The sequence below is a fragment of the Saccostrea echinata genome, unplaced genomic scaffold (genome assembly GCF_033153115.1).
Source record: "Saccostrea echinata isolate AGI-Se365-2 ecotype Australia unplaced genomic scaffold, CSIRO_AGI_Sech_v1 ptg000054l, whole genome shotgun sequence".
NCBI classification, from domain to species: domain Eukaryota; kingdom Metazoa; phylum Mollusca; class Bivalvia; order Ostreida; family Ostreidae; genus Saccostrea; species Saccostrea echinata.
The window spans coordinates 54,605,083-54,677,171 of NW_026889803.1; the positions used below are offsets into that span (position 1 = coordinate 54,605,083).

At 34.4% G+C, this 72,089-nt stretch overlaps 4 protein-coding genes across 16 annotated transcripts in view; 2 read left to right on the forward strand and 2 right to left on the reverse strand.

The window, feature by feature from the left end:
- The first annotated feature begins 688 nt into the window (after positions 1-688).
- On the forward strand, positions 689-39,492 carry LOC133205958 (muscle M-line assembly protein unc-89-like). 6 transcript variants are annotated; one of them, XM_061341863.1, is made up of 19 exons: positions 689-764; positions 3,010-3,137; positions 5,474-5,549; positions 17,933-18,582; positions 20,150-20,894; positions 21,792-22,064; positions 22,693-22,977; positions 23,760-24,059; positions 25,587-25,877; positions 26,026-27,137; positions 28,934-29,029; positions 31,293-31,368; positions 31,700-31,975; positions 32,379-32,450; positions 32,967-33,107; positions 34,425-34,494; positions 36,556-36,661; positions 37,482-37,633; positions 38,656-39,492. In XM_061341863.1, exons 2-19 carry the CDS (start codon positions 3,027-3,029, stop codon positions 38,807-38,809), a joined length of 4,986 nt encoding a protein of 1,661 aa, XP_061197847.1. In that variant the 5' UTR covers positions 689-764; positions 3,010-3,026; the 3' UTR covers positions 38,810-39,492. The 6 variants fall into 6 exon arrangements, with proteins under 6 accessions (XP_061197847.1, XP_061197845.1, XP_061197843.1 ...); XM_061341861.1 differs by lacking the exon at positions 32,967-33,107 and having other exon boundaries at positions 693-764; XM_061341859.1 differs by lacking the exon at positions 32,379-32,450 and having other exon boundaries at positions 693-764.
- Positions 39,493-43,655: 4,163 nt separating this feature from the next.
- LOC133172031 (mucin-5AC-like) lies at positions 43,656-48,541 on the forward strand. Its single transcript, XM_061306836.1, has 4 exons — positions 43,656-43,767; positions 44,103-45,605; positions 46,645-46,731; positions 46,937-48,541. The coding sequence occupies exons 1-4, from the start codon at positions 43,711-43,713 to the stop codon at positions 48,356-48,358; spliced, it is 3,069 nt and encodes a 1,022-aa protein (XP_061162820.1). The 5' UTR covers positions 43,656-43,710; the 3' UTR covers positions 48,359-48,541.
- Positions 48,542-54,328: 5,787 nt separating this feature from the next.
- On the reverse strand, positions 54,329-58,380 carry LOC133205807 (mucin-2-like). Its single transcript, XM_061341690.1, has 2 exons — positions 58,148-58,380; positions 54,329-57,948 (listed from the first exon to the last, which is right to left on the reverse strand). The coding sequence occupies exons 1-2, from the start codon at positions 58,217-58,219 to the stop codon at positions 54,502-54,504; spliced, it is 3,519 nt and encodes a 1,172-aa protein (XP_061197674.1). The 5' UTR covers positions 58,220-58,380; the 3' UTR covers positions 54,329-54,501.
- A 937-nt stretch (positions 58,381-59,317) lies between these two features.
- LOC133205639 (TNF receptor-associated factor 4-like) overlaps positions 59,318-72,089 on the reverse strand; it is a 14,489-nt gene continuing 1,717 nt past the window's right edge. For 3 of the 8 annotated variants that reach the window (XM_061341478.1, XM_061341480.1, XM_061341481.1), the window contains exons 2-7: positions 67,971-68,022; positions 62,504-62,608; positions 61,377-61,541; positions 61,050-61,211; positions 60,645-60,800; positions 59,318-60,284 (exon numbers count right to left, since the gene is read on the reverse strand). In XM_061341478.1, the coding sequence (XP_061197462.1) occupies positions 59,670-60,284; positions 60,645-60,800; positions 61,050-61,211; positions 61,377-61,541; positions 62,504-62,608; positions 67,971-68,022 (1,255 nt within the window). In that variant the 3' untranslated portion in view covers positions 59,318-59,669. Of the gene's footprint in view, positions 60,285-60,644; positions 60,801-61,049; positions 61,212-61,376; positions 61,542-62,503; positions 62,609-63,023; positions 63,045-66,806; positions 67,128-67,970; positions 68,023-69,300; positions 69,320-69,747; positions 69,773-70,064; positions 70,187-72,089 lie in introns of those variants that run through there. The other 5 variants (XM_061341479.1, XM_061341482.1, XM_061341486.1 and 2 more) reach the window with 5 other exon arrangements.

Sequence of the window (72,089 nt, forward strand, 5' to 3'; positions counted from 1 at the left end):
TCTTACACCTTTGATCAAATTCTCAATCTGTTGTGACCAAGCAGACATAGAAGGTTTTATTTATTGTCTGATTAAACGTTCTCTTTATCAAAAAAAAAATAATAATAATAATAATAATAAACAAAATTAAAAAAAAGAAAAAGAAAAGGGAAAAAAGAAATAATGCTGGATAGTGTTTAGTTTAATTATCTCTGAATACATGTACAAATTTAAGATACTAGTATATAAATATAGTCTATAGATCTGAATATAATGAATTAAATAGAAATGGAGTGGTTTGATTGTTAGGAGATTTCTTAAATAATTTAGAGGAACCATAATGAACTAATTGCCTACTTTAAGGTAAAATGATTAGTAACCTTGATGCCTTGTAAATTACTTATAGGATAGGTCTATCTGTGTGGGCAGCTCTCTTTTATCCTTGGTATTATCAACAAGTTTTTTAAATTACATAATTCAAAAGAGTGAGACATTTACGGTATTTAAGATATGTTCGATTTTTGTATATTTAAAATGTTAATAGACAATAGGTATTGATGATTGATATGTCACCTACACAAATCAACATAGGGTTAGGGATTGTTTCTTTGTATTGTTCCGTTTTGTCATCTAATTATCCCTCAATGTAAACACCAGTTTATATGTCTGTTTGTTGGCATGAAATGAATTTATTTTTTTACATTTGTAGTTGAGGAGGTGTACAGACTTCACAGAGCGGAGAAAAATCCGAGATAAAATTCGGAGCTTAAGAGAGAAAAAGCAGGGTAAATGAATTTTCTTTTAATCAAATCTTACTTTTTTTTTTCTGATAATTAACTTTGAATGACAGGTTGTCCTGAATTTGTATATTACAATTTTTCAATCGCAATTATGACGTCTTAGGATGTCAAATTGAATTTGAAATTGTACCTAGTGTGAATTAAATGTCTTCCTTGCAGGAGTCCTTTTGTGATCTCATTTCATTGCCTTAAATCAATTTAGCGTACTCTTTTATGTGACGGGTGGCCATTTAATTTTCCAGCACTGACTGTATTTTACTGATGTATTAAATTCCTGGCACCCAATCAGACTTGCCACACTTTGGTATATACTGATGAAGTGTATTGTCTTTTGGACAAGGGAGATAATCACAAATCATACAAATCCGACATCAGAGATAACAAAGTTTACGACCTAAACCCACTCAAAAACATCACTGTTCAATCAAACACAGGATACACACGTGTGCATTCAATGATTAAGCAGTTACTAATTTTAATCTTTTGTATATACATTTGTTTTGCACAGAAGTCCCAATTTGCCCAATTTAAGTTAGGTACATGACTAATTGTTCTTCATTATTAAACATTGTTTAATTAAAATAGGATAGAACATTATGGTTCTCTTAAAAGGTAAAAAATAGAAATATTATTAGTGTAATTCCTTTTGGAACTGAATGTCTTTTTTAATTTTCGTTTGGATTTTCATCATGTTGTGTTCTTCTGACAGATTCAAGTTATTTACATAAAAAAATATATATTTAATATTTTCACTTGATTAATGTGTTTTTGCCATATCTGGATGGCTATGTAAATACACTGATAAAAATGATGCAAAGTATGAAATGAACTGTACTTGTAATAAAAGTCCGATTTACCATTTGTATCTATCTGAGATCGTGTAACACATGGTGTCATCATAAATCTTTTAAAAAATGGGGATTCAGTGTCGTCTAATCTATACAATGTGTAAATATTACATCTTTGAAGTTAAAATTTTTACTTGATACAGTTTGCTGTCTAATCTGGTAAACACTTCATTTTCTCCTTATTTACTTTATGATGCCATAAAATCTAGAAGCTTTATTAAAGTTCCTTAATATACCCTCATTAAATTGCCTCATAACTAGTGTAATAAAAACCGATAAAACCCATCAAAAAGGGTACACATGTCAACGGCTTTCAAACCTTAGGAGGTCATGGTTCTAATTATAGGTTTCATAGAAGTTAGAGTAAAAATTTTGGAACATCAGATGGGAGATTATTAAAGACTATTTCTGACAGCAAACGGGGAGTCCTGTCATCTTACTGAAATGAACTCCTCAATATCTCAGACATTTATGGATAGAAAGAACTCAATCTTGGATTAATTACATTGTCCAATATGGCTAGGGTGATGACTTTATTTTTATGGAAACACATACTGAAAAAAATTGATCAAAAAAAAAAAAAATTTATGAGAAGTTTTTTGGATAAATTTCTTTTCTTTTTTTTCTTAAATATGATAGAGTTAATATTATAGTAAAAAAAAAATTAAATTGAATCAAGTTCTGCCTGTTTTTGCTGTGATTTGCATTTTTGATACACTCATAACAGCTGTCTAAGGGACTAATTTAATCTTGTAAAAAAAGGTTTTGCTTCTGTCATTAGAAATATGAAAAATGTCAATATTGAACAATGCTTAAATCAATAATGATTTTAATACAATTTGTGATTCCTAATTACAAAGGGAATTACTGTCACAGAGGTTGATTTCAGACTCCCCTAGTTTAATATCATTCTCAGTATGTATGCTATATTAAGTAATTGATGCATTTATCATTCCAAGAAGATTCATTTACATTTTATATGAATCTATCTGAAAACAAGGACTTGTAACTATTGGATGTAATTTTTGCCACATTTTCTGTTAAGAATAAAAATTCTCCAAACAGAGTGATGTATTTGTAGTCATTTGTCAAGATCAGGCAAATTTGAAGAGAGTATGTTTGAAAAATGCAGGCAATTAGCCTCGTTAGGTCAGGATTGTGATAGATTAAAAGTAATTACTATGGTATCTTTTAGCTGAAATATTTCATAGTAAGTTTTTTAAAAAATTTAATGTGTATTACATCCCAGTTCTGTCAGTATGACATGAAAGAAAAACAACTATTTATCACACTGTCTTCTGTTCATTAATTGACAAATGGATTTTCAGATTCAGTTTAAGATAATAAAAGTTACTCTGATGATGTTTTGTGTGTGTTTTCAGAAGTAAACATACTGGACATGGGGCGGTGCTCTCCTCCTCTGTGTGGAAGGGAGTGTGACTCCTCAGAAGTGACAGAGAAAATCCGGAATCTTCAGTCGATTCAGGACATCCCGGAGCTCAGAAAACTGGTAACTGTCTTCCCAGAACCAGATTAATGAAATATTTAACTAGAGTGTTGTAAAATTAGCAATAATTGAATATGAAATATGAAGATAACAGTGATCATGCTCAAAAGACCATTTAAACAATACATTGTGAACAGAGCCAACAATGAACTCTGAAAACAGAGATTGGATTAGGTTCCATAGGGGAGTTAGCATCCCCTGTTGACTGGTCACACCTGCTATGTGTTCCTTGTTATGATTGGATAAATGGAAAAATCCATAGACTGTGACAGTTCATTGTGAAATAATGGCCTAACAATTTATATGAAGGATGTCACTGAACATTCAACCTAAAAATAAACAGACTGTCCAGCACCCCTAAAATTTCTTTAAAAAATCATAATTTTTTTTAGTTTTGCAAAAATTCCTTTAAAAACGTTGAATTCAAGGGGAAATCCTAAAAAAAAATCATGTCAATCCCCTTTTTTCTCCATTTTCTACTCTAGCAATTTTGAAAATGTATCCATTCAAAATATGTCCAAATGGAGTTTGCAGTTCTTATTCAGATTATACAGTGAAAGGCATAGGACCAGTTCAATCTCTAAAATATGCCCTTATGTTTTGTCAAAAATTGCATTAGATTGTGTTTGCAAACAAGGTCATTGTATTGACCATAGAATTTGTGAAATATTGACTTTAAACAAGATTGTAGATAACTAGAGATATCTTGTATCATCAACTTATTTGTCAGTAGTCTGCTCCATTTTAGAAATTGTAGAACATGCTCTAGATGCTCTTGCATAAGTTGCATATTGAATCAACTGGGAATTAAACATCTATTTTGAATACAATTGTAAAATTAGCATTTTCACAATATACATACATGTGATTCTATTCAAGAATCATCATACTAATGTTTAATAGTAGAAATATATGAAAGGACAAACACATAGAAGGTCAATGTTAAAAGGGAAAGAGGATTCCTGAAATTTAAATCACGAAAAAGGACAAACAGGGGTCTTTTCTGCTCAATTGAATGTGTTTTGAAATGCAAACTTGGAACTTCACACTTTAAAAGTCTAAGAGGATAGAAATTTTAATCACAGATTGAATATTCTTTAGAAAAATAAGTACACTTTATCTATAACTTTTTCAAAGTACCCATTAAGACCTGGTCATCATGGACAGAGCACATGGTAAAATTGAAATACATGTTTAAACAGTAATTGTTCCTAAGCTTCTCTCTCTATACACAGACAGAACAAATCAGAGTCAACAGAAGGGAAGAAGAAAGAAGAGATCAGGAATTTTAATGGGATTATTAAAATCCCTTTTCGGGATCTTAATATGGGGTCATTTAAAAAATATGTACAGTAATTATTAAGAGATAAAACTAGGACATAGGGAATTGAAACTGAATCGAAAATAAAATTGAGTGTTTTAAATGTCTTTGAAAACCTTCAGCCTTGACTGTTTAATTTGTGGGACTCTGGATAATTATATCTATATAAATCGGAGTGTCTCTTTCTACACTTGTTGATTGGGCTATATTCTCCTGACCACCATGTATCCTCGGGAATTTCATAGGCGACACAGTGTAGATCTCCTGGATCTTTGTGGGAAAATAAATTCTACCATGTCCGTCAGCACTCAGGTAGGATTGGGGGTTATAGTGAATCTATAGGTAAAAGTAGACCATAGAGGGATCCCCTACTTAGATGTTTACTTGAAATGATTCTCTGTTAATTAATGATAATTTACAGGGAATATTTTTATTTATCTTGCCTCAGCGTCTGATCAAGAGGATCTGAGAGGACGAAGAACAGTTCTGTGACTCTGTGTACACAGCACATTCATAAATATCAATCACAGATCATCTTTTATCCTCATCAAACACCTTACAGCTGATTAAATATCATTATTATTGATTATATTGATTTGGCAAGGTTTTACTTCTGTAAAAATGATCGAAGATGAAATCAATAAGATTGTTGTCAGGTTGAATATAGATCTTCTCACTATGAGGTTTTATTTCTGGCTGAACCCCAAAAAGAATTTTGTCATTGCTGAAGAGAATCTGAATAAGGCTTGTCATAGTTTGTTATTTTTGTCATATCAAAGACACTCTTATGCTTGAAATATTAGAGGTACATACAACATATTACCTCTGAAAAAATCTCTTTTTAGCAAACTAAGACCCACAATATTCCTGCAGAAGAATTTAGACAGTTTTACTGGGGCTATCTTTTTATTCTATGAGAAAAAGTCTTGGAGTGATTACAAAATTTGTATTAAGTTTAAGTCTTGTCGTGTTTCATTAAATTTCATTTTTTGAATGACACGATTCTGTAATTTTTTAGTTGAATGAAACAAATGATTATGATGAAAAGAAACAGATTCGACTGGCCCTGCGACAGCTTAGACAGAGGGATAAAGGTAGGCCTATACACTCGTATTTACATGGTTAATTAGTAGTGGTTCATTTTCTAGCTATTCCATTATATTGTAAAGATCTTCATCATCACTCAAAGAGAATCATGGCACATCTTGATAATCATCATTTATCTAGATTACAGTGCATTTTTTAGCACGGCTGTTAGTTAGTTGACAAAGAAAATCGTATTATTTTTATCCACTGTTCTTCTTCACTCTGTTGTATGTGAATGACCATCGCTTTAATACAAATTACTGACAGAAGAAACAAACATATTATTAGTAAATAGTCCAGCATTCTGAGCATTATTTGTTTTGCAAAAATTTGGGATTTCCCAAAAGTTTGCACTATAAACTTAAACTTTGCAATTTTTTTATCATAAAGAATCTCATTAAGCTACCTACCAGGTGTTGTTTTTTATGCTGATTACTGTTAGAGATCATTTGTAAGTGTTAAAATGTCAAGGTAAAAGAATTAGAAGATGTGTAAAATTTGACACAAGTCTTGTTGGTCATTTGTTATACCACTCCATTAAGTGAGGTTGCCAGCATTTCACACCTGTTAGCAATTCTGATTGTCATTTACTATACCATCTCTTTTCAGTTAAATTGTTTTTTTAAAACTTTATTTTATTGTAAATAAGTGTTGGTTTTACTTTGTATGGGATCTTTGATTAGTTGTGGATGTACAATAATAAAGACACTGTCCACTTCTGCAGTTTTTAGCTCACCTGAGCCGAAGGCTCAAGTGAGCTTTTCTGATCACTTTTTGTCCGTCGTCCGTCCGTCCGTCTGTCCGTCTGTAAACTTTTCACATTTTCGACTTCTTCTCAAGAACCACTGGGCCAAATTCAACCAAACTTGCCACAAAGTTTCCTTGGGTGAAGGGAATTCAAGTTTGTTCAAATGAAGGGCCACGCCCTCTTTCAAGGGGAGATAATTAGGAATTAGTGAAAAAATAATGGCATCATTTAAAAATCTTCTTCTCAAGAACCACTGGACCAGGAAAGATGAAACTTATGTGGAAACATCCTCAGGTGGTGTAGATTCAAGTTTGTTCAAATCATGACCCCCGGGGGTAGGGTGGGGCGACAATGGGGGATCAAAGTTCTACATAGATATATATAGGAAAATATCTTTAAAAATCTTCTTCTTAAGAACAGTAAAGCCATGATTGGTCATATTTATATGGAAGCATCCTCAGGTAGTGTAGATTCAAGTTTGTTCAAATCATGACAACCCCCCCCCCCCCCCCCCCCCCCCCCGGGGGGGATAGTATGGGTCCACAATGGGGGATCAAAGTTTTTCATAAAAGTATATAGAAAAAACTTTAAAAATCTTCCTCTCAAGATCAGCAAAGTCATGACTGGTCATATTTAAATGGAAGCATTCTCAGGTAGTGTAGATACAAGTTTGTTCAAATCAGGGCCCCCAGGGGTAGGGTGGGGGCACAATGGAGGATCAAATTTTTACAAATGAATGTATGGGAAAAATTCTTCTGCTCAAGGATAGCAAAGCCATTTGTTTTATTGATATGAAAGCATCATCAGGTAGTTTAAAATTTCCCCCCTCCCCCCTGTAAATTTTTCAATACTGAACTGATTTTTGCTTTTTTTCTCCTAGCCAATGTGCTCAGGTGAGTGATGTGGCCCATGGGCCTCTTGTTTGATATTTACTCTACAATGAGTCATTTTTTTTTATCAGTGTTATTTCATTCAAAAATTAAATTGGACTGCCCTGTCTGCCCATAAATTTCATGATGTATGATTGTACAGGCACATATATATGTATATATGAAGATATGTATATGTAATAACAGAGGATTATAAACAATTGTACCACTGATGTCAATTTGGAGTTTGCATTACAACAGAGTCGTATTGGAATATTGCACCAAGGCAATGTGTTCAATCTCCTATATGATGATTCAATGTTTTGTTATCTTCTAGAACAATTAAGTTGAATCAATCAAAATTTGAACATTTTTTTTTCTGTAGGGTATTGGAGTTGATGACTTTGTACAATGTTTGTCTTTCTCATTAAGAGTTATGTTAGTGATTGGTGGTATGTTTGTTCTGGCCCATAGTCCACTACACTTGTACATACTACTGACCTTCAACATGTATTCCCTAAATTGCTTAGATAGCTTTCCATTTATGATGATTTAACTTAAGCTCCTTGTGAATTATGGAGTAGGGAACGTGATGCAAGCCGACTGCTTGAATGGATGACGTTTGGGGTCATGTCGTAATGTTTGGACACAGTGCTTTGTGGACTTTGAATGGCTGGTATTAAGGCACATTTTTAGATATTAAGTGTTTACCCTCCTTTGTCAAAGTAACAAAACACATCACCCCTGTCTTAATACTAGGCTATTTGTGAGAAGAATGACTTGTTTTGACTTTTTGGAACTTTTTAATCTGTTGTTTAGCTTAAATATTTACTACCCCATGCGGAGTGTTTCCACACACGTATTTCAAGTATAATACACCAGTTTTGTAATATCTTTGCACCTTCTTTCACATTCCATCTTTTGCCATCAAAATATTAGAATAATGGTTAATGAAAAGTCAAAAAGGATTCAAAAGGAGAGATTCATACAGAGTTGTTTTCAGATGTTAGCCACCACTTTTACTTAAAAATAAATTTCTGTCTCAAATTTGTCCTAAAATTAGTTGATTATAAGGGTTATACATTGCAGGCGATGCAATTAATATTTTGTTTTATTTTTGATGCATCCCGGGTTCCACTCACGAAAATCATCCTGCCTTGGTCCAGTCCAATTCTATTAATAGCCTCAGTCTCTTAGATGTATTCTATAGCTGTATTCTATTGTCCTTACATGATCATAATCTGAAAGCTGGTAAGTAGTAATATTTGTCATAGAAATGATGACTTCAGCAGGTCCAGTTATATAGAATGTATCCAAGTTATAGACATTGCGACGGCACTGTACCTCATTAGATAAGCAAATGTATTCTTATTTCTTTGGTCCATTTAATTTAGCTGCTTAAGTAAAAGTGCATGCATTTTATATCCTGGCCTTGAACACCTCTGTCTAGTAAATTCTTATGTATTCTTTATGTAGATAGAAACCATTCAATTAATCTCTTCCACAGTTCCAAAATCTAGTGAACTATGGAAGACATGTACTTAAAAATCCTTTAGTTGCCGTCTGCTTATTGTGCAGATTATTTTACATTGTAAGGTGATCTAACTTATGCTAATAATTCTCATTGAGGTTGCCCTGCTTCGTATTTCACAGATGTTTGAACTAAAGAGAGATTTTCATCATTTTTATTCTGGTTAAAGTGTGCCACATTATACAATTGAAGTGTGACCTAAAAGACTCTGATTGTTAAGATGAAGTGGCAGTTTGTTACTTAATGCCTTGACATGCAAAGCATCTTGTCTGTTCCCTCTTATATTTATTTGTGTTCGTAAACTTGATGTGAATTCTCACAGAATTCGATACAATGTAAAGCTGCATTATGCTGATGCCTTTTCCCCTAGATAATTGTGAAGGAAAAGGCTTATCTCCCCCTGAAATTCTTGTCTCTGCTGACAATATCAGTGTTCATTTTAGACATTTTTTAACTGTTTGACTGTTGTGAAGAAGAATTTGTATGTCCAGATATAATACTGAAGGAATATTTTGTCAGATAAGCAAGTACTAAATAAACATGGAAATCCATGGTCCCTTGTTGAGGAGGAATTCCACAGTATTACTGTTATCTGGTCACTATGAATATGTTTTTGATGTAATGAGATTTTGCTACCTGTAATGAATATTTTACCTTGACTTACTTTTTTTGGTCTTATATGATGAGATCACTGAATGTCAGTTGTCTGTATGTCTGCTTGTGTTAATGATGAATTATTAGACCGTGGACATGATTTTGATTACCGGTGACCTGAAATGACAACTATGAAAACATAATTACCTGTAAGGTCGTCAGAAGAAGTGGACAGGTATCAGTTTCTCTACTGGCGGTAACTCTCACCTGTAATGAGGGTTATCACCTACTGACACTCCCCGCTCTAAATCAATCCCCCATTTATAACATCTTAATGGCCAATCACTTATTGCTTGAAATACTATGCCAGGTCAAAATTAGATTTTGTTGGAGTCTGAGTTTCAAAAGTTTTGGGGGTCAATTGGCCATAAATCATGGGTTGATTACACACCTTCATAAGTAAACAAGCTTTGTCAAATTAGAACATTCTGAAGCTCTTCTGAGATGGAATAAGACATCGAAGGGAGAAAAATTACTGTTATTTGTGCAGAAGGAAGGTTTTTCAATTTCTTCAGGTAAAGTCAGCAGAACTTGGCAGTTGTGTCATTTGATAATTTAAAGAAGGTATATTTATTTATTTTTAACAGCAGTCTAGTTATTTTGGCAGGAAATTGTTGGAAGTCTTCAGAAGAATTATGTAATGTTCTTCACATTATCTGTCACTTCAGATTTGTGAAGCTTTATAAGTGTATTTTCAGAATGATTCCACAGCTTCAAGAACATGAATGAATAAGTATGAATAAGTATAGCTTTTAAAAATGTCACAAGCTAGGGGTCAAGATGATTTTGGAAATTATCAGAGAAAATAAGAATAGCAGATAGCTTGCTAAGACTGTTCACTGTATACACATGTATGCTCTTAAAATTTGTATTGCAAAACCTTGAATGTTTATTCCATAAGTACAGTACAATTTTTGATCTGATTAAACAGAAATTTAAAATAGACCAATTGAAATTAGAATTGAAGAGATGATGTCCCTTTTAAATTCTTAACCAAGTAATCCCCTTTAATTTGAGGCACAGTGTTCCCAATAAATCAATTTTCAGTGGAATTCAGTGCTGGGGTCTTAGAGTAGTTCTTATGAAAATAAACTTTCAAACCTTTCATCAGACCAAAGGATGTCACAGTTTATTACTGAAGTGAATTAAGTTTTTCTCAAGTCATATTTGTTCATATACTGTGTGTGCAAGTACCTGTAAAAAAAGTTTAGTTGAAAAATTTGGCAGCAGCATCACTTTTCAAAGGTTAATAACTCTTCGTTGAAAAAAAAAATCCTGATCCTTATAAAATCTCTTGATGAATATATTTGGTCTTTATATCAAATGAATTTGAAAATAACCTTCCAAAATGACTGAAGCATTGTTTACTTTTATATCCTGTGGTGATGGACTCAGTGTGGAGTAGAATTTTGGTAAATATCTCTCTTGAATTTTATCTTGCATTAGATTCTTTGGACGTTTAGAACAACTTGGTGTTGAAAAATGAATTTGTGATAGGTATACATTAAATTGACCTTGTCTGATGTCTTGCTACACTGCTAATTGTATTTATTTGTAATGTTTTTATTCAGTGCTTTTGAATGCTTTCTGTACATGATATGTCATAATTAAATCTCTGTTTTAAGAAACTAAGTTTATACAATATTGTGTTAACATGACCCTTTTTAAAAGAGGTGATATTTTGATTTATTGAATGTTTCATTGAATCGATGTTGCAAATAGACAACAAACCTAAGTTGTTATAATAAGCTTTCTGTGATTGAAAAGGTGATTATTTCCCTATTATTTTCTCTACTAAAAACCCACAGATCCATGTTATCATCAGAAGAAAGTCAGTCTTGTAGAGATTGATGGCTCCGAGTGACTGGATGCAGTTAAAACTTCTCAAGTTATCGTCTTTTTGTAAAAAGTGATGGATTATTGCAGAAGTGTCTATTATTTGACTGTCAATTTCGAGGTCGTTTAACTTGATACAGGAGCCTAATCGTTAAAAGACTTGAATGGGGCATCCCTACATTGGCCAGGGGGATCTTGGGAAGGCATGGTCTGAATGTCGTTAAACTTTTTTGGAGTGTTCAGTTGATAGGTATAAAAGGTTTCGCCTCACCTGGTAGCTGGCCTGACATAATGCTAGCTGTCATCTCACATCAGTGCCGTTTTTAAGTGCACACGCAAGGGATTTAGGGCCATCAGCTTCTAGCTGCGGTTTGGTAAGATTATGTTTTAAAATTTTGTGTTTTTAGGGAATGCATAAATTAGCTACAAATTCCAAATAGCATGGACTTGATGTCTTTAACCAGTACATGGATTTTGCATCAGGTAGATATAGATGCATAATATTGGAATCTTCATCATGTGTATAAGAGTTATGAGGAATTTTCAGAGAAAGTTCAATTTTAAAAATTTTAATCATAAGGAAGTCTGAAACCCATTGTTTACAGTGTGAATACATGATGAAGATCAAGAATGCACACAGAAAATAGAATCTTATTTTTCTGCAGTTGAGTAATTTTTGCAAATGTTTCAGAAGTGACTCACAGATTTGGACTGTCTGAGACAGCTATATATTTTACTTTAATGAGTGCTCCTTAAATTTTAAATCTATAAATAGAATGTTAGACTCAAGGTTGCATCAATATATATTTGCTTTGACAGGAACAATCCAGAGTGTGCTCAGTTTTTATCTTGTGAAAGAGGACACTGAATATTTAACTTTGTTTTAATCTGTCAGAGAGGTTAATTGATACATTACTTTGTCAGATTACTGTGTATCATTTTCTGTGTTCTGTTAAGAATAATCCATCTTATGATTTTTTTTGTTTTATGAAGGTCACCTTCCTTTAGACAGAGTAACACACTGTTCTTTATTCATTGTTGAATGGTAATAGTTATATTGTTTTATCATATACTTATTACATTGTAGTAAAAACACCAAATCCGCACCATGCGATATGGGTGATGTCATAATAATGCATATCAAATGACTGGTCCAAAAACCCATATCAAGTATCAGACCAGTGTGCAAAAATGCATATAAACTCAAAAATTAAGTTTTCACTTAATCAATTGATTATATTGAATATACATGTAATAAAATTTATGTACTAAAATTTGCTGACTTGATAAGTTTTAGAATTGGCCCTATTTAATTTTAAAGAAAAATGTATACATACAACAAACATTCTTAGATGACTTTAAAAGTCAGCAAAATGTGTGAACACATATCAAACATTTTAAGTATATGTTAAATAGAATACTTCATACTAAAATCTGTATCATACATCACACCAGCCCTCAGTTGGGCCCACATCAGCCCGAGAGCCGAAGGCCCAGGGGCTGATGTGACTTATATGATATGGATTTAAGTAATACTCTGTAATAGTCTCTGTTTATTGTAAATTTAATGGAGGAGAATGAAACTGTGAATTAATTAAAATAAGTTACACACTGTAGAGTACTGCTGCACATTGCATTATTATGTGCAATAAAATTTGGATTTCAGAATTTAAATCTAGTAAGGAGGGGTTAATTGACTGCGGATCTTTTGTTTTTCTTGAGGGTGGGGCTTATTGTGTAGGAGTAGCTACAATATGACATGTTCATAAAACATGTTTGAATTATTATTTTATTGCTTTTATTCATAAATCATGCTTTGTTTAATGTTGTTTCATGATGGAACAGCCTGTAGCATACAAGTGTTTTACCCTTGCATTTAACTTTAAACTTTGTAATCAGCTGTGTCTGGGAGCAATTATTAGATTTAAATATTTTAAAGCATTGTATACAAAAATGTACATGAGTCATTGCTTACATGAAGTGAAAAATCAGATAAAACAAAGTCATCCATACATAGAGGGCCATGACTTTATAGGATCACTCTCGACAGCCCCCCAAAAATACTTTGGTCCTTGGCATTCAGTTTCATCACACCAGTAGGGTACCATACTGTCTGAATCATTAAATTTTCTCAAAAGGAGTAATTAGAGATCGTGGGATTAGCAGAGAAAATCTTTATATTAGATTTTGTCAGGAAAGATTATTCTGATGGTTTGGATGAGTTCTCTCCCTTTTAAGATTTTTCCTTCATATATCAATGTCTATACAGCTTTTAAATTGGTATTCACAGCAATAAATCGTCAGTTTAAACATCCAAAGGGGTCTGTTTATGCACAATGCATTCAATTAAGGTATATATACCAATGTAAAACTTAATAAACTGGTTTGTTTGCTGTTTAATATGGCCAAAAGAGTTGAAATCTTGATGCAAAAGAAAATATGTAACCAACTTATTAAATATAAAACATGTTGCATTGAAAGTTTACCTTTTTGGATGCTAACTATATACATGTACATGTATGGCTAATTCAAATAAAATCTATTAACTTTGAGGAATAAAAGACCTATGCCTATGGCTATTGGGTTTTTCGATTTGGGCATACATACCCTTCTGAGGCTTGTGGATGCAAGTTAAAAATTCTGGTACAGATAGATCCTAAACATACACCAAAGTTAACTAAATATATCAGTGATTTTTTATTATTTTCATTGATTTATTTTTTTTGTTTTTTTTATCCCCCTCCCCCCCCCCCCCCCCCAGATTTATAGATCCCCAAAAATCAAATATGAACATGCAGTGTAATTTGAAATGCCCCTTTAAACATGCATCTAGGATTGCAGGAGAAACTCATATATGGTAACAAAGTTCATTAAACAAGTAAATCAGGCAGTCAGGTTTGGAAAAATCCAAATTTTGTGTATGTTAACCGAAAAGAAATGTTTGTCATGTACCCTTAATGCAATGAGATCTCAAGGGGAAAAAACAAATTTTGATGAAAGAGAGCACTTACACACACTGGTAAATCTTCAATTTAGAAAAGTGTTTTTAGAAATTGAATTGCTCTTAAGCCTAGCTGATTTATCTTTCAATGATATATGTGATCTTAATATATTGGCAATATGCTAATTTTATGACATTTCTTGTAATATGTGCAGGTTGAGATTTTGCATTTAACGAAATGTTTATGGGAACAAATATCCCACCTACTGTGGTACCTAAATAAGCATAAACTAAGACCAACTAATTACCAGCAGAGATTTGCATAGAGGTGTATAGCTGTATTGTGTTACTGCTAGTTTTTTTAGAAAAAAGGAAAAAGAGGCTTACTTCAATGTAAACATGTGTTACTATGATTTACATGTCCAAAGGCAACCTGTGATCTCAAAGCCTTAGAAAGGTCAAAAGATTTTCTTAGGAAAAGGTGTTTAATTTTGTGTGGAAAACCTGTCCATTGTTTAGAGAGGGTATTCTGGCTGTATCACATGGTGCATTTATTTCCTTTTCTCCTATAGCTTTTAATTTAGGAATTTGTTAACATTGCTGGCAGCAACTGTATTGAACACTTTTTTATTTTATATGTATAGGTTAGGTATTAAGTGTTAAAGAAGAAATTAAGAAATCTTAATGAGGTAATTACCTCTTTATGGAAATCTGAAGGCAAATTCAAATAATGGTTTATGTCTCAAATTTTGGACGTTAATCATGTATGTATATTTCATTTCCATATTGGAAACTAGTCCTTGTCCAGTCTTCGCCAGGTCAAGTCGTGATCCCTCTAATATCCTTATCACTGCCCAAGGTTTGAGGGGCTTTAACATTCAGTTATCACCCAATTTCTTTGTTTTTCCCACAAAGTGAGAAAAGTTTCAACTTGTTTGGTCATTTTATGAGAAATTCTGTTTACCCTGATCTCCAAATCTGTTTCATATTGTGCTGTGTTAAAGAAGCTTAAAAGATCGGACCCTTAAGTCTTGTTGCTAAACAAATTGTTCCAAACTTGATCCTTTAACGATACCCGTGATAAGCAATTCTCAATAGAAATATGTATAAAATTATAATAATTCACATAATTCATAAAAGCTTCAGTACTCTGAGTTGATCTTAACAAGAGGTGTAAAAATGTCTAAGCCTTTTATCGCATATCAGAGAATTAGAGATTGTACAAATTAAAGATTAACTTTTTTTTACCACTCTTCAACGTCATTTATTGTAAAGAAGTCTCTGTTACACCTCTTGAGTTATCTGGGGAACTTTAATGTAGGAATCCTTCCAGCATACACTATTGCAAATAACAATAAAGTCTGAAGAATTTTAAGATAATATCTTGAAACAAAATTATTTCTTTTGAAAATACTGTTCTTTTTCCTTTAAATTGTAAAATAATCCTATACTTTGCATGTTTTCTGCAAACTGTCAATAAATTCTCTTCATATCACAGAGAAGGACCTGAGGATGAGAAATGTAAAAAGATAGAAAATACGATTTAATTCTGAGTGGGTGAGACACATTTGTTCTGACATGATATCAGAGGTGATTTCATCAGACTCCGATACAGAAGTTCTGTGGTCTACACGAAGGACCCTGCACCCTTTTTTTTCCATGTTGCACGTCATGTTTGTATAGATTATCACATTGCATTTATTTCATTTGTATTGGTGAAATAAATCTAACAATCTGTTAGACAGCAATTATGTAATCATTTAGTTTAAGTCAAAAAAATCTTGATTTTTAAAACTGTTATCTTGAAAATGATACTGTGAAAACTTCACTTATGGATTTAAACTCCCCCTTATTTTCCGTGAGCTGGAGATTTACAATGGATCATTGGGTTGTACATACAGATTTCGGCCATTTAATTTGAATGGTATATTTAAATACAAAGAATTAAGTATTAACTTTTATCTATAGCTTGATAAGTAAACGTACTGGACCCTGCTGACTCACACTTTGTAAACAAGAAAACATGGACAGTGTTACTTATGTGTCAAAAAATACCTTAAATATGAAACAATGGAGTGTATCCCAAAGTATCCTTAAAGGTAAAATTTCACGTATTATTTTACGTCACTTTGTAAAGGTGTCGTTTTCCTGTAAATAATTCATGGTTTTTATCAATAGGGTAGAAACTTAAAACCAGATCATTGATTGTATTTTTTAATTAGTTCCAATATGCTGATAACTTTTGTCATTTGGCTAAAATGCAACATTGATTAAAGAGCAAATTTGTCTGTAGAAGGCGTTAAAGATTCTAAACAGGTTGCAAGTATAGAACGGAACCTTGTACACCCATTTCTATTGCAGTTCTTATATTTCCTTTATTTGAACAACGTTGGAATTATTGACATTACTGGTACATGTCTATTGCTGTGTTGAATCTCAATCGTAGTAATAGAAGGTCGTAAGTGAAATTTACACTGACACCGTTTGGTATCTTTTAATCCTTGAATCAGTTGAAGACTGGTCACACAATTTATCAGAATCTTCATTTTTTTTACATTTACCTGTAATCTTTGAGGGGACGTCCCTCGTTAATTTCTCTCCTGTCAATAAAACAGCGTCAAGGAGTATTTGAACTCAAACGATTGATTTTGTCCTGGATAAATTTGATGCAATAACTTCATAATGGAATCTTGGGGGTATTATTGATCTAGGTGGAATGTATTTTCGTACCAACAGGTCATGTGATACAAAAAGTGCATCTCCAATCGGAAGAAAAAAAACACACCTTGCAATAAAAGTGTCGTGAATTAGCAATATTAAGATTGGGAGCATCAGATTCTCAAAATGTCAAGTGTGATCTTACTTCAAGTGGGAAATATTTGAATTTTCTGTTATATATGATGGAGCGTATGTATTACTACCGGAAATGTTTAGGTAATATGTGCTACCTATAGTACTGTATCTATTAACCTTCTGAGGGAAAAATGTTTTAAATGCTCTTGAATATTGAAGGTATCTGTGCTAAATGTACACAAAATTATACAACCTACTTGGGTTTTCTATTGCTTCTCTTGACCTGACAGAGAAATTTGCTAGTTTATTATTCCAACTCGTACATAAAAGTAAAAGCCAGAATATAATTGAACAACAGTAAAATCTATTGATCATTGTTTTTGTTGTTTAGTCTTTCTCTCTCTCTTTCTCTTTCTCTCTCTCTCTGACAATTTATCCTGATGATTCCTGTTTTTTGTATTGAAATAATCACATTCCATTCTTGGTCTTTGCAAAATCTAATCTCGATTAAAATTTAAGGAATTCCCAAGAATTCTTCTGTAAATTAAGTTTCAAAAATAGTACTCCAAATGCATAGCTACTGTCAAGCATTTTAGAGGAAGATGAATTGTTTCCAAGAGTTTAACTGAGTTTTCAATTTGCTTGGAGACAACCCAGAGATGTGCATCAGGTCTGCATGTAAGGAACTACTTCCTTTGGAAATGATTCAGTTTGCACTGTTGTAGTAAAAATATAAACAGTGTGAAATGTTTCCCTTCATCTTTATCCAAAAGCCTGCAAGTGAATTATACAAGTGTTTTCAATTGACAGTAGAATGAATGGAGTAAAATTCAAGAAAAGAGCTAGTTCTGTTATCTGTCCATGATCAAAGCTTAGACAAAGACACCATTCTTATTGCATAATTATCTTGACATGCTTCATTTCATTGTTAAATTTTGTTTGTATGTTAAAAAATTATTTGTGTCTATGCAAAAGAATAACATTCCACAGTCAATTAATTTTGTATTGTCTTGTTGCAGAGAGAGAAAACAGTCGAGACGCCGGCCAGATAGATCAGAGGAGAAGAAGCCTTGGGTCTCAGTCAGCTACAGTGGTACGAGAAAGCGGGGACACTCCAAACCACAGACACGGGAGACGAGCATTTCACGATAGAATCAATGAGGATAAGGTGTCTGATAGTGAGCTCAAGGTGACAGAGACATCTAGAGACAAAGACTCTCGGAGACAGAGTGTAACATTACCTATCAGGGGAGACAACTCTCCAAAAAATCATAAACTCTCAGAACAAAATAAAATTAAGTGCAAAAAGAAAATTTCAGAAGAAATTCTTGTGGACCATAAACCCCCTATCATACCCAACAGAAGAGATTCTACTCATAGTTTACAGGACTCGAAACACCCTTCATCAACTCAAAACAGTGAACCGACAGTGTCTCAAACTAATGTCGAAGAATCAAAATTAACATTAAGTCGGAATAATAGTCGCAGCAATAGTGTGGTGGATGCAATAGCTGGGAACTCTTCATCAGCCTGGTTAGAGAAAAAGAAGCGTTCTAGTTCCCTTCCCACATCAGACCGTTCTCAACTGAGTACATTGGACATGGAGGCAGCTTTTTCTGAACTTCTGAGTGCAGTGGACGATGATGTGGACCCCTTATCAGATACTGAGGTATTGATTGATTTAGTTTCACAGATAATGCATTTTTTTAAGGTGGAAAGAAAATAGAGATTTATTTTGTGATGTCTCATTTTCATATATTTATTAAAAAAAATAGTTGATTAAGAAGAAAATATTTTGAATGATCAGAATGCATTTTCATCAATATTCTATAGCTTATGGTTTTTAAAAAATTTACTTTTATAAAGTCCTTTGAAAGAACTCCAAGTCCCAAATTCATTAGTGTACTTTCTTGATAATAAGCAATATTAATTTTTATTTAAATTTTTCCATAATACCCTGTCTGTATTTGTTAAATGGTATTATTTAAGTGTTGTTGTAAAAGGTATGGGAGAGGGTATCTCATTGATAATAGAGCTATTCAGAATGAAGGGGAGCAGTCCTGCACGTTTGTGAGTTGCTAAGGTCTGGGCCAGCGTGAGGCAGGACAAATAGAATAACATCCAAGCAACTTGGTCAATAAAACACTTTTTTTATGATTCAAACAAAATTAGTCCTTTGTCCCAGCATTGGTTTACATGTTAATGCTAAAAGTAGTCCTTGTCATTTCACATGTAATAAAATTAATCCAGGCCAGTTTACATGTATTTAATAAACCTATATCTGTAAAGCCATACAAAATCAGAGTTAAATATAATGTATCTGCCTAGAATAAAAATGGGCGTTATGGACTTAAAATTAGTCCAAGTATTTGAACAGGTTTAGGTCATTTTTATTTGGTGAAGGGAAGTCAGTGTTATTTTCACAACATTTTGCAGATTAAAGAAGTTCATTAAAAAAATATCTTTTCAATGGAGATTTAGTGATCAGTTACAGGGTTTATGACTGTCATGATGTCATTAAACCAGCTGATATTATACCCTTGTAAAGTAAATTTGATTCCTTGCATACAAGTTAGCATAAGACTCTTGCGTAGGGTGGAATTAATATGTCAGCCATAGGTTTTTATTTTTACTGGGGAATGGTTCTGTTTTTATTGTGAGTTCAGGTAGAAAATTTGACAAGATCACTTGATATGGCCGTGCAAACAATCCCAGAACATGTCAGGCTTTTATTTTCTACCTGAGCTAGTTTTGATTTCCTGATACATCAAAAAAATGTCATTTCATGCAATAACTAGGTCATATATAGTTTTGTTATATGGCTTCTGTTACAATGTCTATGTAAATTAGCTCCATCTGTGTCCCTCGTCAAGGGAGATAACCCATTTGATTTGCACCACTGAGTGCCAAGTCAACCATCTTGTCACAAAAGGATGATTTTGACAAAAGCTATTTTAACTGACACTGAATTCTAATTATGTATTACTTGTGAATTCTCTAAATTGTGCGTAGGGAGAATGCACTGATGTATCATAGATTTAAAATTATAGGTAATGATTATTAGTGAAATGCAGTGAATTCTAAATAAAGAGTTTCCTTTAGAGTGATATTAGATAGAAAGTAGATAGAAACATGTTGCCTTCATCAATAATTTACAGTGTGTAATTTATTGACATGTCAAAGTTTATGACTATCGAAGTGTTTCATCAAGTAAATAAGATACTTTGTTGAATTAGCAGGAAAAAACCCAACCAAAAGAGACAATTGAAGAGGAGACTTCCAATGAAATGATGCTGAAAGTAAACTGTAATATCCAGCCTGTGGAACCTGCCCAGCCTACTGGTTCAACCATCTCAGTTATTGAGGGTGAAGATGGGTCGGTGACAGTCCAAAGTGTGAGCCAGAGAGATGATGGAGATCGAACAGTAACTGAAAAAACACGACTCAGACGAACAGAGAGTCACTCACAGGAAGAGGAGAGGGACACTGTAATTGAAAGCAAGGTTACCTCCCCTGGAGGGTCAGATAATTATGTCAAGGATGTCATCAAAACTCGCAGAAAGGTGACCTCCAGGGGCTCTGATTACTTTACAAGAACAGCATATAATATTCGTAAGAAGACAGATTTTGAGGGGGAGGAAATTGAGGAAAGAGACTTTACTGTGGAAAGTGAAAATTTTTCAGCATCCAAGGGAGAAACCTGGGGTGACAGGGCAGAGGCTAAAGTTCAGCTCTCAAGGTCAAAACAGCTGAAAGATGAAGAATCAAAGAGACATGTTTTAGATACTCTTAAAGAAAGAGAACCAAGTACAGACACCAAAGAAAGAGCCCCCTCTCCCCATGGTAAACAGTTGGAAGTTGATCCAAAGCACAGTGTTCTTAATCGTATGGATATCTCCAAGGCCAGCAGTGGTTATGGGACGGGGTCTGATGAGGAGGAAAAAGAAGAAATTGTTCCCATCTTCCACGGTAAACCAGCAGGTAACAAATCTCCTTCTAAATTCTCATCTCAGCCTTACTTTCATGAAATTAGAATTCTAGCACTACAGCTCTATGTGTTCTTCAGATTTGTCTTTGATTAGGTGTTCCATGTTGTCATCTCTTAATTTACATCTTATCATAGAAACATTATCTTCTTAAAAGTAATGTACATTCTCTGCTTCAACGTCCATTTAACTCTAATTGCATGTGAAAATTATCTACAAATGAAGTGCAGATTGAATGACTAAAGTTTTGCAATGCGATTTCACCATCAATCAACTTCACTTTTAGCATGGAATTTTAATACAATAATTAGTCACTGCTTCTGATAACTTGCTTTATCTTTTATGTTACTGACCTTTCATTTACAGATTTTGAAGGCATCTCAGTTCTCAGCATGTTAGAAAAGAATAGTCATGATCGAAAATTGCATCTCACTGATGTCTTAAACTCTAGCACCAGCTGGCGAATATGTAGGCACTGTGTTAAAAGTGTTGTCTTCCCTTACATGTGATAACCCCTTCATTATAAATGTGTGCAATATAGTGTATACAAGATGGTTTTCATGATCCTAACTGTCGTTTTACATCACAGAAAAATACTCTTATTTATAGTGGGTGTTTATAAGTCAAGGCTCTTCCTCTTACTGAGTTTGTTTATTTATCAGAATGGTGCTGTATCCTACTCCATGTAAAATGTTTATTTCTCTTGTATTTAACATTTCTAAGGCAAATAAAGATGTAGAGAAGATTTTATGGAGCAAATTGTATTTTGAAAAGTTTATAATTTTTCATATGGACCAATTCTCTTAATATCTGTGTTCAGGAGCAGTAAATGTCATTTTCAGGATAATTGACACCTTTTGAAGTAGCAGTGTTCTGCCTTGTTTACTTGCAGGTTGTCCAGAGATTAAGTCTATGATGCGAGATGTCTCCACTTCTGAAGGGAAAAATGTGACCTTAGAATGTAGTGTTTCTTGTTCCCCACCCCCCTCCGTCACCTGGTTCCGGGGAGAGAAGGTCATTTGGGACGGGGCCTCATTTGATCCGATGTCTGGAAAGGCTATCCTGGCCCTTCACAATGTGAGAAAGGACCAAATGGGAGAATATAAGTGTGTGTTCAGTAATACTCTGGGGGAAGCCCAGACGAAGGCCAGACTAACTGTTGCAAGTAAGAATTTTACAGAATTTTGTTAATAAAAAGAGGATACGTGTTAGTTAAAGGGAAATAAGTAAAGAAATCAGTTAATTGGGCCATTTCATGTTGGTTTCATCTGTGTTTAGCATTCACATGTGCCTTGGTTTTTTTGACACCCCAGATCTGAAGAAACAAACGTCAAGCGTAGTGAAATTAATTATTTTGATGAAAATCTTTGAATTCTGTCAGTGTCTTTCGACATTTATCTAAAATATGTCTGTTTATATATATTGAGCATTTAATACCTTGATTTTGCTAAGGAATATATCTTTCTATGAGAAAAGTAGATTATAGATATCAAATCTTTTGAATGATGTTGTATTTATGACTATTAAGTCTGAGTGTTTTTGTTTGGCTCGTGTGTTTTGTGAATAAGTAGGAAGGTTTTTGAAAGATGGGTGAACCCAAAACAGAGAAAAATCTTGGAATGGCTTTATCATGAATATTTCTGATCATTGTTCTTAAATTTGAAAAAAAAAACTTTGCAGAAATAAAATGATTCCTAAATAAGGAACCTAAATTCCACAGATTTCAATAATAGTGAAAGAAAACTGCTGTGTATTTAATTCAAGACTAAAAGAAGTCCATCAATAAATCACAGGTGTAAGTGGTAGAGCGCCACGGTTCCTGTCCAGTCTGGTGGACATGACAGTGACGGAAGGTCATGCGGTGTCCTTAGAATGCCAGGTGGTGGATGCCACACATGTATCGTGGTACAAGGATGGTATCATTCAGAGGAATTCAGCAGATTTCAGACAGACTTTTGATGGAGACAAGGCCAAGCTAGAAATCGGCGAAATATTCTTAGATGATCATGGGGAATATACATGTGTTGCTAAGAATGACAAAGGGGAGACAAAAACGTCCTGTAGGATTAAGGTTAAAGGTCAGTGAGATTGTTGATAGAATATTAGAATATAAATCTTTTCTTTTTTTTTTTTTTTTGGCTCATTAAGGAAATGAAGACTAAAACATCACATTTTTTCCTCCCTAAAAGAGATAATTTAAGGTCAAAGTACTCCAAACTTTTTTTTGGAGTACACAGATATATTCATATTGCTACTTTCTGTTTTGATTGCATTTATTAAAGAACTTTATAAATGTTTGACTGGTTGATGCTTCTACATTTTGTATGTCTGATTGTCAGAGTTATAGTTCTTTGTTTTATGTATATGTAAATTTGACCATTTTATTTTTATACTGTAAAGAACTGAAGCTATTCTTAAGTAGATGCTTAAACAAATATAATTTAAGTTTCAATCTGTAATTACTTACAACACTTACTTTATTTGTAAAAAAAAAATTCATAGACTTTAAAAGAATAAAATATACTACTGCAAGGAATGTTTCAGGTAAACGATTTCCTATGTATAATTACAGTCCTATTGTTACAAGAATGTGTCATTGTTGTTTTATTTTGTTGTCTTACGCCACATTACCTACATCCTAAGGTGTTGTCCTATGTTTTCTGGGGATTAGAGGTCATTTAAGGCTAAGACTTTGGACAAACATAATGTAATGCTTGAGTTAGGATAATTGGATTATTTCACCTTAATCTTATCAAAGTCCCAGCCTGTGTGGGTTCCTCCCTCTATTTAGTGATACTGACTTTGTCTGAGATGTCTCTTGACTTTCTAACATTTGCACCTATGCATTGTTTTATTACAGAGAGTGACGGGGATGGAGAAGTGGCCCCTCAGTTCCTCAGTCGACCAGAAAGTAATATCTACAGTTTTGGAGACCTAATTCTCTTAGAGTGTGATGTCATTGGGTCCCCTACCCCCACCCTCACCTGGTATCGTGATGGCACCAAGCTTTCTCCAAATACCCGCGTCAAGACTCTATATGATGGACGGGTAGCTCTTCTGAAGATTTCACAGTCTGCCACGGACGACAGCGGAAAGTATGAAGTGGTGGCCCAGAATTCATGTGGGAAAGTGTCTGTGGACTGTTTGGTGGTTGTTAAAGGTATGGTGCCCTAACCTCCCACTAAATGTGCAGTCATTTCTTTACATTGTCTAAATTACAGACTTGGGTAATTCAAGGCAATATTAAGCATGTCAGATTCAAAAGAAATTCAGGCCGATTAGCCTACTATAAGTAGATAGATCTAATCACCATAAGTGTAGGTATTGAGATGTGTAGCATTAAAAGATTTCTTTACAGTATTCTATGTCCATTGATGATTTGAATTGCATCTCAACAATAGAAAGTTTAATACTTGATAAAAAGATTTCTTTCAATTGTATGAGGAGTACCCAATTAAAGTTTTAGGTTTCATTTTTATCATTGAAGATATTCCATTGATAACATAATACTTTCTTACTGGTATGTGTTTTGTAGGATTTTTAAGTGCACCTTTATTATCAAGGTTTTGTTATGACATTCAGTTTTACAATAGACATGGAGCAAGACATAGATAATTAAACTTAATTATTACTGCATGTTTTCTATGCCTATTCATCTGCTGTATTTATTATTTTTTTTAATGAATCAGCAAAAAAAAAGTCGACTTTGGTAAAAGCTATTATAATTTATTGCAAATTCATGCACTTTATGATATAATTCCATGTAGGTTGTAAAAAGCAATATTAAAAATTCAATTTTTATGTGTGTGTTTTTTTTAAATCTGAAATTTTAACTCTGTAAGGTGTGCCTTTTTTGTGCTGTTGTATCATTTTAAACTCTATTGGTGAAGTTTTAAATCTGCTCCAAAGGAAGACAGGATTTGATGAGATCAGTGAATGTTCTTTGTCCCCAATTGTTTATCTGTTAAAATGAAGTTTATTTACAAACATTTATTGACCTCAAAAGGTGTCCGAGTTTAAGTAACTGTTGAATCATGTAAAAGAATGTTGATGCCAAGTAATCAATTCTAAAAAAATGCCACCTGACACAACATCACGACACTTCAACCTGTCAAAGAGAAATAAATATGTCTGATAATTTTATATTTTTTATCAACAATTAACACACATAGATTTGATGACCTGGAAACTTCTTTGAAAATGAAAGATTTTTTGGGTACCAAGATATGATAAGGTCTCTGAACTTACAAAAACATCGGGAAAATACTAGAGTGTCAAATATACACTTGTTCTTGAACCAGAGAGATGATTCTAAGGAGTTCATGTTTTTTGGATTTGGAATTGAAATCTTGATGCAAGGTAAGGGGAACAGTGTACGGCATTTAAAAAATGCATGGAGAAGTAATTTTGAAGGAGAAATTAGCCTGTTAATTAGCAGTGATGGATGTGTTGATTCTAGATATTGATGTGTACCCAAATATTTTATCACACATACTCCTCATAAGTCAGGATAATCTACAAACAATAGTACAGAAAATGTTTAACAATGTTGTGATACCTTGCAGGTCAGATAAAGAAAATTTAAAGTCATGACTGGTATGATACAGGTACATTATTTTTGATTGGAAACAATATTCAGAGATTTTTAATTGTGAAGAATGACATGGTTTTTTTTTGTTCTTTTTAGCCAAAGAAGGTCCACCAGCAATTCTCCAAGCCCTGAGTGACACGACCGCCACATGTGGAAAATCCCTGACTCTTCAATGTCACATAAAGGGAAGTCCTATTCCTGTAATTCTGTGGAGAAAGGATGGACGAATGATAGGAAACACCTCCGACTTTAAACAGACATACCAGAATAACGTGGCCCTGTTGAAGATTCAGGAAATCATGGAACAAGATGGCGGTTGTTATGAGTGTGTCGCCAGGAATTCTTTTGGAGTTGTTTCCTCAAGTTGTACTATAACAATACAACAAGGTGAGATAGATATTCTATAGATCAGAGCATGTTTTAAAATATTCATAGGCAGAAACATGTTGTAAAATTTTAAAATTAACATAATTGAGTTTTACATATAATTCAGTTTATGCATACAAGAAGAGATAATTTCCATTATTTTCTGTAGGAGAGAAGAGTGAGAAAGGGTCCTCTGGCTATGTCAGTAAGAAGACAGATTGGCTTGTTGGAAGAGGAGGAACTCAACCAGAGGAACTGATTCAGCAGAGGAAGTCAACAAGTGTTCGTCGCAGTGAAAGTGTGCGTGTGACCTCTACCTCTAACCTGGCTCTAAAGCCGACCTTTGAACCCATTGGTGCTAAGTCTCAGGAGAGACCCCAAACTCGCAATACTACACACACAGTGCAAGAGATCAGCAATAAAAATCTCACCAAACAGCAAGACGTCAGGTCACTAAATACTCCAGCTTCAGCAGTTACCAGGGACATCGAAGAAGAAAAAAGACAATCCATCAGCAATATTAAGACAACAAAGATACCCTCTGAAGAGATTGCTAGCAATAACATTTCTGAAAATTCCACTTTGCAGCCTAAATCTGAACTCCAGAAATCACATACTCAAGTCATTTTGCCAACTGATTCACTGAAAGATTCGCAGAAAAAGCAGGCATCTATTAAAGATGAAAAGACCATAAAAGCAAATGATCCTCCATGGAAGAACATATCTCTCCGGCGAACAGAAAGTGCTCGAGTGACAAATAATTACAGCCGAGAGAAACCTCTGACATGGAAGAGGGAGGAGACGGAGAAATCTGAAAGGACAGTCCCCACAATTGTGGTAGAAAATACTGACTCAAAAGTAGATAAGCCTAGTGGATGGAGACCGGTAGTGATGGACACAAGTGCAGAAAAGCAAACAGTGAACCTCCGGAGGTGTGAGAGTGCCAGGCTTGAAAACAAAAGCAATATCGATATTATTTCCAAATTTCTGTCAAATTCTCAAAACAAGGAGAAAAGAGACTTGAATGACAATAAGATAATATCTGTTGAGACACCACAGAAGGATACTGCTGTAGCAAAGTTGAAGACAGAGACCACTGGACTGAATAGGAGTCAGAGTATGAGAATGTTGTTTGAGAACATGGAGGCCAAGAAGAACACGACTCCGGCTGCAGCACCAGTGATGGCATTACAAAGGAGAGAACAGGGGCTGAGAAGAACATCCAGTCTGAAGGTCTTACCTGGGGAGATGGAGTCCTTCAGAGCAGAGCACAAAGCAAAAGTAAGTACCCAGGTCCAATTAAGTAAAGAACTGTTTGTCTCCCTTTATCTGTGAGTGTTATCTCCCCTGTGCATTCACTAAAAGTGAGAAAAGTGTACTGGAAAATATTTACAAACCACAATACTTCCTTTCTTTTATTTACTTATCCTTGTACATCAAAGAGTTTTAAACAGATTAGCACAATTTTAAATCACCATTTTTTGATTTCAACCTTAGAAGCCAAAGTGGCTTCCAATTAATTAAATCAGGCATTATTGCCCAATAAATACTGATAATGGGTGTGTTTTTGATCTAAGGCACGCTGCATGCTTTCTGATGAGATGTGCTCCATCTGTCTGTTCTTATCACCAGGAACTGCTGTAGATATATATATACTTTCTGTTTACTTGGCGATGATGCCACTTCATTGCTTGTGAGCTTGCAGCACCTTTTCTTTTTTCCTTCAAAAACTACTGAAGGTCACAGGCAATGTGAGGAAACCTAGGTTGTGTTCTAACTCCATTGTTTCTTGGAGATTAGGAAACTATTTATTATTCTGTTGAGAGGTAGGAATGTGCATGATGTACTTATCATAAATTGCTTGTTGAATTTTTTTCTGTAGAATTTTTATTTAACTCTATATAAAAAAAGAAATATCTTTATAATGATTTGTAGACTCCATGTTCTGGCATGTGTACATACAATTAGCCTGAAGAAAATAGGTTTCATGTTTTAATTTATAATTTCTAGGTGTGTTGACTTTGATTATATTCCTAGATTTCAGAATGTTTGCATCAGGTGAGGGATCTATGATCATTGTCCTATAAAAGCACCATGCAACTTTTCCCATTGTAAAATATATCAAGGAACCAATAATTATTATATCTGTTTAACTTAAGAATCCCAAATTCTTTGAAAAAAAAAAGGAAAACATATTTATAATACATTGGTTTTGTTTCATCCTATCTTTCTCCAGATTTTTCCTATCAAAGATACATGCACCATTTTATGTTTTCTTGTCTTACTAAAAATTGTATTAGTTACTTAGTGTCTTACATGTCTAGGTTGTGTAATGTGTAAATTGAGTTATCTGCCCCTCAGACAGATTGTGTCCATTTAGCATGCCACTTTTTTCCCTCCCCTGGTGGGATTAACTGACCATATCACACGGACTCCCTCTGTGGAGATGCTGATTAAGGATTTCCCATAATTCTTCTCCATCTTGTCTGATTCTCTGCCCTGTACCTGCCAGTACCCGCTGATTTTCTCACAACTCTGTGAATCTGCCTAGAGCCGGTGTGCACTGTTTGTTTACAAAGTTTTTTGTTTATCATGTGGATCACAGCCAGCATCAGTTTACTGTATACCTAAAATGTAGACAAGATGATAGAGGCCCCACAATGGGGTGTTCAATTTTCATAAATCACCTGGAGGTTTTTTGTAGCAAAATGAAATTGTTACATGATTGGTTTTATGGCTTTGTACTTCATTTTGAAGGGTAATATAAAGTGTAGATTCCTACTGAATTCCATGTCTGTTTTTATTAACTTGTTTATATAACAGATTTTAAATTTGATTTGACCGACTTCTATTGAAAATTCCTATCTAGAAAACACAGCTTTAGAGATTATAATCTGCCTGTTGCAAATTTTAACATTTTTTTTCTTCAAGAAGTACAAACTAACTTTCATATTAAATAGATATCACATAATGGAATTCTAATGCATCTCATTTGGGGGAGGGGGTTACATTTTTTATGTTCTACTGTATTATGAATTTTACATATGTGATACATGTATATGTTTATTTTCTAACAGGAAGAGGCATCCAGGTTCTCCAGCAGGCACCCAGACACTTCTGTTACCATGGCATCCTATGACACAATAGAAGATGAGGAGGAATTACATAAGTTGGTAGGTTTTATTTCTCCCTCCCACACAGGTATGCTGGGAGAACCCACAGACACAATTTGTCTCATTCCAGCACTCTCAGAAAATGGGAAGTCTCAGCTAAAAGTACAACCAGACCGAAGATTTGGCACAGCTTTGTCATAATTCATATGTCTATTAATAGTGATAGATTATCTTGGACCAGATCTGGTACACTTTCTCTTCACCTGTGACAAGCTTGAATGTTCTGCTGTATCTGAGTTAGACATGTACATTTGTACTAAGATAGGTGCCTTTGATCTTGTACAAATCACTATAAGTAGTGCTATAAATACCAGAACATTCTACTATACTTAACACATGGTCAGTGGCCAGCTGCCTGTAATATGTATAGACAGGTAAATTCCATTTAATAGGGGCAGTGAGGCTGCAGCACCCTTTAATACTAATAAACAGAAGCTTTGAAAGATGGAAAGAGATCATCTCACATTTGTGTAAATTAAATTAGAAGTATAAATCAGGAGAGATCATTTATAAGATGTACATTTTTTGGTGCTTTTACGATAAATGTTCAAACTGAGTCACTAAAGATGAATCTAAAGAGTTAATTGTGATGTATACAAATATTTCAAAAATTTTGAAAACTATTCTGAAGTAGCTCTTATGAAGTTCAGACTAGACATTATTGTTGGTATGTGGAATCTGAATTCTCTACCTACACCTGAATGTTGCTGTTAATTAGAAATGAATAAATAGGGGGCTCGGTGCCAGAGGCTGGTGACTCAGTGCTGTGCTAGCAACCCCAACAAGGCTCTGACAAGACTCTTAGCGGAATGTCTTCTTTTTATCTCCTCGGCTTGTAAGATAATTAACTCAAGTCATTTTCAATTCTTACGCAGAACCTTTTTCGTGCTGTTCCTGCTTGTCAGGTGTTGGCAAGCTTTGTGTACTTAAAATTTTGCAACTATTTAATTGTTGGCAATTTCACCAGAAGTTTTAGAATGGCTGAAACGTATGTATGTGCAAATATTTCTTTGATTTGCACAGAGGGCAAATTGGAAATCTAATGACATGTGCAAACAGCAAATTTTTCATTTAAGAAAAGAGAGAAACAAACCAAAAATTTAACTAAAACCAACATTTGCTATGAAATCACTAATTTTTGTGGGGATTTAATTTTCATGGTTTTCGTGGAATGAAGAGACCCACGAATTCTTGTCCTCAACAAAAATACATGTAATCTGTACACTTCCTCAAACTCCAAATGAAATCCTCGTTAACTTAATTCCCACAAACCATGAAAATATGACTCCAGAAAATAAGTGATTTTACAGTATTTTGTCAATATGTCTTGTACATATGCCAAAAACCAAAAAATATATTTTGTATCTGATCTGTGAACTGGAATAGTATTGGTTTTTACTACGTATGTTCTCCTTATTTTATTGTGTGTCCATCACAAGAAAGATCATTTTAAACAGCAACACATACTGATTGTTTGCCGATTGGTGCTCTGTTAATTGAGATTTTGGCATGGGTTTTATGGAAGCATTATCGAAAACAACCCCATCCATTTAAATCTCTGAGGAACAGAGTGAGACAACCAATAAGTGTTGTTCTGTATGTTGTTGACACCAACTCCATGTACCTAGACTCAGGTATGTGTTGTTTTATATGTTGTTGACACCTTTTCTGTATTGTTGGACTCTGTATTGTATTGTTTCGGTCAGTGACTTGGTTGTTTCATTGGATTGAGTCCCAGGTTTATCTCTAGACAGAGATCTTCTTGGCTCTGATGGGGCAGATCCCCCCTCAGAATTCAGAAAAACAAGATCCATATAGCTAATGGATATTCTGCATAACTCATTACCCCACGCACAGGGATTCATATAAATTGTAGATTTTCATGCTTTTTTCCCCAGTGATTTTATCTGAGGTAAAATTGCTCAGTCATAAGATTGCAATGACAAGGCTATTTTGTTTTTCAAAGAGGGAATTTTATGTTTTAAGTCATTAGTTGAGGTATCAAACATTAAAATATTTAATACAAAATACAGAAAAAGTACAAGGATATTTGGATGCATTCTTGCTTCTCTATTAAAATAACATAAAAATATCATTTTTAATCTTGAATTCTTGTTCAATCAAAGTCAGTTCCTACAGCTCTTTTACAAAGGTATTACAATAAATTGCACAATATATGTCCTTGAAAAATTATATGACTGTCATTCGGTGAGAAGACTTTTTTTGGGATATTAAGTAATGTTGCCACCTGTTGCAATTGTAGCTCAGCAAATCTGAGAACTTTGAAGAGAGAAAGAAAATCCGAGCCCGCATGAAGGAGATTAGAGAAAAGAAACAAAGTATGTCATAAATTCTATCTTGTAAAGCATGATCACTTAAGATAAAATGTATCAAATTCAAATGGAAAAAAATAAAATATCCAACAGTGGCACTTTAGATTGCATATCTATATGCTAACCATGAAAATATCTGAAATCAAAACATTTGAAAAACGGAATTACTTTTGATTATTACTCATAATACTAGCTGGTCTCTGCCAAAAATCTGTATTTTCTGCAACAAAAATGTTTTTCTTCATATATTAAAAATGCACTGTTGCAAATGAAGAGTACTTGAAATGAAAAATAGATCTTGAGAAAAATGTTTCATTGAGTCATCATGCTATTGCAGAGGAATGGGAGGCCAAAAGATTACAGAGGGAATCCGAAACAGATTTTGTAAAAAAGAAGTTTGAACAGTCTGAGAAAGAGAAAGTGCAGAGATTGAAAACTTTTGAGAAGACAGCAAAAGAGGCTTCAGCAGAGCGTGAGAGAATCCTCCAAAAGGGGGAGGACCTCATTAAAGATAAGCTGAAGCATGCTGATGAGGACAAGAGGAGGCACCTGGAGACTTATGACAAGCTTGCCAAACATGAGGACAAGAAAGTCACAGTCCAGAAAACACCAGGTGAGCCTTGTGTTCCCCTGTCACCATGTGATCAGATGCTGTATGTGTGTATATCGCCATGCAAATTTTATTTATAACCCTACATCCAGGGAGAATATTGCATGAGAAATTAGTTTATGGAAGCTTTATTTTAATCTATATTTGCACTATCTATTACTATATATATATATATATATATATATATATATATATATATATATATATATATCATAATAATTCATTTTAATCATTATTTTATGCACATTGCATGGATGATCTAGCTTATATTTACTAATAAAAAATACTTTTTTCCTGGATTAAGCATATTAATTAACAAGGGAATAAATGATGTATCTTTGTTGGGTATCTCTTTTGGGGGGCTGGTCTATCACTATTAACCCCTATTTCTTCTGTTCACTGGTAGATGGAGTAATTCGGACCACAATAATCAAAGATTCAATATTAACTCCTGTCAACTCCTCCAAGTCTAACTCAGGTAAAAACCTCCCTACTTCACAGTACTATGTGCACACTTTCCAGATTTGTCTTCTCTTTTTATCTCTGCAATAAGATTTTTAAGTGCCTTTTCACATAATTTAAAGCATTAGTTATTGAAGTATTTGCAGAATATTTTTCTTTACATCATTATAAACATTTTAAATCATAAGCAATGTTGACATTTTTAGATTTAGAAGTCAAGTATGGAATTAAAAATACAGCAAAATCTTTAGAAAAATTTTAAACCAGAGGCATATATAATGAAGAAAGTCATTAGTAGTGATAAAATTACAGCTGCATAGAAGCAATATTAATTGATGGGTGCAATAAAGAAAAGTGTTTCATCTTGCAAAGTAATGTTTCATCTTACAAAGCAATTCCACATTATAGCAATATATAAGCATTTATGATGAAGCAGATAAAATGTAGCTTATAGCATGCTTGACTTCCCCATTAACAAAGAATGTGCATGTTTTACATGTGTGTTTTCCTTTTTGATTGCATCATGGAATAGAAGAAGCTGCTACATTCTTGACCAATCAGCTGATCAATACATTATCCCCTGTAACCAGTGGTAAGATAACCATCAAAACCGAATCCTGGAACAGCCGAGACGGTGTTACGAGCACATCTGAAAAATCACAGTCCTGGGGAGGTAGCCATACATTTCAATTTTACAAACAGCTGTTTCACAGTTGTTAATTCAAGTTTTCAACTTTGATAAAGTAAAAATGGTATTATTCGTCTAATTAATATGTTTTATTAATTGTCTAGCAAATTCTTTAAAATTGTGAATTTTTTTATGCTAAAATTCATGACATCATTGAACAGTGACACCCATCGTCACTTAAATGCTAAAAATCTATTTAAGTTTGACAAGTTCCCTATTCTCTTTACCTCATGAAAGAGGTAGAATGAGTGTATCATCTTGTGGTGAATGTATAGATATCATTTATTGTGGAATTGGTAAGGATTCAAATGGTCAATAACTGATGACTGATAAATGTATAGGTATGGTTTATCATTTATTGTGGAATTGATAAGGATTCAAATGGTCAGTAAGTGATGACTGATGACACATTGTCCAGTAGCTCTATAGTAGATAAAGAGTACACAACCTCCAAGGTGATTAGGTCAGTATCTGTCAGCGGCTCCTCAGTAGATAAAAAGTACGTGACCTCCAAGGTCAGTATCTGTCAGTGGCTTTATAGGAGATATAAAGTACTTGACCTCTAAGTCCAAGGTCAATGGTTCAGAATAGAAAGAAATCAAAGCATTGCCTATAATGGGGATTTGGCATGTATCAAAATGGTAAAGAACTAAGGATTACAGTGCTGTCAAGAAGTGAACTGGTCTGAAAGACTTCTTTGTCAATGAACTTACTGTAGTATGTGTTAATCATTATAGCTTGTTGTGTTGCTATTTCTTTTGTTTCCAGGGTAATGTAAAACACCTTGTAAACTGTTTTAGTATCGACAATGTGTATCACAACATTGCGATAGAAACTTTCAAAAGCAAGCAATATATCATCATCAAATACAGTCAATTTAAGAAACAATCAGTCTTTGCGTCATCTTGTCTATACTTAATTTTGCTGTTTTGGCATTCCATAGTGCTGCAAGGAACATAGAATGAGGTTGTTTTCCTATATATTGGCAGTGTCTCATCAGTCAACAGAAACTTACTTAATCTGGATTCAATTATTGGCAAAAATAGATATGTGTTAGATGCATACAATATTGGCAACAATTAGTACATCACTGATACTTGAAAATAAAAGATATAAGTGCTTGTTATATTTTGGGATCTTTTCTGTTTAAAGTGATTGTGTGAAAATGTGTATGATTTTTTTCCAATTTTTTTTTTATAGATTTATTGTTGTTCCTTTTCTGATTCTGTTCAGTTACCTGTATCTATATTGTAATCCAGTGATGTTTGTATTCATGTGGGGATATTTTATTTTCTATTGAAGCCAAACCCGCAGGGCCACAAGGGGCCAAGGCCATGTTCCAAAAGATGGACAATGCTGCTCCTAAACCAAAGTATGTATCTTGTTTGTTCTTTTAATATTGAAATACTCAAAGGGTCAGCTATAGGGATTGATCTTATAAAGTTAATCCCCAATAGAATTGTGTGTTCTCTGCATGAATTATGAACCTTCATAGAAATGAGACATATAGAGAATGGTAGTTGAGAATTCAAAGAGACACTCGAGAATCCTATGGTCTGAGTATTTGATCATGTTTGCAGCAGGCTGAAGTATTTTAGGCAAACATTCTGTTTGCTTTCTATAAACTTGATGACTAAAATAAGATAAATTGGATACCAAATTTGGATTGTAAAAACTATTTGGTTTGACCTTAGCAAAAGTGTTTCTGGTGTAAATTTTATTCTGATGTTCAGCCAAGTGTTAGAGGAGTTTGATACAAATATGCTGCACAAGGCTGAGTATAGTTCAATGTTTAAAATCAAAGCAAATAGATGTAACTCCTTTCTAGAAATGATTTAAATCCTTGAGCACAAGTGTCATGATAAGACGAAGCTTCCATTTCAAAATACTACAGCATGGGTTTAAAAAGAGGAATTATTCTGCTCTCTGGTTGTGATGACAGAAATTACATAATGTATTTAAACATGTTTTTAAATGCATAAAAAATAAGTGATCATTAAACCCAACTAATGTCACAAGTAAAATTTGCTGTTATTCAGAGTTATTAAGTCATAGAATATTGATGAAAAGTACTGTATTAATTAGCATGTGTTAAAGACAAAAAGCAATGTATAATTAAAGAAGGAAATTCAAGGACTATTTGAAGTGTGGTGCAAAGTTGTTAACTGAACCATCAATTTCACTTCAATTAATGCTCTACAATTCAATGAAATTTTATGAAACTGAAGTCTTAAAATACAGTGTCTAGCAAACAACCTTTTACTTGTTGAATGTAAATAACATATATTTTTACTATTCAAATTGATCTCCTATCATTTTTTTTTTTTGCTTCTATATTTTGAAAATTTTCTTTGAATTCCTAATATGACCAGTGACTTACAAAACACTGAGCCACACTTTGAATGGTTTTTCGTTTTTTTAAATGGATTGTCAATATTATGATTCTACCACTTCTGCATGTACTAATTTGAAATAAGCCTTTTGTCCATGTTTGTGGAACCTTTATTAACCTACTCTCTGTCATTTGTGCAGTGGTTTATTAACTGTGTCATACGCCAAAAAGGCAGCAACCACATTGCGGCGAAATGCTGCCTCAATCAAACAGGAAATTCTCCGATTCTGTCAGAACAGCACAAGGGAGTATGAGGTATAACGGCTAGCCCTGCAGGCTAGCCATTGGTCAGCAGCTGGCTCACCGCTAACCTGTAGATATATCACCAGTCTTTTATTTATTGTACAGTGTGTTCCTACCTACAGTTTTTCTCTAACATTTCTTGTTTTTCATACTTTAATTTTTTTTGTGCATTATATAAAGATTTATCTCCTGATTTTTTTATTTTTTAGATTCTATTAATATGACCTTGCTAACATGAATGAATTCAATTTTGATACAAGTTACTTTTTGTGTTTTTTTTATTGCATTTTATTATTGGCTGATGAAATTCATAACTAATTCTAAATATCTGTTGAATATAAGATAGTTACAAGAAATAAAAACAGATTTGCAAAATGGTTTCATTAATTTTAAGAATTGAACAATCTTTGCAATAGAGCATCAGGGAACAGATGAATGTGTTTTGACATTCTGCCAGTTTCAGATAACCTGTTCTTTAAATACATACATTAGGAAAATGAAACGGTGGCCTTCCAAAGTTGATTTTTTTCCCAGCAGCTTAATAGTTTGTTTGCTTATGTTTTTGCTAACATGTGCTAACATTTTGTCATTTTTAGTTCATTATGTGGTAGAATTAGAACTTATTGTTTATACTAGAGCTATACACGTAGAAACTAATTTTTCTCTTTCAGATATTATTATGACTAAGGTTTTTGAAATTTAGATACAGTTAATAACTAAATTTCAAAGACACTATCTTTAGGTTATATACATATATTTATACAAGAGACTAACAAGTTGATGCTTATTTTACTGAAGTAATTTAGCGCCCGGGGGAGGAGGTGGTAGGGCTCTGGTACGAAGTCCTAGCGCTATCAAACAAATGTTACTGGACTGGACAAAAGCCATGACACAGGAGTACGAGGTAACACATGACTGCATGCCATTGTCATGGAAACTGGTAGACATGCATGAGCTACTGTGGTTGTTATGGTTGCAAACAGCTCTGAAGTGGAAGTTGTACATGTACAAATGCGTACTACGAATATATGTGCCGGATTTGGTTGTGCATAGTATACTTCGCTGTTTAAGTAGAGTGCTTCATGCAATTTTTTCTACTGTAGACGCAATGCATGCAATAAGAATAAAGCAATATAGTAGGTGCATGTTCAACATCTCCATTTCAGAGCAAAAAAAGTACAAAATAAAATAAAATTGGGCCCCTGTTCTTAACATGGTTGTGTAGTAATTGATTAACAGTGACCTCAGCTCATGTCAATTTGACCCCATGCACATGGTTGAAGACTAAACAAGGAAGGGAGGTTGGAGTAATTATGAACAATTGTTATCTTCCAGGGTTTTTAATGTTCTAAGTATGAGTGCACCAAGTTTGGTACTGGGACTGTTCTTTATTTGGGGTATTTACCGGATGTTAACTGAATATTGAGACTAACTTCTTTATTAACTGCTTTACTAATCAAAAGTGTGTTTGCATATACTGGTAGTAATTATAACCAAACTATTGTTTTTATTATACAATTGTAATCTAATAAACTAATACACCTCAGTTCACTTTTTAAATAACATCGAATTCTGTATTTTTAATTATTATGATGACATCTAGTAATTTAATCAGAAAATAAGCTAAAATTACTAAGAGATTCTTAAAAATTCTTTTTTTCATTTCACACTAGAACATGTTAAGGTATGATATATATGTACATGCCTCTATTGGCCTGTTTTAGAATGTGGAGATCACTAATTTCTCCAGTAGCTGGAATAATGGTATGGCATTTTGTGCCCTGATTCATCACTACTACCCAGAAGCTTTTGACTTCAGCACCCTGGATCCAAAAAAGAGGAGACACAACTTCACTCTTGCCTTTGATACAGCTGAGTAAGTGTAAAAATACTTCAAACCTTCATTAAGTAGGTCATGATGATTCCAGATCTGTTAAAGTTTGAATCTATGAGAGTTTGAACCAGAGTAGGTCATGAGGACTTCACACCTGTAAGAGTTTGAATCAGAGTAGGTCATGAGGATTTCTATGAGGATTCTAATATGTAAGAGTTTGAACCAGAGTAGGTCATGAGGACTTCACATCTATAAGAGTTTGAATCAGAGTAGGTCATGAGGATTTCTATGAGGATTCTAAATATGTAAGAGTTTGAACCAGAGTAGGTCATGAGGACTTCACATCTGTAAGAGTTTGAATCAGAGTAGGTCATGAGGACTTCACATCTACAAGAGTTGAACCAGAGTAGGTCATGAGGACTTCACATATGTAAGAGTTTGAACCAGAGTAGGTCATGAGGACTTCACATATGTGAGAGTTTGAATCAAAATAGATCTTGAAGACTCCACATCTATGAGAGTTTGAATCCAAGTAGGAAATGAAGACTCCAAATCTGTTAAAGTTTGAATCAGAGTAGGTCATGAGGAACAACACCCCCCCCCCCTCCCCTCCTTTATGAGAGAATTTGAAAGTATGTCATGAGGACTTCCCATTTGTAATAGTTTGAATCTGAATATATGAAGATCATGACACTTCCCTTTCTGTAAGAGTAGGTCATGAGGAAGCCCTGTCTATTAGGGTTTTGAACCAAAGTAGTTCATTAGGACTCCTCATTAGAGTAGGTCATGAAGATCCCCGCTCTGCAAGAGTTTGAAGCAAGTACATTTATGAGTTCTCCCCAATTGTAAGTTTGAACCAGAGCAGATTATAAAGAGTCCCATGTATGAGAAATTGAATCGGAATTGGTCAAAGCATGAAGCTTAATTAACACTTTACATTAAATTGTCAGGTATCTAAATGGTAAAACGACACTCATTTACAAGAGAAATCAAAAGATTTTATGATAAAAAAGCGAAAAAAATACGGAACACTAACCTGTATTTTCTCTGTGATTGTGTTGTAGGAAGTACGGAGATATAGCTCCTCTGTTAGATGTTGAGGATATGGTGCGGATGCAGAAGCCGGACTGGAAATGTGTCTTTACCTACGTACAAAGTCTCTATCGTAAACTACACACGCACGAACGCAACAGAACAATGGCCACGGTCGGCGAGTGACCGCAACACATAGCAATAACGTAACGCAAACTTATGGAAACTCAGACATTTGAAATAAAATATATTTTTTATTTTCATGATTATGTTACTAGAAATCCACAAACCTCACTCCTTACTTTGATGCCAAGCTCAGTTTGTGTTCAGTTCCTAGGGCTCTGTCATTAATGTGTTTATCTGTGTACAGGTTGTTCAACCTTTTGCATGGAGTCCACCATGATACTAATTAAAAGTCACACGTGCCAATATTTATTTCTTTTTAGATATAGCCACGCCAATATTGTACATATGATTTATTAGGCTTTAGAGATTTTTTTTTATTTGTATATAATTGATTTCTTTGTAACATAAACTGTAATATTTTTGCAGCATTAAATGAATATTACTAGCAATAAACTTTGATATTATAATTTAGTGTTTTCGCAGTGATATATATTTGTTGGAAATCCAATGTTAGATGTTTATGCAGATATATATGTGTGTGCAGCAATATACAATATTCATGTATGTTATTGTAGATTAAAGTGTTGCGTATGCGCAAAGGATCTGAGAGCGATCCTTTCGCGCAATTTCTATGTTAACGTGTAGAGACATAACTTTTCTGCCAAAGCTTTGTACATGTTAAGAGTCACTTTATACAAATCATTAAATGATGAATTAAAGAAATAAAATAAAGTGAAAAGTGAGAGCTCCACGTTTTATTTAGAGTTTGATCTGGCATTTAAGATAATGCAAGAAATGATGAGATCAGAATTGCAGGGCTGTCGCCAGGTTTCTGGAAAGGGGTAGGGAGGGGTATCCCTCTTCTAGACCAGATTTTTTTTTTAATAAACGGGTACCATTTTGGTTGGTTCTGATGTATACTTAATTTTTTTTTTTGGTACATTGAATTGTGGCGGTCAAACGGGTTTGATAGCCGGTGGCCGGGTGGCTCAGTTGATGGAGCACCTACTGGAAATTAAGGGGGTTCGAATCTTGGTCTGGTCTGTTGCATTTTTCTCCTATTACATTTGATGCCCTGCCATGCTCTGAAAGTAAAAGCTGAAGGACCTGCTAAGGAAGATCGTGGGTTGGTGTCTTAGGCCGGGGCTGAAGACCTTTAAGGAGGGGGGAATGGCGGTCAGACGGTTCGATCGCCGGTAGCCAGAAAGCTCAGTAGGTAGAGCACCTGACTGGAGATTCAGGGGGGCCTAGGGTCGAATACCGGTCTGGTCCGTCGCATCTTTCTCCTCTCCTGTTGCAGAATAAATGATAGCAGCATTGCTTTAAACACGAAAAATGAATTTATTTTGTTTCAAAAAAGATTTTTTTTCGATCTTTGCACCCCTCGTTCGAACAGCCTGTAATGCTGTATACATAGGTAGCCAGTGTTTTGAACTTTTCTCATGATCGGTCGACCAAAGCTTCTTTTTATCTAGGACTATTGCTTTTGTCATATTTCTTCATTCTTATGTCATAATTATCCATTCCTAATCACCACTAGCTGAATTCTGCTATCGCGTCAAAGATTTGAATAAGTGATAGAATTTCATTTCCCTTAGGGGTTACCAAGGCCAGAAATTAATACAAAGGCAGAGAGACAACTATAAACAACCAAAATGAATTGTTTAATCGTATTTGATCTGTTAATTAAATTCACGTCTCGCACACATGCATATTTTATTTTTGTTTAAATTTTAAATTCTTGATTTTTTTTCTTTTTTTAATTTTTGTCAGTTGCATTGGTACATAAAACCCCGACCTTTGGTGACTATGCCATACTTATCTCTCGGTGCATATGTAAAAAAAAAAAAAAAAAATAAAAATAAAAAATAAAAAAAAAATCAAAAGCTAGGTTATTTAATTACATTTTCAAAACTCTAATGCGTAAAACAGCCACTGTGCCTAGAATTTCCCATATTTTGGAAACTTAGGTGGACGGTTCATGTATGGAGTCCAGGCATCCTGGTCAAAGCAGAGCCATACACGAGTAATATACAAAACGTGACCTAGTGAAAACTAAAGCATTGAATTTTTTTTAACTAAATATGATAACTATAAACATGCCTTTTTGTAAAAAAAAAAAAAAAAAAAAAAAAAAAAAAAAAAAAAATCGTTCATTCTGAAGTAGTGACTTGAGACCATCATCCATAAATACATGTATTTCTTACTCTATCGACAATTACAACCGGCCAGTTTAATGTGGAATTGTAGCTTCTCTTCAAAGAAGGATTTTTATTTAAATACAAACACTGCAATATTGGTTACACTGGATATGTATAAGTTGATGTTCAGGCCATCTTTAAAAAAAAATGTTTGGTTGCCCTCTCCCGACCGACTGGCTAAAAATGGCCTGACTCAAAACTTTTTTCAACCTCTAGGAGTTAAGATATTTTTTTTTCTTTTTATTCCTGCATTTTCCCATTCCGTCAACATATATGTTGAAATTTACTGAGAAAAAAAAAGATTCTCTCACCTACCTACCGACCCAATTTTTTTTAACCTGAGCTGGGAGAGGGTAAGCAAACATTATTTTAAAGATTGCCTCAGTTGTATCTTTTTAATTTCCTAGGTTGCGTCAGCATATATTTAAAATTGCAAAGTGTGGTATTCAGCCATGACTGAATTATTAATGAGCCAAAATGCATCTTATGGTATGCATTGAATTCTATTTCATAATATTATAAAAAAAAATCAGGTAAATTAACTTTTATGAACCAAACGTCATTATTTGTTTGACAACGTGAACTTCATCATAATAATTCATCATAAACACACAATAAGCAAAAATGGGCGATACATAAATATGGATGAAAGGGTCATTCTACTGAAATATTCCAAATAGGATGGCAATAAATTTTAATTTGTAAATTCAATTATACTTCTATTTAATGTCGATTGATTTTTATTGTCTTTGTCCTGTTGATTCTATTCTACCTCGCAAGAATTTAGAAATTATGAAAGAACATGTATGAAGCATTCTGCACTACTGCAGAAAAGTAAATTTTTGTAATTGAATATTTTTATCCGAGATAGTTATAGATAAGTTAATGATTTAAATTTCGATGTATTAAACATATAGACGACAGAACAGGAAAACGCAGCTATCTTGAAGGGTTCCTTCTGTATTTTCTATGCTCTGATTGGTTGTTTATTAGTATCTATCTTGTTATTGATGGCGAATGCCCATTTGCAGGGATAATAAAATTTAACAGGGTGGCCAATTTCCCAAAATTTGTCAAAATTCGTTATGCAATGGTCATGGGAACAGGCGGCACCCAACTTTTTAAAGAACAAAGGTATGGTAAGGACCGAATTTGGCCCCTTATTTGATATAAAAATCAAAACAGTTGAAATTGTGATAATTTGTTTTTTACTTTTCATTTCAGGAAACATAGAGCATAAGCTTGCATGTCTGCGATTTTCATACACAAGATATATCTGATACTATTGCCTAAACAATATAAATTCTGTAGATAGGCTTGTGCTCTGTGTTTTTTAAAATAAAATGGGGCGTAAACTTTATGAAAATTAGAAAAAAAAGAGAAAATTCGGAAATTGATTTTCTGTGACCTCTGTGTATCATATCACTTTGAATCAATACTCATCCTCCAACAGGGATAACAAGAGGTTTTGAAAACTAGTGCATTGTTCTATACGAGGCACCCTAAATCAGGGGCCAAAAAGGGGTCTTGTCCTTTCCAAAATTTGCTAAAAATTTTAAGGCGATATTATTCAATAGAACTTAAAGACTTACTTTTTTTGGATTTCATTTAGAACCTTCATTTATCTATATGTCGCCTGCGTGGCGCAGTGGTAAGAGCGTTTGCTCTAGAGTCGCAGAGTAAGGATCCTTACGTCGCGGGTTCGAATCCCACTGTGGGACGTGGAGACCGGTCCTTCGGATAAGACCGTATAAACCGAGGTCCCGTCTCGCAGTAGGTGCTGGCACGGAAAAGATCCCTAAATGCTCAATGGCCCTGAGTGCCGAGTATAGGTCAAAATTTGCAGCTCTCCAACAGCAAGTGGTGGCGTCTCCAAATGAGTGAAAAATTCTCGACAGGGACGTTAAACAACCAACCAACAAACAAATCATTTATCTAACTGTGGCGACTTCTGCGCTACCGCCTGTGCTTGAATTCGTGAACTCCTCCAAAGTAAGTTTGATGTAAGTGAAGCATGTGTTAATTCAAGATTGCCCAAACAGTGCGTGTTGGTAAGCACTAATGATGTCAAGAAAATATGCCAGTTTAGATTTAATATGCGTCTTATAGGACCTGCACAAGATTTATTCATCAATAATAATGTGTACGTTTAATGACAAAAATATCGATATACAAAAAACCTACCTTCTGAAATTTTCTATGAATTAGAGTTAAAGTAAATCCACGTTATATAATATTCAATCAAAATTCCTTTAAACTCACTAAAAAAGTGTTTGCAATAGGGAGTTTCATTTAACCCTCCAAAAAATCTTAGAACAGAAGGTCGAAGTTCATTAATTGAAAATCAGTGCCCCAATGAAAATATTTTGAATGTTTTAATGAAATTGATAAAAGATTAATTACTGAACATGAACAATGCATGTAAAAACAATCAATTTATGTTAAGTAAAATGTACCAAACGGTGTCAAGGAAATGAATGATAGAACACGACAGGCAATCCGTGTGACATGTCAAATTGCGACCTCCGTGTCGAGTAATTGGAAATTGAAAAATCAGAAACTTATGAATATTCAAAAGAATCAAGTCATGCGCTTCAATGTGGGGGTACCGATTCCCGGCGCTCACGACTAAGGAATTATTATTTTCAATAATAATTAATTAGAGTGCATCGGTATCAATGACAGCTAAAATGACGACCTTTCGTAGAGTTCTAAGGTATATAAGGCGCGTATGATCGGAGTTTCGGTACTCCATCCATCATGGTTCAGTCTAGAATTGCTTTGGTGTGTTTGGTTGTCGTGTTGCCTTCGGTAGCTGTAAGTAGTTTTATAATATATAATATACGTAATGGTACATGTACTAACTAAACTGTACTTGTACAAAGTAATAAAAAGAAGAAGATAAAATTTCTATCCAAACTGGACAAATTGATTTATGAAATAAGTTAAAAACATTTTGATTATGCACAATTAAAAAAAAGCAAATTAAAAAAAATGCTTTCCTCTCATTGGAATGAGTTTTCCTTTACTACAATGATTGAAAGCAATATGATATTTTCTTACATAATTGTCTATACAGAAAGTAAAACAAGTTTGTGAATTCATGATTTTTTCCGGACAATTTTTTAAAATTTTGTTTTTTTTCTTCTCAGGGCTGGTGGTTAGCAAACCAGAACCAGAATCTGAACAACAATGTCAACGTAAACACAGGATTTTATGATCCACCTCCTGCCCCTGCCCCAGAGCCCCCGGCACCAAAGCCAAAACAAGTGATTCACGCCACCAAAGACCACGTTGTCAGCATCAACTTTCACGCTCCCATTAAGAACAAATTCATCCCAACACTGAACGTCGGAGGATTTGGTGGACCTGCACCCAAGAGTCCATCAGCTTCACCAAAGAAGAAGTCACCAAAGAAATCTCCTAAAAAGGGAAAGAGACCACCCATGCCTAAAAAGAAGACTCCTTCTCCCAAGAAGTCCAAGGCCCCGAAAGAAAAAGCACCCAAGAGTTCTCCTCCAAAGGGCTCCCCACCCAAGGGCTCTCCACCCAAGGGTTCTGGAGCTAAGGCCGCTGGCCTCCCAATGAACCTTGTCTTTAACAACAACTTCCCACAGAACATGATGAATGTTGTCGGAGCTCACAACAACGTTAGAGGCAAGGGAGTGCACATGCCAAACAATAATGCCGGAGGAACCCAAAAGGTCACCCAGAGCTACCACGCCACCGGAGGAATCCAGACTCAGAGTGGTGGTCAAGGAGGACAACAACAGGGCGGCGGACAAGGAGGAAGCCAGGGCGGATACAAAAGCTGGGGTGGTTCTCGATATACCAACATCCACTCAGTAAAATACCCAAGCAATGATGTCACAGTCATCGGAAGTGGAAACGAGGTTCATACCGTTGCTGGGTTATATAATAATGTAAAATATCAGAAGAAAGTTGCTCCCAAGCCAGATCCCGTACAGGGAATGCAGTTTAAACTTCTACTGAATTTGCTCCAGAAAATGGTTGTAAAAGTTAACCATGCCCCACAAACAACACCTGCAACAGAAACTACTACTACTACCACTGAAGCTACAACAACTCCAGCAGAAACCACTACAACTACCGAGGCTACCACCACTACTACCACAACAGAGGCGACCACAACCACAACTGAAGCCACAACCACCACCCCAGAACCTACAACCACAACTACAGAGGCAACCACTACAGCGTTCTCTTTAGCTCAAAATTCAATGCTGTTAGAAGCTCTTTTAGCGCAGCTCACTGGCAGTTCTAATGTACAGACACAACAGGCTGCCGTTCTAGACCTCTACGGACGAGGAGGACAGAAATCAGTTTCCATGTCTGCTAACTCAGGAGCAGGTCAACAAGCCACTTTGGACATCTTGGGTGCCTTGCAACAAGCTCCCACCACTCCTCCACCATATCTTGATCCAGTGGCCCAGCTTGACCTTCTTGCAGCTGGTGGAACTATCTCAAATTCGTACGCCGCTCCTGGTGCCTCACTCCCTGGAGTCACCTCTGCCCCTGCCGGTACTGCCGGAGGAGTTGATCTCGGCTGGCTGGCTAAGTATATGCCTCAACTTGCTCTTCACAAACGGGCCCCAGTCAAAGTCATCTCTGGGGGTTACGGTAAAAGGAAGATTGTGAAGTGAGGTCACTGATTGAAACGATCTTTCAACTGACTTGCAATTCATGTCTCAGTCAAAACACATTTTGAAAATTATTTCTATTTTTTTTCTGATGAAGTATTGTGATATTTATTGATCAGTATTATACACAATCAGTGGTTAAGCCAGGTATTTCGTATCAACAAAGATTTTTCATACTTTCGAAACAGAGATGTATGAAATCCGTTTTCTGAGGCACGATTGTTTTTAAAATGCAGGAATATTGTGGTGTTTACTGTGTTATTTATTTTTTAAATGTTTTCTTGTCGTGTTGATAATGGCTTTTTACATGTATGGAATAAAGCCTTTTTAATTGAAATATTTTCTTTTTTTCATACTTTAAAATCGTTTTTAGGATGAATATAACATGTAAGAAAATGAAAAAAAAAATGATATGTTATCTCGCAAACAGAAAAGGATCAAACTAAAAAGTGTGTTCTTATATGAGGTTGCTTTACAAAACAAAACCATGCCTATTAAATCACACAGGACTTCCTTTTCTCTGACAATGCCGATTAAAGGGAAATTATCGATTACAAATATCTAGCATTGATTAAGACAACATCAAAATATTTATGATATTTCTCAGACGTATGTGTCAGAACAAAAGTCAACATTATTCATTTAATATGCAAACGATGCTTCAAAAGGTCAGGTATAATCAAGGAGCCATGCTTTCAATATATATACATAACATATTCGATAAATGAGCGACTAATGAATGATCACAAAAACGATGATTAACAAATTAATTGGTAACGAGAGTACCTTGGGACGAGGAAATCAAATCATTTCAGAATGTCAAAATTTGACCCTTATTTGTCGGAGGGAAATTGCAAGTGTCGAAATAAAGACACCTAGATGATCATGTTAGCATATCTCTGATCACGTACAGGTATCAATGTCATTAAAAATTATTTATCGACATAGCACCATATTGACTTGTAAAAAATGTAAAATAAATTAATTTGATAATTAATTCATATGATTACCAACAGAGGAGGCGTATATATAGGGACAACAAACAACTGCAGATCAGATCACAGGCATGGTGAGGAACAGGTTGGTTCTCTGTTTGGTTGGATTCCTCCCTCTAATACAGGTAAATATCTACATGATATAGTATTGCAATTTCAATTTTTTTTTATTGTAAGCATTTTTATTCTTACTTTGGTATAACATATATATGACAATTGGTAAAATGATAAATTCTAAACAATTGTACTTTGCCTGTTTTTTCCTACCTTTTTTTTTTTTTAAAAATAAAAGTGTATCAGTTTATTTATGATTTCTTTTACTTCTTTCAGGGGTGGTATCAGAACCAAAATCAAAACTCAAATGTTAACATCAATACGAATTCCCCGGAGCCTTTTGTTTTCGTCAGTCATTCTAATACAGCTTCGTACCCAAACACAAATGTTGTTACCCACACTCAAGGTACGCATGATACTCACGTCAGATTGAATTTCCATGCGCCGATCACCAATAGCTTCAGTCCAACTCTTTCCATAGGAGGAGGTTGGGGCCCAGCTAGGACACCGTCAGCTCCCAAAACTCCAAAGGCACCTAAAAAGTCACCCACACCAAAGAAATCACCAAAAAAGATGAAGCTTCCTAAAAAGAAAGCACCAGCTCCACCCAAAGCCAAGAATCCTGCTCCTCCTACCACCATCCCTCCAATCCCAACAACAACCCCACAAAAGGCTCCGAAAAAGGCACCAAAGAAAAAATCTGGAGGTTCTCCTAAGAAGAAGAAGGTATCGAATCCACCTTCAAAAGGGGGGCCAGTATACCCACCACAAAGACCGCAGTCTCACTTTGTTAATATTAAATCTATTAGATATCCCAGCAATAAAGTGACCGTTATAGGACATCAAAACGAGGTCCACACAGTTGCTGGATTAAGAAACAACATAAAATATCAAAAGAAAGTGATGCCACAGCCAAGTCCCAACCCAAATATGCAAATTTTGTTGAACCTCTTGCAAAAAATGATTGTGAAAGTAAACAAAAAGCCTGTTCCAACAACAACAACTACTACTGCAGCCCCTGAAACAACTACAACCACAACTCAAGCAACGACCACTGAAGCCACAACTACCACCACAGAAGCTACCACAACCACCACTACTCCTGCCCTAACAACCACACCAACTACCACTACAACCACTGCCGCTACAACAACAACAACTGCACTTCCATTCCCAACCTACACGATCGAACCTATCAACCAACAGTCTCTTCTGATGGAGGCCTTACTCTCACATATGTTAGAACCTAGTGCTGGAAGTTCGGCTTCTCTTAACTACATAGGGAATACGGGAAAACAAGTATCATTGAACAGTGGTACAGCTTCACAGAGCAGTTCTTTGTTGAGCAACCATGGTCTATCATCTCAAGCAGCTACTGGTTCTCAGACCAACACAGGACAAGGATCTCAAATGGGATTAGGAGCTGGATTTGGAAACTCCGTGGCTCTTGATGTATATGCTGCAGCATTGGCAAATCAAGCTACCTCACCTAACCCTCTGTTGGACCCCTTACAGTTACCAGGTGTCCTCTCTGGGTCACCAGGAGGAGGAGCTAACACTGCCCCGGCCGACTTGGCCTGGCTACAGAACTACATTCCACAACTAGCACTCACCAAGCACGGAAAGGTTGCTGTTGTTAAAAAACTGGCCAATAAGAGCAAAACGAAAGCCTTCATAAGCAAGAAACTATCCGTTTAAAGTGGAAAATTCAGTATTAAGACAAGTGTGTAAAAGTTCGGACGTAAGCGGATGCAAGAAGACTGTGTTTGTACATATACCTCAGGATACGATTTCGTTATATAATTGTTCTTAAATTATTTCACTTTTAAATGTTAATTTATTTATAGTATTTATTCATGACTAATAAATTATTGCACATAAGCTATGATGTATTTTTTTTCACTATTATATATCCATAAAAAATTACGATGTTCAACTTTTAGGCGTTGTTAAGTAAACTTTATTATGGCAAAGATGGAAAACCCGAATTCATTTTATTTATTTCGAATGGAGTGTTGAGATAAAAACAACATATAGTTGAAAATCAGCCTTTATTTCCTATACATCGATGCAGAATAAAATTGACATGAAAGAAAAATCCAACATGTAATGATGACACATTTGATTTACACAATCATTATACAATTATTCAGGTTTGCTAATCAGAAAAATGTGAGGCGTCAAAAAGATTTTTTGCTTCTAATTATGACAGGTAAAATTTCCAAGGTCGATTGATTTATGAACAACGAAGAAGGAAATTAATATATTAAATTTACATACTTCTGCCATTGAAATAGCTTTGAGAAAAAAATTGGATTCAACAAAATAAAAAAAAATAATGAAGAAATTCAGTACATCATTTTGAGAAAATCAGCAAGAGTATTCATAGAAAGTGAATTATCAGCAGGGCTTTTCTTTGTGGATTTCATGAATACAATAAAGGCACAAAAAGAAAAAAACACTTTAATCAAGAAAAATGCACATATCACCTCTATATATTACTGGGGATTGTAAAGGTTGGTGTGTTGCGACGATGGACTCTATTGCAATGTAAGATTGTGAAAAGTTTAACAGTAATTCAAACTTGAAGTCATGATATATGAAAATTATTTTTAAAAATTTTAAAAACCCACCGATTTAAGAATGTTTAAATTATTATCATCTGTTAATTTTTTCAGAGCTTTTGGCGATAAATTAGAAATTGGAAAATATTAATACACGTAAAATGGTATAAACTTAAAAAAAAAGATTGAATATTTCAAGCAGATAGTTCTAGTGCGTTCTCTACATAATAAGAACAAAAATTTCTTATGCTAGTAGTTCGTGCTCCCTGTCTCATTACCATCTGAGCTCGCACGCTCGTTACAGTTAGATGAACCTGCAATCCTATGGCACTGAAATATTGTCCTTAGAAGTGAATGGTAATAATCTTTAAAAGTGATATCGAAATAACCGTATACAAATGGATTAACGATGTTTGAGAGGAGATGGAACCTTCTAAGAAGTAACAAAATTGTCAATTCCCATCCTGTCATCTCTAACCAAAAGCTGGGCTTTCCTCTCTGGATTAAGAGTAAGGAAAAAGTAGGTATGTAAGCCAAAAGGTAAGTAATGACTATAACTCCAAACATCATGTGAAAATTAAGGGTAATGTTCGGTCGTCTGCGATTTTCGCGCCTTTCTGCTTTCAAAGCAGTTTCCACGTCGTTAGAATCCGAGGTGGCTGACGCCAAAGCATCAATAGAATTTGATGGAAAATCTTGAGCATTTTGTGAAGACTTTAACTCTCGATGTTTTCTTAAAATCACCATTCCCACAGGAATGTAGAAAAGAGTGGTTGCCAGTATAAGAAGAAGTGATAGAATAAAAAGAAACACAAGATAATTTTCTTCCGTTCCTACGTATTTACCAGCACTGGCTTCACAGGAACACTTCGTCCTATTTTTACTGTCCGCAAAAGAAAGCTTGATTTCAACTGTTCCAGAGAAAATGCACATCGGAATAGCAATAACCATAGGAAGGAGAACAACAGTTAAAACAACTATGATCCTATGATGACGAGGATCCAAGTATCGTTTGGTTGGTTTGTAAATGAGGAGAAACCTCTGTAATGCGATGATGAATATCATCAGAGAGGAAGACGATGGTGTTGTCCACATAAAATACGTTATTATTTTACATACCACATTAGACGGAAAGTTAACACTGAAGGAATTAAAAAAGATTACACTGATGACTGTATCTATACTGGTTATCATATCTAGGACAGCTAATAACAGTATATAGAAACGGTTACCTCTCTTTTGCTTAAGGCGACACACATGAACAACTACTGAATTTCCAACAATGCCGATTACTAGAAGACATCCTAGCACAATGTTGAAAGGAATTCTAGATAAGGAAATGTCATGGTTCCATTGTGTAATAGATCGATTTATACTGAAGCAGTCCATTTTGCTTAAAACATCATATGGGACAAGAAATATACAGTATCTACTTTTGTTAAGGAAACGCAGTCGGATATGACAATAGATATGGATGTTTCCTTAAGCAATACTTTTACAGATACGACAACTTTCTTGTCGTTTCATGTTTAATTGTAGATTTAAAAGAATTTTTTTTTCGAATTAGAATGAATTTATTGATTTGAACTATCAGACCAGCTAATAATTTTACTTAACAATATATACATATTGAGCTGGTATAGCTTGAGCTGATCATGACAATACCATTGCACCAAAAGGAATAGAAGAAGGCATTCTACTTTTAACAGAGCAAAATGTACATACATGTACTGTCCAACCCTTTTTACAAGTTTGTCTATGCACTAATTTTTTTCATAAGGTACCAGATCAAAAAATCTATTTCTTAATAATTTAGAGTTTTGGGAAGATTTTTATCTTATTGGCAATTGAAAAGTTTGAACTTCTTATGAATAAAAAAAAATATATGTAAGTTATTTAAGTGTAATAAAAATAAGTACTTGATATCAAATTTGAATTAACATTCATCAAGTTAAGTTTTGAACTTGTGGAGTGCATGTTAATGAAAACAGTTGCACATGTTTTGTACATGATTTCTATTTTTGAAAAACCCCAAAAGTAATGGTAATGGTAATGCATTACTTTACTAAAGTAATGGCAATGTAATGCATTACTTTAACAAAATAGAGTAATGGTAATTTAATGCCCAATTTCTTGAAGTAATGGTAATATAATGCATTACTTTACAATGTAATTCACCCCAAGCCTGATATATATATATATATATATATATATATATATATATATATATATATATATATATATATATATATATATATGAAAGAACATATCAAAGAAATGTTTTCTACCAAAGGACAATTTTCGGATATCCGGAGTTTTACGTTGAAAGAATGCAAATTGTAATCTGCTGTTTCAGGAAAAAAACATTGACGAAATAGACTGGAGTGAGTAGATTTCTCATTTAAATAACATTTATGTGACGGTATACTCTGCTCTAATTATTTTCATAAAGCCGATAGGAATACATGTAGTTCCTTAATCCAATTAATCGATATTCTTTGCAGATTGGTGAACATAAAACAAATTAAGATTGCAGACGGTTGAGTTGAAATGAATCCTAACCTGCCTAAAAATACAAAACCTGCTGCATGTTTGAAGCAGTCTGTAGATTCGGAGAAAAGTGATACAGATGATCCTGTCACAGATGAAGTTGACCAGTTCCTGCAGGTCTCAGAGAGTACTGACAACAGACACAACCTAGTACCGACTATTGAAAAGTCATCGTCCAGTGATCAATTATCTTCAGATGATGAAGAAAACACTAACCGTCACTCGTTTGAAGATGAAAATCTGACTATAAAATCAAACGACGTGACAGTGGCATCTATGAGTGAGAATTCACTGCTTGGCGCAACCTCTTGTATTGATTGTACAAGCGAAGACTTCGAATTCCATTTGCAAGGAAATATCCTACTCGCTTATCAACATCCATTGTTTAAGATAGAAGAAGAGGATCAAGAGCTATACGAAAGCGATAATAAAGCAAAGATCATCAAATCAGAATTGAGCGGCGATTCAAACAGAAGTAGGAGAATAGAAGAAAGAGATAGAAGACGACGGTCATTAGGGACAAACAAGTGGAGTACAGAGGCGAATTATGACTCTGATGAGAGTGACGACAGTCTCAGTAGCTTTTCTTTGTCTGATGTCGAAAGTAAAGATCTGGAAAATGATTTAGATACAGAGGAAAACTTCAAACTATCAGTAGCTTCTGGAGAAGATAAGAATAGGATGTATCAGGAAGAGGAAAATAAAAACGACAATAATGACACATTTACCAAGGACAGTTTTGATAGTGACGATAGTGATCTCATATTACCATCTAATGGAGTTCAGCAACATGACAACAACAAAGAGCTGGTCTTTGACTTAGATAAATATCCAGAAACACAAGGCTTCAGAATTGAAGAAGTTGTGGACGAATCCACTGTTCATTTAGGATTTCTTTCTTGCAACAATGCAGAGGAAATAGCAGTAGCCCAAGGGACAAGTCAAGACTCTTCAAGATCTGAAATCAATCATTTGTCTTTAACAGAAATAAACGTCGAGAAAAAAATTGCCAAAAATACCAGTAAAACTTCAAATTTTAATGTTTCGATTAGTATCACTGATGCTAATGACGTGGATTCCTTGAGTGATAATTGTAGCTCAATTTCAAGTAGCTCAAGCGCTGAAGATGTGAGTCGCAGCAAATCTGATATTCCCAGTGCCATGGAAAAAGAGGTACTGTCAACCACCACAAGTCATCACATCAAGGGGACAAAGAATAGAGAAATTAAAATGGATTCTGAAAGAATGGCAGAAAAGCAGAGCAACAAATACGACGATGATTCGGTTAATGAAATCTCTGATAATAAAGAGAAAACAAAAGAAGCATCTCAAGAATTGCAAAATCAAATCCACAGTCAAATTGATCGTTACGAGAAAGAGAATAGTGAGAAAAGAGACACTATTACGAAAGAAAATATGGATTTGAACACTAGATCGGTCATACACAATTCTACATATATTACTGGACAAGTAAAGGGCCCAAACAAGTCCGACAAAAGCAAATATAATTGCATGGAATATCCATACACTCCACGCAATAGTGTCAGCGACCATCAAGGTGATGAAGTTGTTATTGAGGAGGAGCAAGACAAAGAGGAGGGAGACGATGTAATCGACGATTTTGTAAATGATGAAGACATAGTCTCTAAAATTAATGAGAAAAATGTTGAGAAAAACGAATCAAATGAACCATACAATTGCCATCCAATAGAATATAAATGAGTTGGAAAATACTGTAGAATTCATTTTTTAATTCTTTTCTTTCACATCTGTATATATCATAAAAATACGAACCATTAGTTACCCCTATAATACTCAGATATTGTACATATCTACTACATCTACTTGAAATGTCTAATTTTATGTAGCGGTCTGGGTTTACCATCACGATCAGAGCGTACTAAAAGACAGCGAATTTGAATCGTATGTAGCTTTGGAATAAGTCTAAGGTCTGGAATTACATGCAGCCTATGGGTAGATGGGGTAGAAGGGTCAAGACATATATAACTAAAGATGGAAATTTAAGTTTGTGAAGAAAATTTAATCAACCTCCTCGATAGCAATATAACTGCTTATGAGTGTGATTAAGGTAATGCAAATAATCTTTTGAGAAGATCTTAAAGTAATTAAGAAAAATGAAATTGTCATTCCAAGAAAACAAACATCAGATGGCGCTTCTCCAGTTTGTAAGAACATGAGTTCAAAATGGATTTTGTCCGAATTTCAGGCCAAGTTCAATATACTGCGTTATTATTACGATAATAATGCAAAAGTTCATGATTTTCATTCTTTGACTATATTTGTATATTTCAGATGACCATTTCATCCAAACGTTGAGAAATGTTCGACAGAATAAGTAACTTTTGTGATAGTGCATTTCAAATTGCGGTATTTCAAAGAGGTCTACAGAATTTTAATTTTGTTCTATGGCTTTTATAAGTACACTAAAAGAATTTATTATTCAAATATTTTTAAATCATTACAAATAAAATTATCATATTTCTTATATTTCAATACATCAAGAGTATAATGATTTATTATACTTCCTGTATTTTAAAATAATCACAATTCATATCTTATATACATTCTTTGTACATTGTACAAGCTTTCATAGAAATAATAAAGGTTAAAAAATGGAAAATGTTTCGGCTTTTATTAACCAATACCCCTTTATTTAAAACCAGTCTTAGAAGAAATATATTAGGCACCGTTTACCAACCTATAGACCTATCTTAAAACCAATAATTCAACATTATTTCCTTCGTTGTTGAATCCAACAAAACCTCTGTGGACACCAACCGTGTTCGAATGAATCAATCCATCATTCTGTCTATAAATATCGCTGAATATGAATCCATCACTGTCTTTTGGGATGTCACTTTTTTCTTGTTTAGATTTTTTGCGGCTGAAATGATTAAGATGGAATCCAAGTTGCACTTTAACAGGTTTCTTTCTAGTGAAAGTCTGCAATTTTATTTGATCCTTTACATTTTCATTTGCTTGTTTCTTCGTCTTTGGTTTTTCTTGGTCAGGATTAGATAACTGATGCGATGCAGGTTTCACATATGGGCTTGGAAGAAGAGCGTTCGAAACGGATGGTCTGGTATTGCTTGCAGCGTTCATGTTATTATCTGGAATATTCAATGTACTTACAGGATTAGAAATTTGTGTTTCAGATTTTGGTGGGGAATCAATGATCGGCTTTGTTACTACCAAAGACCCACTAGAAGATTTGGGCGTTGGCTTACTTAATCTAGGTAGAGAAGTTGGACCGTTATTATGAACAAGACTAGTGGTTTTTCTACTTAAAAGATTCCGGGGAGGTGATGTTGGTACAATGGTATTAGACAGGATGCCTTTGATTTTATTTGTTGGGGTGTTCAGTTTAATGTTTGGAAGGCTTGTGGTTTTTTGAACTGGTGGATTTTGATAGGGGAGAGTTGGCCTCAAGGTTGATTTTGTGACCGGTTTAGTTGTCGTTGGTTTTACAGGACTCTTCCTGAATGGGAGAAGTAGTGCTTTTCTCCTCTTTGGTGCGGTCGTTGTGGATAATAGTGGTTTCAAGCTGGAGGGTGTAACAATTGTAACTGTAGTTTGTGGTATCGAGTTTTTGGGAATAAACGAAGGTTGTTTTGTGACACCAATTTTCCTTGTACTTGGTGCAGAAGTTGGTCGCGGGATTTTTCTTGTAGTTTGAAAATTAGGGTTGTTCTGTGGGATAAAAGTTTTAGTCGCATAACTTGTATTTGGCTGCGGAAAATAAGGTTTTGTAGTATCCGTCTGTACGTGCCCATTGCTTAGAAGCGAGGCATTTATTTCTCCTCTACGAGAAAGATTATTAGTTTTATTCAATATTCCTTGGTTTGAATTAACACCTGAATTTATTTTTGTACCAGCTTTTGGGTCCAATGTTTGAATTTTTGGTCTAATCATAGAGGGCTTATTGCCGGGTAGTGTTTGCATTACATTTTTTGAAAGACCTATTGTCATTTTTAGGCCTGCCCTTGAAAAGTATTTTTTTACAATATCAATAAAGAGTGGATCTATCATATATTTTTTTCCATTGATTATTGTGGGTATCCGTTCAACCTTCTTTTGAGACTTGGAACTCCTTCGAGGTTCCGGACTTGTAGGTTGTGTGTTACCGTCTGCTTGTACACTTGTTTGTTGATTGCGCATCACAGGTATCGACTTTTGCTGTTGAGTGGTAACAGATTTTCTTTGCAAAGACTGAGTTTGTCCAGAGTGTATAGGCAGAGGTACTGTTTGGACAGGCTCGGTTTGTGCAGGGTGTAAAGGTATAGGTATTGTTTGGACAGGCTTGGTTTGTAATGTTCTTGGTGATGGATATTGCTTAGATTCAGTTCCCCCAGAACCTAACTGCTGGGGTGCATGTGGATTTTGTATATATGACGTTTTTCCAGGCTTTAATTTTTGCGGCATAAATTGCTGATCAATTGGCAACTGTCGTAAAATATTTGATGATGAAATTTGTAAATGCCCTTTATTTGGCATTACTCGTTGGTAAACTGGAATGTTTCTCCTCAGTTCTTTCCGTTGTTGGATGGGTTGAATTTGTAAGGACTTTGATTGTAATGGCTGTATAGGTTTCATTTTTTCAGGGACTGGCGGAGTGGAATTAGGTGAGTTATATAATGTATTAGATGAAGGATCAATCTGCCGTGGTTCCATTCTTCTTGCAGCTACATTCTTATAAACAGGAAAAATTTGAGATTTCGAATCAGACCATGAATTGTGCGAGTGCTTGAAGTGTGATGGCTGTTGAGGAATAGGTCGTGTTTGCATAACCTCCAGTGATGAAACCTTTGCAAAATCTCTTTTCTTTGATTTCAAAGTATTAGTAAAACGCAGATTTTGTAAGGGTTTTGATGATGTCTGAGTATTCTCCATTGTTGTTGGTGCCCGCTGCTGTTGAACAGGTGGATTTTGAAAGCTGGTGGATGATATTTGCGCTGGATTCGTTCTCTTTGGTGCTATTTGCTGGGGAGTCTGTGGATTTTGTATTGCATATGATGAAAAATCTTGTTTATTATTAATTCTTCGCGGCATTAACTGGTGATCGACTGGCAAGTTTCGTAAAATATTAGCGGATGAAATTTGTATATGTTCCTTTTTTCGTGGAACTTCATTTTGGTCGACTGAAGGTATGTGTTGCATATTATTATCCGATGATATTTCTGTGTATTTATTTCTGTTTGGCACTCTGTTTTGTGGAAAATTGGGATTTTTCGAGACAATGGATGATGAATTTTGTCCAGGGCGTATTCTTTGTTCTGCATTCTGCGAAAAAGGTGGATCTTGTAAAACACCTAATTGTGACGATTGTGTACGTCCCATTCTCGGTAGAGTATTTTTCTGAAAAGGAAGTGGGGTTTGAAGGGCACTAAATGACGTCTTTGAACCTTGAAATCTTGACCATCCACGTTTCGGTAATTGAATTCTTGGCGAAACATTGGATGGTGAATTTTGTCCTTGTAGTTTGGATGTTGGATGCTGCTGACGACGTAGAGGCTTTTGTATACCACCAGATGTTTGTATCTTTATTGGCTGTGATAACTGTTGTTGCATTTTTGCTGCATTGTTTGGATTATTGTACATTTGTTCCTGTTTCCTCCTTCCTGGTAGAACTTGCTGCGGAGTATGTGCATTTTGATGTTTATTGAATGTTTGTACCGTTTGGCGTGAATTCGTAAACTGTTGGTAAGGTAAGCTAGCTGTGTTCGAACGTAACTGTTCCTTTTGAGACTGAATTGCCGTCCTTTTTGGAGCTGGCGGAACAAATTCATTACTGACAACCGGACTCCCAGTAGGTAACGTCCTCGATCTAGGAGAAGGAGTAGTTTGAACTGCATATACGGATACTCTACTCTGAGATGTGCTATAAGCTGTATTGGGATAAGGGCTTCCTAGACTACTTCTCTGAATTCCAGGCGCCATAGTCACTTGAGTGGAAGGCATTCTCGACAAAAGATTGCCATGATTCGTTTTCACTCCAGGTTTTGGTAACTTAGTTCCCATCAGAGCTGCTAGTCTAGGATCAGAAATACGCACCTCATTTCTCCCGCCTTTTTGTACAGGAGAATTTATGCTACGAATTGGCATGCTTAATCCTGTAGCCTTTGGAAAGGTTCCTTGGACAGTATTACGGTTTGTCTGAGAAAAAAAGAGCACATATCTAACATCACATCATCTGACTTTGAAATGCTGTGTTAATCTTCTATCATTCTAACACCTACTTTGAATTCAGTTGAATATCAGCATTAAACAATATAAGGATTTACTCAAAACCATCTTTATTTTTTTCAGAAAAAAGCTTTTTCATCAGAAAGTATGAAAAAAAAATAGTCCTTACCGCTGCAATGATTTGTCCAGAAGTGTGCAAAAATAAAATCATTAAACACATCCATTGGAACGGAATATCCATGCTTATATCCCGGGCTAAACGAAAGTGTTAAAACACTCAAGTTAAGTCCCAAAGAATATGCTACTTGTATGCCTACAGATCTACTAGTGTTGTTCCAGTATTTTTGTTGATTAATTGTTTGAAGCTAAATAGATCATCTATTGCGTACATAAATATCGGCCAAATATCATGATCTATTTAAATATATTCCAATTTCCAGAAAGAATTTAGCGACACCGCCTCGAGGTGGAAACCATTTTCTTCATAAGGTAGGTGTTCAGAAGAGGCCAAACCAAACACAGACACACAAAAAACTTTAATCGTTAGCAATTATTACGTTTGTATCATTACAAAGACGGAACATGTGCATCATTAGCTGAAAGGTGTCAAGAGTGATCAGAATTTTTATATATTCTCTAATTCATATACTGCATCCGCCTAATGATTGAAATACGTGAGCAGAATATCAGAGTCCTTTCCAAATAATAGTGCTCTAGTCCAAAGTAATAAAAAAAATCTCCCGGAAGATCGCTCATTTACGTCTTGAAGTCAAAATTTCAAACCAATATAACTTTATGAATAATTTTGACAATGTAACAAAAATTTCATAACATGTTTGAATTTAAATGTTATTACGAATTACGAATTTTTAAGCAATTACACTGAATAAAACTCAAAATATTAAAAATTAAAAATTTTGACTTAAGTTTGTTCTCAGTTTATTGTCTTGAAGACAGGACAGCGTTGTTTTCGAGCAACAATTTGTTTCTGCATACTACTACATGTATGATAACAACAAATTAAACAACATTTTTGGTGTGGAATGTCGGATTTGTGAAACACTTTCAGCTTTACAGAGTACTACTTCATTTTCTTCAGGTAAAAAAACATGCACATCTTACCAAGAAAATATTTGGCTAGAGAGAGATTAGATATAAACTCAAAGTCCATATGGAATAAAAAGAAAGCATAACTCATTAATTAAACATGATAATTAGTAACTTTTTTAGTTTTTATTATATTTTTTTGATCAGTATTTATAGATATGGCATCTCATTACCATACCTAATGTGCCTCCCTCATTTCTCTTTGTCCATTGTATTAAAATGAAATTCTCCATAAATTTTTCCATTCTTTATTTAATATATTGTCATTATGCTCCATGAAATAACAATCAATCTGTCTTTCATTCATTCAATGCTTATTGATTATATAAACCTTTTTTAACAATCATTCAATCTAATATGACTTGTCTGTATTTATAAGACGTGTCTTCCAATGATGTATTTGGAGGAGAATAACTTTTATACACTTATGGTATATCTACATCAATTTTTAAAGGCAAGAAATAACAGAAAGAAGACAAGAGAGAGATTTTGAATAGCACATTTTTGCAACTCTAACAAAACAAGTACTAAGGTGACAACAAATAAATATCATAACTGTGGTTATTTGATTTTCACAGAGGTAATCACGGAGACATACAATTTCTGTAATTGTCTACTTTCACTTTAATAATAATGCTGTCATCTTTGATGTAGTCCCTCGTTTTCAGAATTTCCTGAGACACAAACTTGGGGTACCCGAATCCCAGAGCAGTCGTGTCTTTGATGGGTTTCTGGAAGTGTTTCCATGTAGGATCTGGGACGAAGCTTTCTGTGATGTTGGCCCTCAGGTCATAATCCAAATTCTGGTCATATATGGAAAACGAAATTGGCAACATAAAAGGCCACTCCAGAATGTTGTCATATTCACCTGGGAGGATTTTTATGTACACAGAAAGGTATTTTCCTTCTCCTGCCCCATTTCCATTCAGGAACACAGAGGCGGCCATTTTGTATCCATACCTAGATGTGTAAAATGGCTCACTGACAAGTTCTACACCTTTATATGCAGACTCTAGGAATTTCTGTTTATAGTTTGAGATTTTCCAGATGAACTCGCCATCTGTGATATGTGTGAGTGAGTACAATGCATTGCACAGCTGAGTTATTTGAGTTTGTTGAGTTTTGGATAAGTCACACATGAGTTTAAGGTGATGCTGGACACCATCTGTTATGTGCTTTTCCATGCTGAATCTTGGACACTGCATAAACAAACACACAAATCATTATTTTTGGAAATTCCTTAGTGGACATTTTCCTTTCTAATTATAAATGTCAAGATCTCTTATTTAGAATTTTCAGGATATATACATGTAGTTGGCTATTAAAGGTAATGATGAAATTTGATATTACACCAACTGCAGAAGGATTAATTATTTCAAAATTTCCATGTAAGTTAAATTTCACTTCACATAGTTCTTTTTTTAACACTTCACTGAATTGCTGTAGAAGGGTCTGTGAGACATTTGCCCCATTTCTTTTCTTTCTTTTTTTTTTTTTTTTTTTTTTTAAATTTTTACAAAGCCAACAAGTGAGTCTTTAAAAGGGAAGTTAACTCTTACCTTATGCTTACACCCAGCCTCTTTAAATGAACAGGAAATGGTGGCTGATGGACAGATTTCTGAGACATGGAGGTCAAGGTCCTCACGGGGGATCTTTGTGGGGTCACACCTGTTGGGGCACACCACAGGGTACCTAGGACACTGGTACTGATGAGTCTACAGAAGAATTTAAACACTTCCAGATACAATTCCTCATTTTAGGTAAAACATTGCTCATAAATTTCCTGTATTATATCACTAGCATTAAAATATTTTTTTCCTTGTTATCTTGAAATATAGTGACCATTGCTTGCCAATATAAAGCTTCCCACTCCTTTTTTGTAACATTCTCTTATCATAAGAACATAGTTCACTAACAGTTTTAATTAACACTTCTTTGTCCAGTACCTGTACAATGTACAGTACCTGTAATGTTTCCTGTACAAACTCCCTGTTGCAAAACTGACAGTGGACCGTTCTTTTGTGGCACTCATTCCTCATGTGGTTGCCAAGAAAACGCCGCTCTAGGCGGGCACCACATTTGTTTTCACACCACATAACTTCTGATATACACTGGCCAGAATGTTGCTGTAAGCATAAATTCTTGTCTTATATATACTTGTGTACATAAAGCTTAACATTTCTACCAATAAACATGACATTTCTAATCATGAAGTAAGTAAAGTGCAACATCAGCACCAACAGAAACCAGCACCAACTATTTTAAAGAAAATTGTTTCCATCTCTAATTACCTTTTCATAAACATCCCCAGGAAACTTTTTCCCACAATATTCACACACAACCTGTCTTCTACAGCAGGTAAATTCTAGGTGGTCCTCCAAGTCTAAACGTGACAGAACGGCCCCACATCTTTGAGGACAGGGCACAGCATCAAACTGGCACTCGTCTAGATGTGCCTGTGGAGAAAAAAAGAAAAGAAATACATTAGAGTTATTCCCCTTAAACTGTACAACACAAAATGTCATCTGTTTAATTTTTGTTCATGAATTTTGTTTAAAACCTGTTTTAGTTAGGTTTGTAAAAGAAAATAAAAAATATAGATCAATATTGTCATCTTACATGGATGACAATTAGGATCATTTATCCATTATGACATCATCTTGTAATCAGAAGCCTTTTATAAATTTTTCAGTAATGAAATCTGCATAATCAACCACTATATCATCTATCTGCATATACTTTCAACTTAATTAAAAAAAAAACTTTCAATAATTAAGAAACTGGAAATTTTTAATTTAAAACTAGACATGGGGTGTCAATATTTTATACACCTGATGAGCTGGACACTATGTAAATGGAGGAGAGATATTTGATGACATGCTATGATATTACACAATTTGAAAATTATCAATATTTAGAAACCATATGTTACATTTATAAAGTGTGTTGCATGGTAATATAAAAACAGTGACATTCAAACCCTAGCAAAACAAAAATAAATGAACCACATCAAATAAGGAAATATGATAGACAAATATTTCCTCTCGATGTGTAACGGCTAAGGTATAAACATCTTTCATACATAAATAAATGGAATGCCAACATTACCTGAAGATTCATAAAATTGTAAACAACTTAGTCCTATTTATTAAAATAGATTTTACTTTGCTCCTATACCATATTAAAATTTCAATGAAATGAAGAAATTGGTAAAATCAGTAGTGCAAGTAAATTCTGCTGTTTAACTCGATCTCTAAAGAATCCACTTAAAGTATACTCTAGAGACATTTTTAACCATTCTTTGTTAAATATCTCCTCACAATTTCCTTTATCTCTCTGTATGTTTAACCTGATTTTACTCTGCTTACAGATGTTACTATTTTCATCACTGAATACCCTCTTTGGCTGTTTGTTTTACCTGTAAGATCTGGAGTTTCCCAATCCATCGACATCCGTCCTTAGAATTCCGACACCTCACTAGGCTGTTCATGACCTCTGTCGTCAGATCTTCATCGGGATAAATCTGTAACGACATTATATGTAGATATAGTCTCTATGATCGGGATACACAATGCCATCCCCCTCCATATGTTACCAGTATTAATGGTCCACTGTGTGTGTGAGTATTCTATCTCCCATACCAAATGTTGTCTCCAATACTCTAATTCACTGCTGTTTTGTCCATAAAAATTCTCATCACCATAAAGTCAAACTTAAAATAATTCTCCTGAGTATTCTTTCATGTAAAATGAGTCAACTCCAATTTAAAAGCAATTGTAGGCAATGTTGGGCTAAACTTCTGTTGAAGGTCATAAACAAGGTTTCAGTTCCTATCATATATCCCTCACAGTATTTTACAAGATATCCATGCATTAAAAAAAAACTAATCAATTATTAAAATCTCGGGTAAAGAGGATGAAAGCTTTGTTGTTCCACACCTGATTAACATAGTCTCAGCTTTTAATCTGAAGCTTCATATGAATTTTTGATGCTAATGACAAAGCCTGTTTCAGACATGCTAGAGATACATCTACTGGTACTCTGACCACAGCTTTGTTGTGGGGTAACAGAGTATTGTTGTTGGGTAATGCATCTTTGTTATGGGATAACAATATATACCACCTAGATTTCTGTTCATCTTTTAGATTTTTTTTCTAGTTTTGTTAATTTTCTTTTGTGAGACTATTGACTTGGTTAAATGTTTTTCTTCATTGTCATCCACCGCAAGTTATTTTTTTACTCTGTCTACATCTATTATGAAAACAGAGTTTTAAATGTCAGAATCTCTTGAATCTCAGACAGTTTCTATACTCCGATATATGATAAGAACTACTTGGTGATTTAAAGGCAGGATCTTACTTATATTTCTGAAAATTAGTTGAATCTATTAACACTATTTTATCCTTTTAAATCTGCTATAGTATTACATGTATTAGCAGTATGTTTAACACAACAACATACCCACAGACTCAGGACTGAAATCAAATCCACATAATGCAGCATAAAATTTTTAGTCAAATATAATACAGTGCATTAGAAGACCAGCTGAATTGATATTTTTTTCCACATTGATGATTTCTGAAGATTAATTCTCCATTACTTTCCGATACTGACTGCACTTTCTGACAAAGACAAGCATCTGTCACCATTCTCATATCATCCTCTGTCAGATAACATTACAGATAAATAGATCCTCTGTCAAAACCTCCCGTTCTTTTACCTACCTTTTTCCTTCCAACTGAAAACATTTTCTTCCATATGCTAGAAAGTACCAGTTGAAATAATTTTGCTTGAAAATATTAACAACACAAAGATGTTGAGGAAACAATTAGTGCATCTAATAAAAATTTCCTGCTCTTTTTAACACTAGACACCAAAGAAATTCAAAGCCCTTTTTTATTGCCTGCATAGCTATAAAATTTCTCAATCACAGTAATTTTATACGAATTCAACAGATACTTTATTAGAAGCAAGGAACAACATTCCATTCAGTCAATATACTGGAAGTTATTATATTTCAAAATGATGAGCAAGAGGATATCATAAACCTATGCAGACATCAGATTAAAAAAAAACCCATTATAGATCTGAAATGCATTACCTAGAGATGTGTATATTGAAAATTGGTTGTAAATATTGGAAAATTGGTTCTGTGTCACTGATTATCTTTAATTTGCTTATTAGGCAGAAGCACAAAGCATCTGGGGGTGGATAGACAAGTAATTCTTTCTTACCCATCCAAATATTCCCTCCCCAAGTTCTCTCCCTCCCCCTACCTATACCATATCACGTTCTCTTTTTTAATCAATGCCCTTCGTTTTATCTCACAACTCCTTGTCATGTTGCTTCTTTTTTCATCCTCCACTCTATGGCTACCTTCTGTTACTCAGTGTATTTGAAACTCAAAAATAACAAGTATTTTGAACTAGATTGCATATAAAATTTATTTACTGCAAAATTTACCCTATGTTCAAGGACACAAGATTTTCCACCGAAATTTGTCATAGCATACTTTAAGTTCACTTTAGATACACTATGGTAATCCCAGAAATCCATGTGAACATACCAAAGAATTTTAGATTGCAATTATGTCTGATTGAGTATACATGTACCCGAGGATTGAACAGACAATGTGATTCAGCAGAATTTTGGCCCTGCAGAAAAAAAATATTTTTGATATGTGCTTATGTTTTGATATGTGTGTTATCTTTTTTTTTACAGCATTGCTAATGTTTTGATATGTGAGTGATCCTTTTTTACAGCATTGCTAATGTTTTGATATGTTTACAGCATTGTTTATGTTTTAATATGTGAGTGACTTTTTTACAGCATTGCTAATGTTTTGATATGTTTACAACATTGCTAATGTTATGATATGTGTGTGATCCTTTTCTACAGCATTGCTAATGTTATGATATGTTTACAGCATTGCTAATGTTATGATATGTTTACAGCATTGCTAATGTTTTGATATGTTTACAGCATTGCTAATGTTATGATATGTTTACAACATTGCTAATGTTATGATATGTGTGTGATCCTTTTCTACAGCATTACTAATGTTTTGATATGTGTGTGATCCTTTTCTACAGCATTGCTAATGTTTTGATATGTGTGTGATCCTTTTCTACAGCATTGCTAATGTTATGATATGTGTCTGATCCTTTTTTACAGCATTGCTAATGTTTTGATATGTGTGTGATCCTTTTCTACAGCATTGCTAATGTTATGATATGTGTGTGATCCTTTTCTACAGCATTACTAATGTTATGATATGTGTGTGATCCTTTTTTACAGCATTGCTAATGTTATGATATGTGTCTGATCCTTTTTCTTTTCTACAGCATTACTAATGTTATGATATGTGTGTGATCCTTTTCTACAGCATTGCTAATGTTATGATATGTGTGTGATCCTTTTCTACAGCATTGCTAATGTTATGATATGTGTGTGATCCTTTTCTACAGCATTACTAATGTTATGATATGTGTGTGATCCTTTTTTACAGCATTGCTAATGTTATGATATGTGTCTGATCCTTTTTCTTTTCTACAGCATTACTAATGTTATGATATGTATGTGATCCTTTTCTACAGCATTGCTAATGTTATGATATGTGTGTGATCCTTTTCTACAGCATTACTAATGTTATGATATGTGTCTGATCCTTTTTTACAGCATTGCTAATGTTATGATATGTGTCTGATCCTTTTTCTTTTCTACAGCATTACTAATGTTATGATATGTGTGTGATCCTTTTCTACAGCATTGCTAATGTTATGATATGTGTGTGATCCTTTTCTACAGCATTGCTAATGTTATGATATGTGTCTGATCCTTTTTTACAGCATTGCTAATGTTATGATATGTGTGTGATCCTTTTTTACAGCATTGCTAATGTTATGATATGTGTCTGATCCTTTTTTACAGCATTGCTAATGTTATGATATGTGTGTGATCCTTTTCTACAGCATTGCTAATGTTTTGATATGTGTGTGATCCTTTTTGCAATCTTAAAAATTCATTTGTAATGAAACAGGAATAAATATGATGGAACAATAAACAATACTAGTACCTAACCCCCAACAGTATGTAATTTAGCTGTTATTCTGCTAAAGTCAATTTGCTTTGTGGGCAACACTGCACTAAAATATGAACTTTTATACAAAAGGAAGGGGGGGGGGGGGGATGAAAGATCAAAACAGTATTCCAACAAGAGCCATCTGAATTTAAGACAGGTGCTCTAAAATTGCTTCAAATAGTACATATTCTATCAGATGACAATACAATATCTTCAACACATACTTCAATTGAAAAATTGTTGTATGGAAACATAAATAAAAGTTATATTGGTACAAATGCAATAAATGAGGACAAGAACTCCATGCTGAACCTACATCATCTCTGCACCCTGTCTAATATAATCTGCATTCATCCCTTAATTGTAAATCAATGAGAAGCAATTAAGCAAAATTTTGAGATGTACAGAAGAGATTTACACCAAAATCCACATCAAGAACCATCAGTTCTTAATTACAAAGACTGTACTTTTCTTGCAAAACAAAGTCCTTTGGTAGAAACAAGAATTTATCAAAGAGAGCCATAATTACCTCATCACCCAGACTCCCCTCCATTTATACCATCCTATTATCAGTTTACAGGACTGCTCCAATAACATGTCCCAACACTGTCATAGTCCCCATGTTACTTTTAACATGTACATGCTGGTTTGGACCTCTCTCCTCTCTTGACCTTTGATGAGGGTCTATAATGATGTTTTATGGTGTATAATGTTGGTGGGCTAGCACATTATCAGACGTTTATCTGTAGGGTCATCCTTTCAACTTCTCCTTATGACATAATCTATCCTGACCACTCAAAATGATTTACTCCCAGCCAAGCAGCCTTTACGTCCACCCATGATCACCCACTATCAGAAGTGACTATCTCCTAATTGTCTGGTCTTAACAAATATAGGTATATTGTATAGATAAGCCTAGAATTGCCAGTTCTTGTTGAGGCATCAACAGATACCCTATCATAACAGAACAAGGTGGCATGACTCATTATTGCCCCAGGTCAGTTCACAGTCAATTTGACAAATGACAGACCAAATATTGTCATGCAAAAAAGTATGATGTAAGAAGCATATGTTATACACTGAAGAACCATTTTCCTTACCTTAAACTTCATAGAAATTCTGTCAAAACTGTGTCCAGTTCATCATCTAAACTAAAACTAAGCCTATCAGGTCAAGCTTCAATCATATGGACAGTTTAAATGATGGATGAGTAAACCAGTAGTGCATGGACCAACCAGCAGCTAATCAGTAAAATAAGCCTCAAATTAGATTCTTATCTCTATAATTAGCCCTCACAAGCCACTTCAGAGCAGGACAAAGTACAGATTTCCATACCCAAACTCCCTGATGTTTGGTCCAGATTATGCTGGAGATACAAGCATGTATTGATTGGAAGTCTTATTAATAAAAAACAAGAGTGCATGCACAGAGCTGTAAAGATTGATGTTACAAATCAGCCATCACAGTAATGGATTCTAATACTGATCTCATTAAAGCAGCCCAAGACTACACTCAATAACCCCAATTTCTTAATGACAGTATCCTATATGCAGAAGCATTGCATTATTGGAATTGCTTCCATCAACTGCCTCCTTGATACGGCATCATTTGCCTGATGCCGTGGAGAACGCACAAAGACATGGATATGGCCTCAGCATGTCTCATTGTAATTGACCTCCTTCACATTTTATTTAGCCTCAGTAGGACAGGAAACATAGTCCATTATGTTCTGATAAATATAATATTGCTCTGAATCAAGTAGCAGTAAGAAATTGACCTGTGAAAAATTAGAATGAAGTCTTACCTGTGCATAATCCAAAGGTGTATCATCCTCTGGACATTTGGAAACACCACCACTACAATAAAAAAACTGCACATTATAAGTGGATACTCCACCACTAGAGTAACAAAAATGCACATTATAAGTGGATACTTTATGACTACAATAAAAACAATGCACATTATAAGTGGATACTCCACGACTTCAATAAAAACAATGCACTTTATATGCAGATACTCTACCACTACAATAACTAAAATGCACATTATCAGCACATCAGTGGAATAGTGAATCAATATTTGTTACATACTTTCATAGACCAACAGATTGTCAAAGCTCTGTTAATAGCCAACCAAATCCATTTAAAGAGAGACAATATTCCACAAAGAAACCTTACTTATAACAAACAAAGAGAATAATTTAGAGCAGCGAAAGTGTAAAACATTAAAGTGTTCAGCCATCCTAAACAAATCTCTGGAATCCTTCTGACTACCTCAGTCTATATAATGTTTGACCAATATCAAATACCAAACAGCCTCTACTTTTAATGACATCTTGATATAAATGTAGTTAAATTGCTTTCCTAAAGGGAATGAATCAGTGGGTAATGGAAGATTTAGGCTAAATAATGATATCATATTGATCCAGAAAATATAATCATTCCAAATTTAACAGATTATTCAAATATCATAACAAGTTTGAGACATTTTTAATTGCTACTCTCTTAGGCAAATTTATCCATCGATTTTTTTTTTGTAATTCAACATGCAGATCTAAAGGCAGATGTAGCCGACAGTTCACTGCAGTCTGTTGCCAACATTCATCATATTAAATATGATAATACAAATAAAATTTCATGTAGGTATTTTTAAAAAGAAGTTCCATCTGAAGGTTTCTATATACTAAAAGTCAAATTAAACAAGACTGTGATGCAATATGTGCAAAAAACATTTAAGAAAAGAACCATGTAATTAAATCAGAAAACCTTGAATGAAAGCCAAAGAAAGGCAATATATGTAGGTACCAATTGTCCTACACTACAATGAGCATCAGGAATTTTGAAATTATATATGAAAACACTCTTTTGTTACAAAATAAAAGCAAAAGAAGTATTAAAATTTTCCAAACCAGAAAGTTTTCCTAAATATTGAACACCCATCAAAGAGTGAAAAATAATAATCATACACATTTTGATATTATAAAACTTGACACACTGAAAGTACACATTATTTACAGTCATGCAACAAAACTATCTAAATACCACATTCACTGAGGATGGGTAAAAATCAACAACTCCATCATAAAAATCCTTTACTCTCTCAAGTTAAAAGTCACCTTGCTATCAAACACACACCCTCCAAATCCCTGAATTAAAGCTCCCCTGTCAAGATGGTAATTAGTGGTTACAGACTACAACAAATCCTCTTTGTCCCTGCTACTCATGAGGGAAGGTCCAAACCTCTGACCATGACTTAGCCTCTGGCTCCTTGCTGTGAAAATTATGCTAAAGTGGATAGCTCATAAAACGCAGTTAACTCTACCCAGGAAATAGACCCAGCCACTGAAATCAACCACACATTGTGTATTGATCGACAGTTTGAGATTTTTATCCAAGAGGCATAAAATATTGATCACATCCAATCTTGCTTTTTTATTTCCAGTTGCACAGATGTTTGTCTTCATTTACAAGAGAGAATATTACTTCCATATCTCACCTCAGCTGACAGCGTTATTAATAATCAGCTGTTAATTGATACATAATCATGTACTTAAGTGACACTGGACACAGAAATGCTCTTACACTGGCCTGAAGCAGGAAGACAGAGGCTTCCCTGTCCATGCAGTTCAAAGATACAATGTAATATTACACTTAAATGTAAAAGCAGTTACACAACTGATTACTAGTCTGACAAGTTTATTGATGTCTTATCTTATTTTTTCAAGAAAATCAACAAACAATTTCACTTCATTATGGAGCTGATTTTTATACCATTTTAGATACAACAAATTTAAACTTCGAAAAAATTAAATTTCTGGTTTTACCTCAAATCTACCAGTTTCATACATGGAATTAATTCTAATTACACTAAGTAATTAATATATTAGAATATATCTTACTGTTTGATGTGTTGCAGAAGTTTAAGGCTAGCCCTGTACAGATCATTTCTCTGGACCTGAGGAGACAGTTCCTCTACTCCCATCTTCCTACAGAGGACAAGTTAAAATAAACCCAGAAAGGACAAAAATGCTAGATTTCTCCCCAAAATCTGACAGATGGGGATTAACTGTAGGTGACAAAACCTGCCGTTTTGATTGGTTAATTTTCCAGGAGGCACACGACACAGCTGCCAGCATTTAAATCTTCACGCTTATTTTGAACTTTTGCCTCAATTGACCATAAAGGGTGTTTTGTTGGGATACCGTAATTCGCAGAGCATCGGCACGCGTTCAGGCCCCGGTCAGATCAAATATAACAAAGGGGAACAATAACTACAAAAAATGGACTGGAATATGAAGAAAATTATAAAATTTTGGAGGCAGATTGGGTTCATTTTGAAAATATTTGTTTGATCTTTTCAGAGATTATTTACAGTTTAAGCTTGGGGGCAGGTGCTAACTTTATTTGTGTCAATATCCTCCCCATGTTAAACAAAGCAGCTCCACTAAATTCCATACAAACATCTTTTTCTTTTTAAAATTCTGCAATACATCTTATTGTCTTATCACCTGCTATCCAAATATGAATTGCTAAATAGCAAAACCTATGGTTTCACCTGCCAGAAGAAATTTATAGATAACCAGTTTTGCAGTTTGATTTGAATGAGAAACTATGAAGAACTTCTATGATCAAACTGCACTATGATTAATTAAAATGCATGTACATCTGTGTAATTACATTGCAAACCTTTTCCAGGAAATGTCTATAAAAATTCCTTTGAAGGCTACTGGCCACAGTATAAGCTTGATTTCCCAACAGGGCTGACAATACAATGTACATTTTATTCACACATACAATAAATTAATTAATGGACACTTATTCAAATCAGCAGGGTGCTTTCCTATCTTTACAGTCAAATCATCAATAAATGAGACACAGTGTGTTCCTTTCTGATATGTCAAATAAAAAAATCCTTACTGCCATACAAGCAAATCATTAATTTTCTATGATCAAGAATACAAAAAATATCAATATTTGCTGTCAACTTTTTTTTTTTTTTATCTTTCACACCTTTTTCTCCGCAGACCTCATCTTCTTAGTGACAACAACTAGGATCAATGAGAACTGGGTTTTTTTAGACAGATCAATTTTTGTCCTTCTGTCAGCAACATTCACTTACAATTGCATACCTAGTACAAGCAGGAGGTCATTTTAGCTTGGTTGTACTATATGTAAAAATTATCATGTCTTCAGTGGAGACATATATTTCTGCTTTAAAAGAAATTACACCTCTACATAAATTTTTCCCATGTTCAAGCACCCTAAGTTAAGATAATGTTTTCCCATATCATGTTTATTACGTTCCATAAATCTATGTACATAAAACAAAAGACACAGTTCACTATAAACAATGTGGGGTATCTTCAATTCACCATACACCCTTATCAGCTGAGAAGTTAATATACCGGTAGTCATATTTTCATGGTTGAAGGCAAAAATATATGTGGATTACAAAGTGAAACCTGGAAATGTTAAAATGTTCATCTCAATAATGATCCAATGACTTACCTATAGCCTCTGAATTCAACAATTAGTCCAATGCATGAAGAAATAAGTGGTTATAAATTAATTATTGGCCTATTTGTTGATATTTACTTGTGCATATGTTTCATATTTCATTATCTGTATGGCCCCCTGGGTATAAAACATGCAAAGATAGGTTGATAACCTATCAAAGACATCTGCCACTTAAACTGTATTTTCACACTTAATTGATAACAGAAATATTGAAGGAACTTAGACATGTGGAGCTTTAGATGTACAGCATTAATTTTGGATGGTGGATGATTTAGGGAATAAAATGACTGATCATTAATACATCACGTCTTAAAAAAAAAAATTACCTACATGTATATGAGGAAAAATGAAAAACCTTTTGATCTGCATTATATATGCAAATGTTTAAAGTGATTTACATACAAATG

What these genes read in the sequence shown, in the direction of transcription:
- LOC133205958 (XM_061341863.1), top strand. Translation starts at nt 3,027, where the DNA reads ATGGGGCGGTGCTCTCCTCCTCTGTGTGGAAGGGAGTGTGACTCCTCA. An exon ending in CTGTTTGGTGGTTGTTAAAG is followed by an intron (nt 24,060 to 25,586) that starts GTATGGTGCCCT and finishes TGTTCTTTTTAG; the next exon opens with CCAAAGAAGGTCCACCAGCA. An exon ending in TACTATAACAATACAACAAG is followed by an intron (nt 25,878 to 26,025) that starts GTGAGATAGATA and finishes TATTTTCTGTAG; the next exon opens with GAGAGAAGAGTGAGAAAGGG.
- LOC133172031 (XM_061306836.1), top strand. Translation starts at nt 43,711, where the DNA reads ATGGTTCAGTCTAGAATTGCTTTGGTGTGTTTGGTTGTCGTGTTGCCT. An exon ending in TCGTGTTGCCTTCGGTAGCT is followed by an intron (nt 43,768 to 44,102) that starts GTAAGTAGTTTT and finishes TTTTCTTCTCAG; the next exon opens with GGCTGGTGGTTAGCAAACCA. An exon ending in GATTCCTCCCTCTAATACAG is followed by an intron (nt 46,732 to 46,936) that starts GTAAATATCTAC and finishes TACTTCTTTCAG; the next exon opens with GGGTGGTATCAGAACCAAAA.
- LOC133205807 (XM_061341690.1), bottom strand. Translation starts at nt 58,219, where the DNA reads ATGGATATTCCGTTCCAATGGATGTGTTTAATGATTTTATTTTTGCAC. An exon ending in CTGGACAAATCATTGCAGCG is followed by an intron (nt 57,949 to 58,147) that starts GTAAGGACTATT and finishes TTTTTTTCTCAG; the next exon opens with ACAAACCGTAATACTGTCCA.